At 41.8% G+C, this 72,089-nt stretch overlaps 6 non-coding genes across 6 annotated transcripts; 3 read left to right on the forward strand and 3 right to left on the reverse strand.

The window, feature by feature from the left end:
* The first annotated feature begins 38,487 nt into the window (after nucleotides 1-38,487).
* On the forward strand, nucleotides 38,488-38,678 carry LOC140285864 (U2 spliceosomal RNA). Its single transcript, XR_011910806.1, has one exon. It is a non-coding gene; the product is annotated as a U2 spliceosomal RNA (small nuclear RNA).
* Nucleotides 38,679-39,089: 411 nt separating this feature from the next.
* On the forward strand, nucleotides 39,090-39,203 carry LOC140285869 (U5 spliceosomal RNA). The gene has a single exon (XR_011910810.1). It is a non-coding gene; the product is annotated as a U5 spliceosomal RNA (small nuclear RNA).
* A 275-nt stretch (nucleotides 39,204-39,478) lies between these two features.
* LOC140285831 (U2 spliceosomal RNA) lies at nucleotides 39,479-39,666 on the forward strand. Its single transcript, XR_011910778.1, has one exon. It is a non-coding gene; the product is annotated as a U2 spliceosomal RNA (small nuclear RNA).
* A 5,579-nt stretch (nucleotides 39,667-45,245) lies between these two features.
* LOC140285845 (U2 spliceosomal RNA) lies at nucleotides 45,246-45,431 on the reverse strand. Its single transcript, XR_011910789.1, has one exon. It is a non-coding gene; the product is annotated as a U2 spliceosomal RNA (small nuclear RNA).
* Nucleotides 45,432-45,706: 275 nt separating this feature from the next.
* LOC140285868 (U5 spliceosomal RNA) lies at nucleotides 45,707-45,820 on the reverse strand. Its single transcript, XR_011910809.1, has one exon. It is a non-coding gene; the product is annotated as a U5 spliceosomal RNA (small nuclear RNA).
* A 387-nt stretch (nucleotides 45,821-46,207) lies between these two features.
* Nucleotides 46,208-46,398, reverse strand: LOC140285839 (U2 spliceosomal RNA). Its single transcript, XR_011910785.1, has one exon. It is a non-coding gene; the product is annotated as a U2 spliceosomal RNA (small nuclear RNA).
* Between the last annotated feature and the right edge of the window lie 25,691 nt (nucleotides 46,399-72,089).

Here is a 72,089-nt window from a genome sequence, read left to right on the forward strand (position 1 = left end):
TCCTCTGTTTACACCCACTGCGTAATACATGGTCATGGTTGCCAAATGCAGCTCCTTTTCACACTTGTCCCTTTTGGTTGTCTTACGCGTCTCAAGTTGGTTCTGAGCATGGCGAGCATATCGGCGAACGTCAGCCAAACGAGGACCCTCACACCATCCCACGTAAATGTTCTTTACTTCAGTGGCGACATCTATATAATATTTTCTGGGTCCCGTTAAAACATGTATTTTTCCCATCTAATTCCTTTTTTGCTTTAAAACAAGTATTCCCCATTTTCTATCCCTTCAGTAGCCAACCAGTTTGTATGGAGTACACTGGAGCAACTTGACTGATCAGTAAAACACTGCTTTTGTTGTCACCGCAAGGCTTCCCCCGTCGGTTGTTTCACTGAGACACTACTGAGTAACTACAACTCAACACAGTTTATACACATAACATTCATATACATACTAACAAACAAACAAACAATAATTTATCGCAATTTTCTCATCTCTGTTTGAACGTACACCCAGGTAAATATTCCTGTAGTCTTCTCATACCGACTATGGACCCATTCATTGTTTAACTTCACTGTTTTGCAAATCCTAATTGAATATTACACATTGACATTGAAATTTAGTGGTTAAGCAGGTCTTCATTGCATTCAGCAGCCTATATGTGAGCATCTATGTGTAAGCTGTTCTTCTTTGCATTTATCAGCAGCAAGCAATTCTTCACTGCACATGCATATGTAAATAGTAAAACAATTCCAATGTGTTAGCGAAACCTTCTATATCACAGTGGTTTCTAAGATCTATTTTAAGTTCTTTGCCATCAGTGAGATGACATAGTTTACAAAGTGTGTCAAATTATCACTGAAGATCTTTTCAGGAATTTCAAATCTAGAAATGAGTTATTTTACGCGTGATTTTGCTACTGAGAGTGCATCTGCTTGTGCACATGGAAATATTTCAGACCATTTGGTAAAAACCTCTGTTGTCACTGAGCAGAATCGTTTCCCTTAACATTAATTTAGTTCAATGAAATCTACACAATAATGAAATAATGAAATCCAAACAAATATGTTGAAAAAGATACACTGGCTTAGGGAATTATCTTCGTTTTGGTCTTAGATTGCCCTGTGGAATGTATTTTGCACATATTTGACCTGCTAGACAAAACTTTATTCATTTATTTATTCTAAAAAAAAAAATTCAATAATTAGTAAAACCATATGCTGTAAAAACCTTGTTCATTATTGCTTCCATCCCTCCTGTTGAGACATGACATGGTCCGTGGCTCAATACTGCAGCATATTTAAACAAATTCTTTGGCAGTATGGTTTTCCTTCCGGTCATTCATACGAGTCTATTATAGATGGCAATTGAATAACATCTAATAATGCTAAAATATTTGTAGTTTATACATTTAGCTGTGGATGTCAACATACCTGTTTTTCCAATGCTGTGTTAACACATGTACAGTTGAGAAGGCATACTGACTGTCAGTGTAAACGTTAACAACCTTTTTGTTATTTAATTTACAAGCTTCAGTTAAAGCTACCAATTCGACTGCTTGAACAGAGTAATTTTTTGGTAGTGGTTGTTTTAAGAAAACTTCAGTTTCTGTTACTACTGCAAATCCTGTAGCATTTGTGCCATCAGGGTTTTTTGCTTGACCTGTTGAATAAATATAGTTATTTCTGCATTTTCATAACGTATATCAGTTAAGTCTGGCCTGGGTAAAACACTGATGGTTATTTCTGACATGCAATCATGAGGCTTTCCATCTGTGGGGTAGGTAGCAGTGTGGATGGATTAAGTGTAGCACATCTCTCGACAACAAGGTGTGGCTGTGAAAGAAGAACTGTTATGTAGGAGAGATGTCTGGTAAAGATATTTTGTTAAGTAACCATATCACAGCCACTGCATGAGGTACCTTAAGTGTTAATGGGTGAAATAACACCATTATTGTTGATGCCTGCACTGCCAATGGCTTCTGGCCATTGATTCAAAAGTACGATCTCGTCCCTTTTTCCCCCTTTCAGTGGACACTGGCCCCTAATTACCGCAATTCAGCAGGGGGTCTTTCATTAGGAGTACTGGACTCCCCTGTGCACGGTTTCAGCTCCGACCCTGGAAAGCGGAAAAAACGTTGAGATCTGGTTTGAGGACCCAATTGTTGAGAAAAGTCTCTCAATGAGACTCAGAGTTGCTGGAGTCAGTTAATGCAAATGTTTAATCTTGCAGCAAGTTCAAGAATGTGTGTGTATGGGTGTATGTGTGCGAACGTGTGTGAGTTTGTGTGTGTGAGAGTTTAAAGAACCTGTTATCCACAGGCAGGTCTTAACTAGTATGGCACAGGTCCAGCCTGTCTCATCTTTTTTGGAAGGTCCAGCGCTCGGCCGTAACCCTTCTGTCTGTTTGGACTCTCACATACATTCGGTTAATCATAGAAAAACGAGAACAAAACTTTTTAGCCCCTTAAATTCATAAAACAGACATGGTGCAGTTATTTCCATTCTAGAAAATAAGAGTAATCACCACCATTCCTATAAATTCTGGATATTCTAACAATCTGAATCTTTTTTAAATGTTCGATGAAGCCCTTTGCTGTTCTGTTTAGAGACTCAGCTGATCATAAACCAAGTTTTGCTCTTGAACCAAGCTTCTAAACTCTTCACCTTTTTCATTTCTCAGTTAGTATTCACTTTAAAACTGATTAGCAGCTGAACACCTCCGCTCCCGCTTTTGATCATACATTGTCAGGCATTCGCACCTTGTCTTACCCACTTTTTACAAACTTTAGTCGAACAGTCACACCTACTTGCAGCCGAACACAACCTCTCTCGCTTTTGATGATGTATGGACCGGCATTCTTACCTTTTCTAACACATTTTTCAGCAATTATGGTCGGAGATTCACACCTACTCACAGCCGAACAACTCCGCTCCCGCATTTGATGGTGTATAGTCGGGCATTCTCAAGTAGGTGTGAATGTCAGATCATAATTGCTGAAAAATGTGATAGAAAAGACTAGAATGCCGGACAATACATCAACAAAAGCGGGAGAGGTGGTTTTTCGGCTGCAAGTAGGTGTGAATGTCCAGCCATAATTACTCACAAACGGGGGAAGAAAAGGTAGTATTTCCAGACCACACATGATCAAAACAGGGAATGGAGGTGGTTCAGCTGCAAGGTGTGAATGTCTGACTAAAGTTTGTAAAAACCGTGTAAGACAAGGGGCGAATGCCCGACAATTTATGATCAAAAGAGGGAGCGGAGGTTTTCGGCTGCAAGGTCTGAATGTCCAACCATAATTTGTAAAAATCGGGGAAGAAAAGGCTCGAAAGCCCGACTATACACCATCAAAAGCGGGAGCAGAGGTGTTCAGGTGCAAGAAGGTCTGAATGTCCGACCAATAATTACTGAAAAATGGGTAAGAAAAGGTGCGAATGCCAAATCATATATCATCAAAAGCAGGAGCGGATGTGTTCGGCTACAAGAAGGTTTGAATGTCCAACCATAGTAAGTAATAGGTGGGTAAGAAAAGGCTCGAATGCCCGACTATACACCATCAAAAGCGGAAGCGGAGGTGTTCGGCTGCAAGACGGTGTGAACGTCCGACCAAAGTTTGTAAAAAGCATTAAGAAAATGTTCGAATATCCAACCAAACATAATCAAAAGCGGGAGCAGAGCTGTTCGACTTCAAGTAGGTGTGAATATCAGATCATAATATGCAAAAAGCTGATGAGAAAGGGTGAGAATGCCCGACTATACACTATCAAATGTGGGAGCGGAGGTGTTCGTCTGTGAGTAGGTGTGAATGTCCGACCATAATTGCTGAAAAATTTGTTAGAAAAGGTAAGAAGGCCGGACCATATATCATCAAAAGCGGGAGAGGTTGTGTTCGGCTGCAAGAAGGTGTGAATGTCCAGCCATAATTACTCACAAACGGGTAAGAAAAGGTACTATTGCCAGACCATATATGATCAAAACAGGGAGCGGAGGTGGTTCAGCTGCAAGAAGGTTTGAATGTCCGACTAAAGTTTGTAAAAAGCGGGTAAGACAAGGTGTGAATGCCCGACAATGTATGATCAAAAGAGGAGCGGAGGTTTTCGGCTGCAAGAAGGTCTGAATGTCCACCCATAATTACTGAAAAATGGGTAAGAAAAGGTGCGAAAGCCCAACCGCACATGATCATAAGTGGATGAGAAGGTGTTCGACTGCAAGTAGGTGTGAATGTAATCAATGTCTAGATAGATTTCAACAAAAAACAACGTTGTACTTTGCAGTAAAAGAAAGTGCAAATCAAAAGTTTTAGGAATCCGAGAATAAGCTTATTTTCATGAGTTCTGCACGATTTCGGATTTTATGTATAAAATGAATTTCTTCATGCAAACTAAGTTAACACTGCTTTGTCCTTCATATGTACCCATTTCTACATATATTTCAAGCATAAACTTCCTCATATTACCCTGAATGAGAAAGAGCCACACTTGTGATTAAGCCATACCTCCCTTTTGAGGAGTTCTGCATGATTTGGGATTTTATCTATAAAATTAATTCCTTCACTCAAACTATGTTAAAACGGCTTTTACCTTCATATATATCAATGTCTCGATAGATTTAAACAAAAAAAACAACGTACTTTGCAATAAAAGAAAGAGCTAATCAAAAGTTTTAGGAATCCGAGAATAAGCTTATTTTCATGAGTTCTGCACGATTTCGGATTTTATGTATAAAATGAATTCATTCACTCAAACCAAGTTAAAACTGCTTTTTCCTTCATATTTATCAATGTCTAGATCGACTTCAACAAAGAACAACATTGTATTTTGCAGTAGAAGAAAGAGCAAAACTGAAGGATCAGGAATCCGAGAATAAGCTTCTTTTCATACGTTCTGCATGATTTGGGATTTTATGTATAAAATGAATTCCTTCACTCAAACTAAGTTAACACTGAACCTCCGCTCCCTGTTTTGATCATGTATGGTCTGGCAATACTACCTTTTCTTCCCCCGTTTGTGAGTAATTATGGCTGGACATTCACACTTACTTGCAGTCGAACAGCTCTGCTCCCGCTTTTGATTATGTTTGGTTGGATATTCGAACCTTTTCTTAACTGCTTTTTACAAACCATGGTCGGACTTTCACACCTTCTTGTAGCCGAACAACTCCGCTCCCGCTATTGATTGTGTACAGTCGGGTATTTTAACCTTTTCTTACCCGCTTTTTACCAACTATGGTCGGACATTCACACCGTCTTACAGCGGAACACCTCCGCTCCCGCTTTTTATGGTGTATAGTCGGGCATTCGAACCTTTTCTTACCCGCTTTTTACAAACTTTGGTAGGACATTCAAACCTTCGTGTATCCGAAAACCTCCGCTCTCTCTTTTGATCATACATTGTCGGACATTCGCACCTTTTCTTACCCGCTTTTTACAAACCATGGTCGGACTGTCACACCTTCTTGTAGCCGAACACATCCGCTCCCGCTATTGATTGTGTACAGTCGGGTATTTTAACCTTTTCTTACCCGCTTTTTACCAAGTATGGTCGGACATTCACACCTTCGTATCTTCGTGTCTTGACGTGTATACGCTGTTTCGCTGACTTGTCACAAGAAACAAAGTGTGTTTGATAAGATCCGACCATTTTATTACGGGAGGATCAGTATGTATGGATTCTGATGTGACTGAGTCAGAGAATAAACCCATTCGTATCTTAAGCATAATCTAATACGTGAGACAACGCCCTGGCAAACAATCAAAAAAAAAAAGAGAGAGAGCGGTTTTGTGTCCCCACAGTCCATAATGTAGAAAAGAGAGAAAAAAGCCTTTCTGATTTGGTGTGTGTGCTCACAGTGCAGAGTGTAGAGAAAAGAGAGAAAAGAAAGCCGTTTTGGTGTCACGGGTGTTGTGACTTACACACACACATTTCTGAATTGAGAAAGGAAATTATTTTAGAGAAAACACTAGAGTTTAGATCCCACATTTGTTGATAGGCATTCATTTAATTTTTCTTTTAATCAGTTTTAAAGTGAATACTAACTGAGAAATGAAAAAGGTGAAGAGTTTAGAAGCTTGGTTCAAGAGCAAAACTTGGTTTATGATCAGCTGAGTCTCTAAACAGAACAGCAAAGGGCTTCATCGAACATTTAAAAAAGATTCAGATTGTTAGAATATCCAGAATTTATAGGAATGGTGGTGATTACTCTTATTTTCTAGAATGGAAATAACTGCACCATGTCTGTTTTATGAATTTAAGGGGCTAAAAAGTTTTGTTCTCGTTTTTCTATGATTAACCGAATGTATGTGAGAGTCCAAACAGACAGAAGGGTTACGGCCGAGCGCTGGACCTTCCAAAAAAGATGAGACAGGCTGGACCTGTGCCATACTAGTTAAGACCTGCCTGTGGATAACAGGTTCTTTAAACTCTCACACACACAAACTCACACACGTTCGCACACATACACCCATACACACACATTCTTGAACTTGCTGCAAGATTAAACATTTGCATTAACTGACTCCAGCAACTCTGAGTCTCATTGAGAGACTTTTCTCAACAATTGGGTCCTCAAACCAGATCTCAACGTTTTTTCCGCTTTCCAGGGTCGGAGCTGAAACCGTGCACAGGGGAGTCCAGTACTCCTAATGAAAGACCCCCTGCTGAATTGCGGTAATTAGGGGCCAGTGTCCACTGAAAGGGGGAAAAAGGGACGAGATCGTACTTTTGAATCAATGGCCAGAAGCCATTGGCAGTGCAGGCATCAACAATAATGGTGTTATTTCACCCATTAACACTTAAGGTACCTCATGCAGTGGCTGTGATATGGTTACTTAACAAAATATCTTTACCAGACATCTCTCCTACATAACAGTTCTTCTTTCACAGCCACACCTTGTTGTCGAGAGATGTGCTACACTTAATCCATCCACACTGCTACCTACCCCACAGATGGAAAGCCTCATGATTGCATGTCAGAAATAACCATCAGTGTTTTACCCAGGCCAGACTTAACTGATATACGTTATGAAAATGCAGAAATAACTATATTTATTCAACAGGTCAAGCAAAAAACCCTGATGGCACAAATGCTACAGGATTTGCAGTAGTAACAGAAACTGAAGTTTTCTTAAAACAACCACTACCAAAAAATTACTCTGTTCAAGCAGTCGAATTGGTAGCTTTAACTGAAGCTTGTAAATTAAATAACAAAAAGGTTGTTAACGTTTACACTGACAGTCAGTATGCCTTCTCAACTGTACATGTGTTAACACAGCATTGGAAAAACAGGTATGTTGACATCCACAGCTAAATGTATAAACTACAAATATTTTAGCATTATTAGATGTTATTCAATTGCCATCTACAATAGACTCGTATGAATGACCGGAAGGAAAACCATACTGCCAAAGAATTTGTTTAAATATGCTGCAGTATTGAGCCACGGACCATGTCATGTCTCAACAGGAGGGATGGAAGCAATAATGAACAAGGTTTTTACAGCATATGGTTTAACTAATTATTGAATTTTCTTTTTTAGAATAAATAAATGAATAAAGTTTTGTCTAGCAGGTCAAATATGTGCAAAATACATTCCACAGGGCAATCTAAGACCAAAACGAAGATAATTCCCTAAGCCAGTGTATCTTTTTCAACATATTTGTTTGGATTTCATTATTTCATTATTGTGTAGATTTCATTGAACTAAATTAATGTTAAGGGAAACGATTCTGCTCAGTGACAACAGAGGTTTTTACCAAATGGTCTGAAATATTTCCATGTGCACAAGCAGATGCACTCTCAGTAGCAAAATCACGCGTAAAATAACTCATTTCTAGATTTGAAATTCCTGAAAAGATCTTCAGTGATAATTTGACACACTTTGTAAACTATGTCATCTCACTGATGGCAAAGAACTTAAAATAGATCTTAGAAACCACTGTGATATAGAAGGTTTCGCTAACACATTGGAATTGTTTTACTATTTACATATGCATGTGCAGTGAAGAATTGCTTGCTGCTGATAAATGCAAAGAAGAACAGCTTACACATAGATGCTCACATATAGGCTGCTGAATGCAATGAAGACCTGCTTAACCACTAAATTTCAATGTCAATGTGTAATATTCAATTAGGATTTGCAAAACAGTGAAGTTAAACAATGAATGGGTCCATAGTCGGTATGAGAAGACTACAGGAATATTTACCTGGGTGTACGTTCAAACAGAGATGAGAAAATTGCGATAAATTATTGTTTGTTTGTTTGTTAGTATGTATATGAATGTTATGTGTATAAACTGTGTTGAGTTGTAGTTACTCAGTAGTGTCTCAGTGAAACAACCGACGGGGGAAGCCTTGCGGTGACAACAAAAGCAGTGTTTTACTGATCAGTCAAGTTGCTCCAGTGTACTCCATACAAACTGGTTGGCTACTGAAGGGATAGAAAATGGGGAATACTTGTTTTAAAGCAAAAAAGGAATTAGATGGGAAAAATACATGTTTTAACGAGACCCAGAAAATATTATATAGATGTCGCCACTGAAGTAAAGAACATTTACGTGGGATGGTGTGAGGGTCCTCGTTTGGCTGACGTTCGCCGATATGCTCGCCATGCTCAGAACCAACTTGAGACGCGTAAGACAACCAAAAGGGACAAGTGTGAAAAGGAGCTGCATTTGGCAACCATGACCATGTATTACGCAGTGGGTGTAAACAGAGGACGAGGCCGAAGTCGAAGACGTGGACGTGTGGGAGAGGAGGTCGAAATGGGCCACGCCAGAGCTATGATCCGAATATTTGTTTTTACTGTGGCCAGACTGGACACTGGAAGAAGGACTGTCCACAGCTAAAAAGTGATGAAATTGGGCAAAAGGCTGACTGAGGGTGGGAGGCAGGTTCTGGACGTCACGCGGCAGCGGAGCCTCCACTAATGGGTGATAGCACAAACACACTCACACATTTTTCCTGCTCTGTGTAGTGAAGCAACGCTTGCCGACTGTGATTCACGTAGTAAAGTTTTGCATGCTATTTCCGTCCTGGAGCAAAGATATTTCTCTCAGAATATAGGAACTTATGTTCATCAGTAGTGACGTCAGGGGAGTTTGATTGTCCTCCAAAGTTAAGTGGAAACCACGTTTACTGTATGTCTGCATCAGGCCAGGTTGTGAAGGAGAAAATGACAATGCCCATTGCGTGTTGTCACTCCAGATGGGCTCTCCTTCAAACACTCATTTTTGTTATCAGAGTTGTGTCCCATTAACCTGATGGGCTGTGATCTCATGTGTAAATTAGGCATTATTTTAACTTCTACACCAGAGGGTGTTAAGGTTATGTTACAGCCTGACAAAGTTTTCACAGCAGTGCAGTTTGATTCATCGGCACACTTATGAGTGGAAACTTCCCAGCTCTCCTTTTTCACAACAACTAGTGGAAGAAGCAAAAGCGTTAGTTTCACCCCTTTCTGATTTCATGCAACCTACTGATTTGCACTGCACATCACACATTTCTTTGGGGCCTGACAATGACTATGAGAAGAAGTGAAAAAATATGTGCGCCTACTTTATTGGCTGTGTCGCTCACTCCAGAGCACTTCGATTTTTTTAATGTTTGTGGTACTCGCCCTCACATTTCCTTGGCCAAACGTACACACTGGCAGTGACAAGGTGTGGGAGAGTTTGTTGCTACATGTCAGAAAGAAATGGAGTGGACTGTTTCACCTGCTGATCCAAATTTGATGTTTTCTGAACGATTGTCAGCATACAAAAAAACATTTTTGAGTACAATGCATTGTCAAAGAACTGTGGACTTAATTCCTACCACAGAATCACATTTTGAAGCATGTTTTTTATCTGAAACAGATTTGTCTTCGATACCCATGTTGGCTGAAGTGCCCAATGATCTTTGGGCTAAGAGCAAATATGATGTGGGGTTGATAAAAGGCTGTGAACCAGTAATTGTCACCCCTAAATCAGACTTTTGTCCATGTAAAAAACAATACCCTTTTAAGCCTGAAGCAATTAAAGGGATTAAACCTGTTTTTCAATCTTTTCAGAAAACAGGCGTTATTGTTCCTTTTGAAAATTCACCTGTGCTTACTCCATTGTTTCCTGTTAAAAAGATTAAAGATGCTGGCCAGCCAGATGAATGGCGTTTTGTACAGGACCTCCAAGCGGTGAATGCTGCAGTTCAGCCACATGCTCCTACTGTGCCCAACCCACACACTATTTTGTCTCAAATTACATCAGATGCACAGTTTTTCTCAGTGGTTGACTTGTCGCCAGTGCACCCTGATAGCCCATTTTGGTTTGCTTTTTAGTTTGAAGGGAGATCTTGGACTTTTACCCGGTTATGCCAGGGGTACTATGAAAGTCCCACTATTTACAATGCTGCCCTCAAAGCTAGTCTGGATTAACTTCAATCAACCACAGGCTCTGCTCTTTTGCAGTATGTGGATGACATCCTTTTATGTAGTCCATCTAAACAACAGTGTGAAAAAGACCAAATGACTCAAATAACTTTCTTGCTTTCAAAATTTTTCCTCTAGTGACGCTGACTTAGAGAGGGATGAAGATAATCATGTTTAATTGTTCATGTTTTGATTGTTTATCATTGGACCCTTTATTACTATGATGCCTGCATTTTAAACTCACGTTGTGTGCAAATGCAGGCTGATGTTTTACAGATAAAGTTATTATTTTCCTTGTTTCTTTTGGGTTGATTAATATAATGGTATTATTATAATCAAAAGGGACGAATGTAATGGAAAATAATTCTTATATGCATTGTATTGAGTGTTACTGTGTATAACCTGCAAATGACCGAGCTGCAAGGTACCACCCTGCCCTGTTTTCTTAAATTCCTCTTTACAATGGTGGGCTTGTTATAATGAGATAGCTGACTTTAGGGGGGACAGGGTTAGGCTGGTATTTACGAGTGTGTCTGGGTAACCTCAACTGATGGTTGGGGAGGAAAGTTAGAAGAACAATCAATTATACCCAAAAACAGATGACGTGATGAGCGGGCAATATAACTGTGTGTTTTTGCTTCAGTGGTCAGAGCAACTCTGTATTCTGTACTGTGTTGTTCTCTCTTGCAAGATATTATTATTAAAGCCTCTTATCTCCTCACAAGAAAATAACTGACTCCCCAAATGCAAGTGTCAGGACAAATGATCAAACTTCTCCAAGCTTCAGTCTGCAGAGAGGTACAAGACAGGGTTGCTCACTTTCTCCCTCACTTTTTGCTATTTTCATCAAACCTTTAGCAGCTGCTATCAGACAAGATAGAAATATTAAAGACATCCAACCCCAAAATATTGAGCATAAAATAAGTCTTTATGCTGATGATGTATTACTTTTCCTTCAGAACTCACAGACGTCTCTCACTCACACGATCACACTCATAAATAAATTCTCAGCACTTTCTGACTACTCTATCAATTGGTCTAAGACCACAGTTCTGCCCATTAACTGTAGGGTCCAGAATATACCTGCAATCACTTTACAGTCAGGAAATATTAGATATTTAGGCATAAACATTTCCTCCAGGCTCTCAGAGCTAACAAAGCTAATTTATGTGCAATTATTAATGACAGTAGAGGACAATCTCTCTCGTTGGAAGTCCTTACCTATATCACTTATGGGGAGAGTTACAACCATTAAAATGATGATACTACCAAAAGTTAACTATTTGTTCTCAATGATCCCCATAAAACCAACCTGCTACTTGGTTTAAGTCACTAGATTCATGCATCTCCAAATTTCTGTGGAAAAACAAACCACCACGTATTAGTTTAAAAACCCTACAGAAGACCAAGGACAGTGGTGGATTAGATTTACCTAATTTTCAGCACTATTCCTTAGCCAATAGGTTACGGTATATATCAAAATGGTTTAAACCTAGCCCAATAGATGAACATGGATAAATATAGAACAAGCATTGTGTGATAATCTGGAAATCTCTGACCTGCCACTTATTAGTCAAAACGTAAAAAATCACAAATGTTTCAAAAGCATTAACATCAGCACCTCTCTGACAGCCTGGTGGGAATTTCTTAAAATAACAAAGTCTTCACTTGTCCCGTGTAAGCTTACACCCATCTGGAACAATCCTGACATCCTGCAAAACAAAAAAATGCTAAACTTTACTCTGTGGAAGATCAAAGGAATCAAACATCTGGAACATATAATCCAAAATGGACATTTTATTTCATTTGATGAGCTCATATCACAACATGAGATAGGCAGCAATAAATTCCTAGAAAATCAACAACTTAAGTCTATAATAACAAAGAAATATATCCTCCACCAACCAGACTTACAACTCCCGATTAGGGTAGCAGAATTTCTAAGCATCTGCACCCCAAAACTACTATCAAAAATATATAAATTATTGTCTAAGATAGATGACACAATGTCTCTACCGTCCTCAAAATGGGAGGCAGATTTATCCATCAGTTCTAGTTATAGCTTCTGGCCACAAATATGTTTGAACACCTTCAGAATGACTCAAAATCCTAATTTACAGCTCACACAATACAAAATTCTTCATAGAACACACTATACAGGACAAAGGATGTTCAGGAAGGGTCTAACACACTCAAACATCTGCTCACATTGCACAGATAACACACCTGATGATTATGCACACGCTTTGTGGTTTTGTGCGCCTGTCCAGAAGTTCTGGCTTGAAGTCTGTGCGGACCTATCAACATGGCTAAAGTGTAGCATTCCTGCATGCCCCACACTGTGCATACTGGGTGACTTAGACAACATCAACGTGGAATTTAGCTTAGCACACATGATCCTCACAGTGTTATGTATAGCAAAGAAAACTATTCTCATGAACTGGAAAGCGAAGAACAATCTGTGTATTAACCAGTTTAGAAATTTTCTTTTAGATTATATTAGCATGGAAACAATGTCTGCCTCCTCAAAACATCAATTGGCTGAATTTAATTCTCTCTGGTCCCCTCTGATTAGCTTGATCACATAGTGTTGGTGGTGGGTTGCTGTCCCGTCGCTCTGGGCGGTTGGTCATTGCTGGGGGGACTGTGTGTCGGGCTTGGAGGGCAGTTTTGGGGGCTTGCGGGTGGGGCTGTCTTGCGGTGTGGGGCGGGGTCCCTTAGGGGCCTTGGGGTGGTGGCTGCTGGCTCTGTACCGGGTGACGGGGCCGCTCTGGCGTGGGTGGTGGAGCTGGGCCTGGACCTGGTGGCTTGCCGCTGCCTTGTGCCCGGGGCGGGGCCCTGCCTGTGCCTGGGGGGTCTGGGTTGCCCTGGACATGCCACAGCATGCGTGGGTTGGTGCAGGTCCTGGTGCCGGCCTTGTTGCTCTGGGAACTCCAAGGTGTCCGCAGGTGGTTATTTTTTTTAGGGTGTTGGGGCGTGCGGTGAGGAGGAGGGGGTCTGTATGGGGGTGTGCTTTTCCCCTGTTGGGGGGGGCCTCGGGGGGCCTGGGTGATGGTGGGTCTCAGGCCCGGGCTGCTGCGACTGGTGTAACCGGGTGATTTGTTTGTTTGTTTGTTTGATTTTTGTTGTTGTTTGTTTGTTTTTGTAGAGGTCCTCCGGGGTGGGGTTGGGTTGAGTGGGGTGGGGCGGGATGGGTTCCTTCTGGGGGTACAGTAGCTCCCGGAATATGGTGACTGCAGGCCCCGAGCCTGGTGGACATCAGGCCCTCCTGCCCTGTGTTGGGTCCCAGGTAGCGGGGATGCCTATTGCAGCCAGTCTCTGGCTGCCCTCTCCGGGGTGGGAGGGACCAGGAGGATGAATTAATTACTCTGCTAGTTTATATATTATAAACATAAACAATAAATAATTATAAAACTTCCCTTGGCAAAGCAAATCTGTTTGGCATAAAGGTATTCAGACTACAATTCTGCTGCCATAATGCACAATTCCGGATTTTGATATAAAATGAATTCCTTCACTCAAACCAAGTTAAAACTGCTTTTCCTTCATATTTATCCATGTCTAAATAGCTTTAAACAAAAAAGAACGTTGTACTTTGCAGGATAGGAAACAACAACACTAAACCTTTAGGAATCCGAGAATAAGCTTATTTTCACGAGTTCTACACAATTTCGGATTTTGATATAAAATGAATTCCTTCACTCAAACTAAGTTAAAACTGCTTTGTCCTTCATATTTATCCATGTCCAAATAGCTTTAAACAAAAAAGAACGTTGTACTTTGCAGGATAGGAAAGAACAACACTAAACCTTTTCAGGAATCCGAGAATAAGCGTCGTTTGACGAGTTCTACACAATATCGGATTTTGATATAAAATTAATTCCTTCACTCAAACCAAGTTAAAACTGCTTTGTCCTTCATATTTATCCATGTCTAAATACCTTTAAACAAAAACGAACGTAGTACTTTTCAGGATAGGAAACAACAACACTAAATTTTTTCAGGAATCCAAGAATAAGCTTCTTTTCACGAGTTCTACACAATTCCGGATTTTGATATAAAATATAAAAAAAAAGAAGCATACTTGTGATGGAGCAATACACTCCTTTTGGGTAACCTAAACTGATGGTTGGGGAGGAAAGTTAGAAGAACAATCAACTATCAACCAAAGACAGATGACGTGATGAGCGGGCAATATAACTGTGTTTTTGCTTCAGAGCAACTCTGTATTCTGTACTGTGTTGTTCTCTCTTTCAAGATATTATTATTAAAGCCTCTTATCTCCTCAGAAGAAAATAACTGACTCTGTGCGTTACTAAATTTCCACCACAATTTTGGCGTCACGAACAGGATCCCTCGACTGGTGTCTCTGGACCGGATCGCAGTGCATGGCCAGCCTGGACTGAAGTAGCTGTTCCAGCCTCATACCTCCAAGGCCTTTTCTGAGAGAGAGGACTGGCAGGTCCTTTTCTTGAATACCAGCGCGATCTTTTTGAAATATGATAGTCTGAGACGATAGGACTGCTTTTTAGTTTTTATTTGAATAAAAGAGGGTTTCCCGGTTGTGTCATTAGTGAGACAGAGATTTCATGGGTAAGTGAAACTTTTGAAGCAGTCCGAAGAAGTGTGAAGTACTCCGAAGAAGTGTGAGTACAGATTAAGGTCCTCATTGGAGACGTCCTTTGAGTGAAGGAATATATTTCCCCATTCCAAGTCTGAGAATGGGAAACAGTAGGTCTCAGACTTTTGACCCTACCGGGGGACCTAAGCATGATGAAATGAAAAAGACATATGGTCCAGAGGTTTTCCACCAGAAGGTTCTTTTAGTATGTTAGAAATAAGAAAATTAGAAGAAAAGTTTTGCAAATATGAGAAAGAGATGAAGCAAAAAAAAAGAAAATTAAGTTTAAATAAGAAGTAAGAAAGGTATAGAATTTTGGAAAAAATAAAGTGTATTAAGAGAAAGAAAGGAAAATGTTAAACAAATGCCATGACGGAATGATGATAATAATTTAGTATTAGCTGTGCCGGATCCAGACCTGGACTCCTGCCCTCCACGACGCCTGCAACAACAACAGCCAGCCCTGCCACAAGCCTCTGGCTCTCGGGAAGAAGGGACTTCTTCCATCCTCCCTCGGGAAGAAATTCCATCATTCTCACAACATCAGCTACATAGGTCTGATGATGAGGAAAAGGAAGACGTTTGGTTCTCCAGCGTACCTGCCCAAGAACTTTTAACGCAAGTGACAAAAATCCTTTACCCACAATCTGGACTTCAGAGATCTAAACGTGAGAAAAAACAAAACCAGATTCAAACCATGCCTATGGTTAAAGTTGCAGTTCCCACTGGACCATTACTGGTTTATCGACCCTGGACTGAGACTGACATCATGGAAGCATAACAATGCTTACCAGATCCAGAGATTTCTGGACCCCATTTTGCTGACGAGTTGCGAGATTTCTGCGCACAATTCTGCCCGACTGGGGTTGAATTGCGTCGCATATTAGCAAAAAAGTTCAAACCGTCCGACCTCTGCAAAATAGAGGCCAGTATGCTACAACTGGATTTGCGACCTACCAACAGTGAACGAGGACATAATGATAACGCTCAATATGAAGCAGCCAACCAAAGACTGTGTCAAGCCATCACCACTCAATTTCCAACCAAAATCAATATGTCCCACATTTACACCTGCAAACAGAAACCCGGTGAAGGGACTGATGATTTTATACACCGCATCCTTGAGGAAGTCAGCAAGCACAGCGGTCATCAGAGACCAAGGGATTTGGGTAATGAATCAGGACCATGGGAGAGTATTGCATGCAATGCAATAATTAAAGGCCTCATGCCAGATGTCGCCACTGAAGTAAAGAACATTTACGTGGGATGGTGTGAGGGTCCTCGTTTGGCTGACGTTCGCCGATATGCTCGCCATGCTCATAACCAAGTTGAGACGCGTAAGACAACCAAAAGGGACAAGTGTGAAAAGGAGCTGCATTTGGCAGCCATGACCATGTATTACGCAGTTGGTGTAAACAGAGGACGAGGCCAAAGTCGAAGACGTGGACGTGTGGGATCAGAGCTATGATCCGAATATTTGTTTTTACTGTGGCCAGACTGGACACTGGAAGAAGGACTGTCCACAGCTGAAAAGTGATGAAATTGGGCAAAAGGCTAACTGAGGGTGGGAGGCAGGTTCTGGACGTCACGCGGCAGCGGAGCCTCCACTAATGGGTGATAGCACAAACACACTCACACATTTTTCCTGCTCTGTGTAGTGAAGAAACGCTTGCCGACTGTGATTCACGTAGTAAAGTTTTGCATGCTATTTCCGTCCTAGAGCAAAGATATTTCTCTCAGAATATGGGAACTTATGTTCATCAGTAGTGACGTCAGGGGAGTTTGATTGTCCTCCAAAGTTAAGTGGAAACCACGTTTACTGTATGTCTGCCTCAGGCCAGGTTGTGAAGGAGAAAATGACAATGCCCATTGCGTGTTGTCACTCCCGATGAGCTCTCCTTCAAACACTCATTTTTGTTATCAGAGTTGTGTCCCATTAACCTGATGGGCTGTGATCGCATGTGTAAATTAGGCATTATTTTAACTTCTACACCAGAGGGTGTTAAGGTTATGTTACAGCCTGACAAAGTTTTCACAGCAGTGCAGTTTGATTCATCGGCACTTACATATGCTTATGAGTGGAAACTTCCCAGCTCTCCTTTTTCACAACAACTAGTGGAAGAAGCAAAAGTGTTAGTTTCACCCCTTTCTGATTTCAAGCAACCTACTGATTTGCACTGCACATCACACATTTCTTTGGGGCCTGACAATGACTATGAGAAGAAGTGAAAAAATATGTGCGCCTACTTTATTGGCTGTGTCGCTCACTCCAGAGCACTTCGATTTTTTTAATGTTTGTGGTACTCGCCCTCACATTTCCTTGGCCAAACGTACACACTGGCAGTGACAAGGTGTGGGAGAGTTTGTTGCTACATGTCAGAAAGAAATGGAGTGGACCGTTTCACCTGCTGATCCAAATTTGATGTTTTCTGAACGATTGTCAGCATACAAAAAAACATTTTTGAGTACAATGCATTGTCAAACTGTTTTGGAACAAGTTTGTACACCCCGACCTGATCTTTTAGAGACTCCTCTTCCAAACTCTGACATGATTCTTTTTGTAGATGGATCAGCTTTGCGTGATCCAGCCACAGGTCCTAACTGTGTTTGGTTTGCAGTATTTTCTTCACATGACACTTTGTTGTCTGGTTCTCTTCCTAAACATTTCTCTGCTCAAACTACTGAGCTTATTGCACTTACTGAAGCTTGTAAGTTGGCAGCTGGTAAGTCTGTCACTATTTACACAGATTCCAGATATGCTTTTGGTGTTGTTCATGACTTTGGTGCGCTGTGGAAACACAGGCATTTCCTTAAATCAGATGGTAAAACTATTCTGAACTCCAAGCAGGTTTCTGATCTTCTTGATGCGATCCTTTTGCCTACAGCAATCTCGGTCTGTAAGTGTGCGGCTCACACTAACTCAGACGATCCTGTTGCTTGTGGCAATGCCAGAGCTGATGCTGCAGCTAAGCAAGCAGCTAATTTTTTTCCTGTTTTCGCTTCCCTCTCTTTGCAGGCAGAAGACTCCCTCACAGATCTCCATGCTTTGCAAACTTTTGCCTCTGCAGATGAAATTTGGTCCTCTGGACGCATTTGGTCCTCTGTGGGTGCAACTCATACGGATGGTGTTTGGATGGGACCTGATGGTAAACCCTGTCTACCTAAACATTTTTTTCCTCATTTTTCAAAATTGACACATGGGTTGAACCATGTGTCAAAAGGGGGGATGCTGAATGCACTCACTGCTCAGTGGTTCACAAAAGGGTTCAGTTCATATGCGCAAAAATACTGTCAGTCATGTATGGTTTGTGCCACACATAATGTAGGAAAGGCATTACACACATCGCAAGTTGCACACCCTCCACCAGAGAAACCTTTTGAACATTTGATGATGGATTTTGTTGAACTCACACCAGCTGAAGGAAAGAAATATGCACTAGTAATAGTGGACGTGTTTAGTAAATGGGTTGAAGTTTTCCCTGCAAAACATGCAAACAGTAATGCAGTGACTAAAGCACTGCTAAACAGAAATCATTCCTAGATGGGGCATTCCAGAGAAGATCAGCAGTGATAATGGCACACATTTTGTAAACACTGCATTGACTGAGGTTGGTAAATTCCTGGGAATAACCTTGCGCACACATTGTGCTTATCATCCACAGAGTGGAGGTGCTGTGGAAAGAGAAAATGGTACATTAAAGTCCAAGTTAGCCAAATGTTGTGAAGAAACAGGTCTGCCATGGACAAAAGCATTACCTATTGTGCTTACCCCTAATGTTGTCTTACTGTCGAAACCTTTCCACTGTTCTATCTCAAGTTTCACAGACAGTAAAAGCAGCCCTTCCAGCCACAGAAAACACACCACTCCAACCAGATGACAGGTGGTGAAGGAACTTCGCAGGAAACATTGGAAGTCCAAACGTTGGCAAGGCCCGTTCCAGGTGCTACTGGTCACTCACACAGCTGTTAAAGTTGCAGAGAGAGCAACGTGGATTCATGCCAGTCACTGTAAGAAGGTACCAGAACCAGTAGATGACTTCCACCCTGACATACATCAGCCTAACCAACACGCCCGGAAGGACAAAGATAAGAGTCAGCAGTAAAAGCTGTACTCCACCGGTGTGTTAAGTGCTAGTAACCTCTGACACCGAAGATTGAAACATCCTTACTGAGACCTGCAATGAAGATGATCATACACATGCTGTGAACCATGGAAGAAACTGTTTGTTGTTTGTATTTTCTTATTTGTAACCAGCATGTGCACATTGTATCTTGATTTCACAGGAAGCAATAATACAGGGCTGCTGTATTTTTCCCTGTGTGAAAGGCCTCATTGTATGTATCTCACCAAATGATTCAAATGACTCAAAGAACTTTTTTGCTTTCAAAATTTTTCCTCTAGTGACGCTGACTTAGAGAGGGATGAAGATAATCATATTTAATTGTTCATGTTTTGATTGTTTATCATTGGACCCTTTATCACTATGATGCCTGCATTTTAAACTCACGTTGTGTGCAAATGCAGGCTGATGTTTTACAGATAAAGTTATTATTTTCCTTGTTTCTTTTGGGTTGATTAATATAATGGTATTATTATAATCAAAAGGGACGAATGTAATGGAAAATAATTCTTATATGCATTGTATTGAGTGTTACTGTGTATAACCTGCAAATGACTGAGCTGCAAGGTACCACCCTGCCCTGTTTTCTTAAATTCCTCTTTACAATGGTGGGCTTGTTATTATGAGATAGCTGCACTTTAGGGGGGACAGGGTTAGGCTGGTATTTACGAGTGTGTCTGGGTAACCTCAACTAATGGTTGGGGAGGAAAGTTAGAAGAACAATCAACTATACCCAAAAACAGATGACGTGATGAGTGGGCAATATAACTGTGTGTTTTTGCTTCAGTGGTCAGAGCAACTCTGTATTCTGTACTGTGTTGTTCTCTCTTGCAAGATATTATTATTAAAGCCTCTTATCTCCTCAAAAGAAAATAACTGACTCCCCAAGTGCAAGTGTCAGGACAAATGATCAAACTTCTCCAAGCTTCAGTCTGCAGAGAGGTACAAGACAGGGTTGCCCCCTTTCGCCCTCACTTTTTGCTATTTTCATCGAACCTTTAGCAGCTGCTATCAGACAAGATAGAAATATTAAAGGCATCCAACCCCAAAATATTGAGCAAAAAATAAGTCTTTATGCTGATGATGTATTACTTTTCCTTCAGAACTCACAGACGTCTCTCACTCACACGATCACACTCATAAATAAATTCTCAGCACTTTCTGACTACTCTATCAATTGGTCTAAGACCACAGTTCTGCCCATTAACTATAGGGACCAGAATATACCTGCGATCACTTTACAGTCAGGAAATATTAGATATTTAGGCATAAACATTTCCTCCAGGCTCTCAGAGCTAACAAAGCTAAATTATGTGCAATTATTAAACACAGTAGAGGACGATCTCTCTCGTTTGAAGTCCTTACCTATATCACTTATGGGGAGAGTTACAACCATTAAAATGATGATACTACCAAAAGTTAACTATTTGTTCTCAATGATCCCCATAAAACCATCTGCTACTTGGTTTAAGTCACTAGGTTCATGCATCTCCAAATTTCTGTGGAAAAACAAACCACCACGTATTAGTTTAAAAACCCTACAGAAGACCAAGGACAGTGGTGGATTAGATTTACCTAATTTTCAGCACTATTCCTTAGCCAATAGGTTACAGTATATATCAAAATGGTTTAAACCTAGCCCAATAGATGAACCATGGATAAATATAGAACAAGCATTGTGTGATAATCTGGAAATCTCTGACCTGCCACTTATTAGTCAAAACGTAAAAAATCACAAATGTTTCAAGAGCATTAACATCAGCACCTCTCTGACAGCCTGGTGGGAATTTCTTAAAATAACAAAGTCTTCACTTGTCCCGTGTAAGCTTACACCCATCTGGAACAATCCTGACATCCTGCAAAACAAAAAAATGCTAAACTTTACTCTCTGGAAGATCAAAGCAATCAAACATCTGGAACATATAATCCATAATGGACATTTTATTTCATTTGATGAGCTCATATCACAACATGAGATAGGCAGCAATAAATTCCTAGAATATCAACAACTTAAGTCTATAATAACAAAGAAATATATCCTCCACCAACCAGACTTACAACTCCCGATTAGGGTAGTAGAATTTCTAAGCATCTGCACCCCAAAACTACTATCAAAAATATATAAATTATTGTCTAAGATAGATGACACAATGTCTCTACCGTCCTCAAAATGGGAGGCAGATTTATCCATCACTTCTAGTCATAGCTTCTGGCCACATATATGTTTGAACACCTTCAGAATGACTCGAAATCCTAATTTACAGCTCATACAATACAAAATTCTTCATAGAACACACTATACAGGACAAAGGATGTTCAGGATGGGTCTAACACACTCAAACATCTGCTCACATTGCACAGATAACACACCTGATGATTATGCACACGCTTTGTGGTTTTGTGCGCCTGTCCAGAGGTTCTGGCTTGAAGTCTTTGCGGACCTATCAACATGACTAAAGTGTAGCATTCCTGCATGCCCCACACTGTACATACTGGGTGACTTAGACAACATCAATGTGGAATTTAGCTTAGCACACATGATCCTCACAGTGTTATGTATAGCAAAGAAAACTATTCTCATGAACTGGAAAGCGAAGAACAATCTGTGTATTAACCAGTTTAGAAATTTTCTTTTAGATTATATTAGCATGGAAACAATGTCTGCTTCCTCAAAACATCAATTGGCTGAATTTAATTCTCTCTGGTCCCTTCTGATTAGCTTGATCACATAGTGGTGGTGGTGGGTTGCTGTCCCGTCGCTCTGGGCGGTTGGGTGTGTGCTGGGGGGGGCTGTGTGGCTTCGGGCGTCTGGTGGTCTCTCGGGTCGTGGGGAAATACAGCAGCCCTGTATTATTGCTTCCTGTGAAATCAAGATACAATGTGCACATGCTGGTTACAAATAAGAAAATACAAACAACAAACAGTTTGAACCATGGTTCACAGCATGTGTATGATCATCTTCATCGCTGGTCTCAGTAAGGATGTTTCAATCTTCGGTGTCAGAGGTTACTAGCACTTAACACACCGGTGGAGTACAGCTTTTACTGCTGACTCTTATCTTTGTCCTTCCGGGCGTGTTGGTTAGGCTGATGTATGTCAGGGTGGAAGTCATCTACTGGTTCTGGTACCTTCTTACAGTGACTGGCATGAATCCAGGTTGCTCTCTCTGCAACTTTAACAGCTGTATGAGTGACCAGTAGCACCTGGAACGGGCCTTGCCAACGTTTGGACTTCCAATGTTTCCTGCGAAGTTCCTTCACCACCTGTCATCTGGTTGGAGTGGTGTGTTTTCTGTGGCTGGAAGGGCTACTTTTACTGTCTGTGAAACTTGAGATAGAACAGTGGAAAGGTTTCAACAGTAAGACAACATAGCATCATCACAAACAGTTGTGGAAGGGAGGGGTCTGGTTACAGGTCCCAATCCCAGGTTAGGAGGTCTGCCAAATAAAATTTCAAATGGGCTGAGTTTCACTTGAGCTCTGATTCTCATTCTCATGTAGGTAAGCACAATAGGTAATACTTTTGTCCATGGCAGACCTGTTTCTTCACAACATTTGGCTAACTTGGACTTTAATGTACCATTTTCTCTTTCCACAGCACCTCCACTCTGTGGATGATAAGCACAATGTGTGCGCAAGGTTATTCCCAGGAATTTACCAACCTCAGTCAATGCAGTGTTTACAAAATGTGTGCCATTATCACTGCTGATCTTCTCTGGAATGCCCCATCTAGGAATGATTTCTGTTTAGCAGTGCTTTAGTCACTGCATTACTGTTTGCGTGTTTTGCAGGGAAAACTTCAACCCATTTACTAAACACGTCCACTATTACTAGTGCATATTTCTTTCCTTCAGCTGGTGTGAGTTCAACAAAATCCATCATCAAATGTTCAAAAGGTTTCTCTGGTGGAGGGTGTGCAACTTGCGATGTGTGTAATGCCTTTCCTACATTATGTGTGGCACAAACCATACATGACTGACAGTATTTTTGCGCATGTGAACTGAACCCTTTTGTGAACCACTGAGCAGTGAGTGCATTCAGCATCCCCCCTTTTGACACATGGTCCAACCCATGTGTCAATTTTGAAAAATGAGGAAAAAAATGTTTAGGTAGACAGGGTTTACCATCAGGTCCCATCCAAACACCATCCATATGAGTTGCACCCACAGAGGACCAAATGCGTCCAGAGGACCAAATTTCATCTGCAGAGGCAAAAGTTTGCAAAGCATGGAGATCTGTGAGGGAGTCTTCTGCCTGCAAAGAGAGGGAAGCGAAAACAGGAAAAGATTTAGCTGCTTGCTTAGCTGCAGCATCAGCTCTGGCATTGCCACAAGCAACAGGATCGTCTGAGTTAGTGTGAGCCGCACACTTACAGACCGAGATTGCTGTAGGCAAAAGGATCACATCAAGAAGATCAGAAACCTGCTTGGAGTTCAGAATAGTTTTACCATCTGATTTAAGGAAATGCCTGTGTTTCCACAGCGCACCAAAGTCATGAACAACACCAAAAGCATATCTGGAATCTGTGTAAATAGTGACAGACTTACCAGCTGCCAACTTACAAGCTTCAGTAAGTGCAATAAGCTCAGTAGTTTGAGCAGAGAAATGTTTAGGAAGAGAACCAGACAACAAAGTGTCATGTGAAGAACATACTGCAAACCAAACACAGTTAGTACCTGTGGCTGGATCACGCAAAGCTGATCCATCTACAAAAAGAATCATGTCAGAGTTTGGAAGAGGAGTCTCTAAAAGATCAGGTCGGGGTGTACAAACTTGTTCCAAAACAGCTTCACAGTCATGAGGCTCCCCATCCTCAGGAGTCGGAAGCAAAGTAGCAGGATTCAGAACAGTACAACGTTTAACAGTGACATTTGGCATATCACAAAGGTGTATCTGAGCCAACGAGCAGTTGAAAGATGTGAAGTTTTCTGCTCGAGAAGAATAATGGCAACAGCATGAGGAACCAAAACAGTCAAATTAGCGTAGCCCACAATATCTTGGGAGGCCAGGACAGCTTTCTCTGCAGCTGCAACAACACGAAGACAACCAGGCAGGCCTGCAGCCACAGAGTCCAGTTTTGCTGAGAAATGAGCCACTGGCCTTTGCCTGCCCCATGTTCCTGCATAAGAACAGATGTCATGCTTCTCATCAACTGCCTGTATGAAAGGTTTATGAGGATCTGGAATGCCAAGTGTTGGTGCTGTTTGAAGAGCCAGCTTAAGCTGACTAAAGGCTGATTCATCCTCAGGAGTCCATGGAACACGATCAGCTGACTGGAGGCCTTTACCATGGATAAGAGCACCTAAGAGAGCTTCGAGAAAAGAGTAGTTAGGAATAAAGTTCCTGCAGTAAGATGTTATACCTAAGAATGACATAAGCTGTTTTTTAGTAACCGGTTTAGGAATGATCTGAACTGCAGCAACACGTTTAGGAGAAAGTGAGCGCCCATCCTTAGAAATCACATGACCCAAAAAGGTGACTTCGTCCTGTACAAACTGTAAATTAGAAAGGCTGGCTTTATGGCCATAAGAATGAAGATGTTTCAACAGATTCACTGTCTTTTTCACACTGTTGTTTAGATGGACTACATAAAAGGATGTCATCCACATACTGCAAAAGAGCAGAGCCTGTGGTTGATTGAAGTTAATCCAGACTAGCTTTGAGGGCAGCATTGTAAATAGTGGGACTTTCACAGTACCCCTGGCATAACCGGGTAAAAGTCCAAGATCTCCCTTCAAACTAAAAAGCAAACCAAAATGGGCTATCAGGGTGCACTGGCGACAAGTCAACCACTGAGAAAAACTGTGCATCTGATGTAATTTGAGACAAAATAGTGTGTGGGTTGGGCACAGTAGGAGCATGTGGCTGAACTGCAGCATTCACCGCTTGGAGGTCCTGTACAAAACGCCATTCATCTGGCTGGCCAGCATCTTTAATCTTTTTAACAGGAAACAATGGAGTAAGCACAGGTGAATTTTCAAAAGGAACAATAACGCCTGTTTTCTGAAAAGATTGAAAAACAGGTTTAATCCCTTTAATTGCTTCAGGTTTAAAAGGGTATTGTTTTTTACATGGACAAAAGTCTGATTTAGGGGTGACAATTACTGGTTCACAGCCTTTTATCAACCCCACATCATATTTGCTCTTAGCCCAAAGATCATTGGATACTTCAGCCAACATGGGTATCGAAGACAAATCTGTTTCAGATAAAAAACATGCTTCAAAATGTGATTCTGTGGTAGGAATTAAGTCCACAGTTCTTTGACAATGCATTGTACTCAAAAATGTTTTTTTGTATGCTGACAATCGTTCAGAAAACATCAAATTTGGATCAGCAGGTGAAACGGTCCACTCCATTTCTTTCTGACATGTAGCAACAAACTCTCCCACACCTTGACACTGCCAGTGTGTACGTTTGGCCAAGGAAATGTGAGGGCGAGTACCACAAACATTAAAAAAATCGAAGTGCTCTGGAGTGAGCGACACAGCCAATAAAGTAGGCGCACATATTTTTTCACTTCTTCTCATAGTCATTGTCAGGCCCCAAAGAAATGTGTGATGTGCAGTGCAAATCAGTAGGTTGCATGAAATCAGAAAGGGGTGAAACTAACACTTTTGCTTCTTCCACTAGTTGTTGTGAAAAAGGAGAGCTGGGAAGTTTCCACTCATAAGCATATGTAAGTGCCGATGAATCAAACTGCACTGCTGTGAAAACTTTGTCAGGCTGTAACATAACCTTAACACCCTCTGGTGTAGAAGTTAAAATAATGCCTAATTTACACATGAGATCACAGCCCATCAGGTTAATGGGACACAACTCTGATAACAAAAATGAGTGTTTGAAGGAGAGCTCATCCGGAGTGACAACACGCAATGGGCATTGTCATTTTCTCCTTCACAACCTGGCCTGATGCAGACATACAGTAAACGTGGTTTCCACTTAACTTTGGAGGACAATCAAACTCCCCTGACGTCACTACTGATGAACATAAGTTCCTATATTCTGAGAGAAATATCTTTGCTCTAGGACGGAAATAGCATGCAAAACTTTACTACGTGAATCATATTCGGCAAGCGTTTCTTCACTACACAGAGCAGGAAAAATGTGTGAGTGTGTTTGTGCTATCACCCATTAGTGGAGGCTCCGCTGCCGCGTGACGTCCAGAACCTGCCTCCCACCCTCAGTCAGTCTTTTGCCCAATTTCATCACTTTTCAGCTGTGGACAGTCCTTCTTCCAGTGTCCAGTCTGGCCACAGTAAAAACAAATATTCGGATCATAGCTCTGGCGTGGCCCATTTCGACCTCCTCTCCCACACGTCCACGTCTTCGACTTCGGCCTCGTCCTCTGTTTACACCAACTGCGTAATACATGGTCATGGCTGCCAAATGCCAAAAACCATCCCACGTAAATGTTCTTTACTTCAGTGGCGACATCTGGCATGAGGCCTTTAATTATTGCATCGCAGACTGTGGCCTTCTCTCAGCCAAACACCTCTGATCTCGCTTTTCATGATGTAAGGTTGGGCATTCAGACCTTGCTTCACCTGCTTTTCACCAAATATAGTCGGACATTCACACCTTCTTGCAGCCGAACACTTCCGCTCCACCTTTTAGTGTTCTATCACACCTTTTTTTTCACCGCATTTTATAGATTATGGTTGGAAATTCTCAACCACTCTCATCCGAAGACCTCTCCTTCCGCTTTTGTTAATATATTTGAACTTTAGTCGGACATTCACACCTTCTTGCAGCCGAACCACCTCCGCTCCCTGTTTTGATCATGTATGGTCTGGCAATACTACCTTTTCTTACCCGTTTGTGAGTAATTATGGCTGGACATTCACACCTACTTGCAGCCGAACACCACCTCTCCCGCTTTTGATGATGTATGGTCCGGCATTCTTACCTTTTCTAACACATTTTTCAGCAATTATGGTCGGAGATTCATACCTCCTTACAGCTGAACACCTCCGCTCCTGCATTTGATGGTGTATAGTTGGGCATTCTCACCCTTTCTCATCAGCTTTTTGCAAATTATGATCTAACATTCACACCTGCTTTTGATGATGTATAGTTGGACATTCACACCTTTTCTTACCCATTTTTCAGGAATTTTTCATTTTTCAGGAATTATGGACATTCAAACCTTCCTGCAGCTGAACACCTCCTCTCCCGCTTATGATCATGTGCGGTTTGATATTCGAAAATTTTCTTTCATGTTTTCTAGCAATTTTTGATGGACATTCAGACCTTTTTGCAGCTGAACACCTCCGCTCCCGCTTTTGATGGTGTATAGTCGGGCTTTCGATTATTTTCTTCCCCGTTTTTAAAAAAATTATGGTTGGACATTCAGACCTTCTTGCAGCCGAAAACCTCCGCTCCCTCTTTTGATCATACATTGTCGGGCATTTGCACCTTTTCTTACCCGCTTTTTACAAACCATGGTCGGACTTTCACACCTTCTTGTAGCCGAACACATACGCTCCCACTATTGATTGTGTACAGTCGGGTATTTTAACCTTTTCTTACCCGCTTTTTACCAACTATGGTCGGACATTCCATTGCATGCAATACTCTCCCATGGTCCTGATTCATTACCCAAATCCCTTGGTCTCTGATGACCGCTGTGCTTGCTGACTTTCTCAAGGATGCGGTGTACAAAATCATCAGTCCCTTCACCAGGTTTCTGTTTGCAGGTGTAAATGTGGGACATATTGATTTTGGTTGGAAATTGAGTGGTGATGGCTTGACACAGTCTTTGGATGGCTGCTTCATATTGAGCGTTATCATTATGTCCTCGTTCACTGTTGGTAGGTCGCAAATTCAGTTGTAGCATACTGGCCTCTATTTTGCAGAGGTCGGTCAGTTTGAACTTTTTTGCCAATATGCGACGCAATTCAACCCCAGTCAGGCAGAATTGTGCGCAGAAATCTCGCAACTCGTCAGCAAAATGGGGTCCAGAAATCTCTGGATCTGGTAAGCATTGTTATGCTTCCATGATGTCAGTCTCAGTCCAGGGTCGATAAACCAGTAATGGTCCAGTGGGAACTGCAACTTTAACCATAGGCATGGTTTGAATCTGGTTTTGTTTTTTCTCAAGTTTAGATCTCTGAAGTCCAGATTGTGGGTAAAGGATTTTTGTCACTTGCGTTAAAAGTTCTTGGGCAGGTACGCTGGAGAACCAAACGTCTTCCTTTTCCTCATCATCAGACCTATGTAACTGATGTTGTGAGAATGATGGAATTTCTTCCCGAGGGAGGATGGAAGAAGTCCCTTCTTTCCGAGAGCCAGAGGCTTGTGGCAGGGCTGGCTGTTGTTGTTGCAGGCGTCGTGGAGGGCAGGAGTCCAGGTCTGGATCCGGCACAGCTAATACTAAATTATTATCATCATTCCGTCATGGCATTTGTTTAACATTTTCCTTTCTTTCTCTTAATACACTTTATTTTTTCCAAAATTCTATACCTTTCTTACTTCTTATTTAAACTTAATTTTCTTTTTTTTGCTTCATCTCTTTCTCATATTTGCAAAACTTTCTTATTTCTAACATACTAAAAGAACCTTCAGGTGGAAAACCTCTGGACCATATGTCTTTTTCATTTCATCATGCTCAGGTCCCCCGGTAGGGTCAAAAGTCTGAGACCTACTGTTTCCCATTCTCAGACTTGGAATGGGGAAATATATTCCTTCACTCAAAGGACGTCTCCAATGAGGACCTTAATCTGTACTCACACTTCTTCGGAGTACTTCACACTTCTTCGGACTGCTTCAAAAGTTTCACTTACCCATGAAATCTCTGTCTCACTAATGACACAACCGGGAAACCCTCTTTTATTCAAATAAAAACTAAAAAGCAGTCCTATCGTCTCAGACTATCATATTTCAAAAATGATCCCAGCGCTGGTATTCAGGAAAAGGACCTGCCAGTCCTCTCTCTCAGAAAAGGCCTTGGAGGTATGAGGCTGGAACAGCTACTTCAGTCCAGGCTGGCCATGCACTGCGATCCGGTCCAGAGACACCAGTCGAGGGATCCTGTTCGTGACGCCAAAATTGTGGTGGAAATTTAGTAACGCACAGAGTCAGTTATTTTCTTCTGAGGAGATAAGAGGCTTTAATAATAATATCTTGAAAGAGAGAACAGCACAGTACAGAATACAGAGTTGCACTGACCACTGAAGTAAAAACACACAGTTATATTGCCCGCTCATCACGTCATCTGTCTTTGGTTGATAGTTGATTGTTCTTCTAACTTTCCTCCCCAACCATCAGTTTAGGTTACCCAAAAGGAGTGTATTGCTCCATCACAAGTATGCTTCTTTCACAAACAGGGTAATATGAAGAATATTATGCCTGAAACCTATTTAGACATGCAAAAATATGAAGGACAAAGCAGTTTTAACTTGGTTTGAGTGAAGGAATTCATTTTATAACAAAATCTGAAATTGTGTAGAACTCGTGAAAATAAGCTTATTCTCGGATTCCTAAAGGTTTAGTGTTGTTCTTTCCTATCCTGCAAAGTACAACGTTCTTTTTTGTTTAAAGCTATTTAGACATGGATAAATATGAAGGACAAAGCAGTTTTAACTTGGTTTGAGTGAAGGAATTAATTTTATATCAAAATCCGGAATTGTGTAGAACTCGTGAAAAGAAGCTTATTCTTATTACACCAGTCGCAGCAGCCCGGGCCTGACACCCACCATCACCCAGGCCCCCCCAGGCCCCTCCCAACAGGGGAAAAGCACACCCCCACACAGACCCCCTCCCCCTCACCGCACGCCCCAACACCCTAAAAAAAACAACCACCTGCGGACACCTTCGAGTTCCCAGAGCAACAAGCCCGGCACCAGGACCTGCACCAACCCACGCATACTGTGGCATGTCCAGGGCAACCCAGACCCCCCAGGCACAGGCAGGGCCCCGCCCTGGGCACAAGGCAGCGGCAAGCCACCAGGTCAAGGCCCAGCTCCACCACCCACGCCAGAGCGGCCCGGTCACCCGGTACAGAGCCAGCAGCCACCACCCCAAGGCCCCTAAGGGACCCCGCCCCACACCGCAAGACAACCCAACCCGCAAGCCCCCAAAACTGCCCTCCAAGCCCGACACACAGTCCCCCCCAGCAATGACCAACCCGGTCCCCACGACCCGAGAGACCACCAGACGCCCGAAGCCACACAGCTCCCCCCAGCACACACCCAACCACCCAGAGCGATTTCTAAACTGGTTAATACACAGATTGTTCTTCGCTTTCCAGTTCATGAGAATAGTTTTCTTTGCTATACATAACACTGTGAGGATCATGTGTGCTAAGCTAAATTCCACGTTGATGTTGTCTAAGTCACCCAGTATGCACAGTGTGGGGCATGCAGGAATGCTACACTTTAGCCATGTTGATAGGTCCGCACAGACTTCAAGCCAGAACTTCTGGACAGGCGCACAAAACCACAAAGCGTGTGCATAATCATCAGGTGTGTTATCTGTGCAATGTGAGCAGATGTTTGAGTGTGTTAGACCCATCCTGAACATCCTTTGTCCTGTATAGTGTGTTCTATGAAGAATTTTGTATTGTATGAGCTGTAAATTAGGATTTTGAGTCATTCTGAAGGTGTTCAAACATATTTGTGGCCAGAAGCTATGACTAGAACTGATGGATAAATCTGCCTCCCATTTTGAGGACGGTAGAGACATTGTGTCATCTATCTTAGACAATAATTTATATATTTTTGATAGTAGTTTTGGGGTGCAGATGCTTAGAAATTCTGCTACCCTAATCGGGAGTTGTAAGTCTGGTTGGTGGAGGATATATTTCTTTGTTATTATAGACTTAAGTTGTTGATATTCTAGGAATTTATTGCTGCCTATCTCATGTTGTGATATGAGCTCATCAAATGAAATAAAATGCCCATTTTGGATTATATGTTCCAGATGTTTGATTCTTTTGATCTTCCACAGAGTAAAGTTTAGCATTTTTTTGTTTTGCAGGATGTCAGGATTGTTCCAGATGGGTGTAAGCTTACACGGGACAAGTGAAGACTTTGTTATTTTAAGAAATTCCCACCAGGCTGTCAGAGAGGTGCTGATGTTAATGCTTTTGAAACATTTGTGATTTTTTACGTTTTGACTAATAAGTGGCAGGTCAGAGATTTCCAGATTATCACACAATGCTTGTTCTATATTTATCCATGTTCATCTATTGGGCTAGGTTTAAACCATTTTGATATATACCGTAACCTATTGGCTAAGGAATAGTGCTGAAAATTAGGTAAATCTAATCCACCACTGTCCTTGGTCTTCTGTAGGGTTTTTAAACTAATACGTGGTGGTTTGTTTTTCCACAGAAATTTGGAGATGCATGAATCTAGTGACTTAAACCAAGTAGCAGGTTGGTTTTATGGGGATCATTGAGAACAAATAGTTAACTTTTGGTAGTATCATCATTTTAATGGTTGTAACTCTCTCCATAAGTGATATAGGTAAGGACTTCTAACGAGAGAGATTGTCCTCTACTGTCTTTAATAATTGCACATAAATTAGCTTTGTTAGCTCTGAGAGCCTGGAGGAAATATTTATGCCTAAATATCTAATATTTCCTGACTGTAAAGTGATCGCAGGTATATTCTGGACCCTACAGTTAATGGGCAGAACTGTGGTCTTAGACCAATTGATAGAGTAGTCAGAAAGTGCTGAGAATTTATTTATGAGTGTGATCGTGTGAGTGAGAGACGTCTGTGAGTTCTGAAGGAAAAGTAATACATCATCAGCATAAAGACTTATTTTATGCTAAATATTTTGGGGTTGGATGTCTTTAATATTTCTATCTTGTCTGATAGCAGCTGCTAAAGGTTTGATGAAAATAGCAAAAAAGTGAGGGAGAAAGTGAGCAACCCTGTCTTGTACTTCTCTGCAGACTGAAGCTTGGAGAAGTTTGATCATTTGTCCTGACACTTGCATTTGGGGAGTCAGTTATTTTCTTGTGAGGAGATAAGAGGCTTTAATAATAATATCTTGCAAGAGAGAACAACACAGTACAGAATACAGAGTTGCTCTGACCACTGAAGCAAAAACACACAGTTATATTGCCCGCTCATCACGTCATCTGTTTTTGGGTATAATTGATTGTTCTTCTAACTTTCCTCCCCAACCATCAGTTGAGGTTACCCAGACACACTCGTAAATACCAGCCTAACCCTGTCCCCCCTAAAGTGCAGCTATCTCATTATAACAAGCCCACCATTGTAAAGAGGAATTTAAGAAAACAGGGCAGGGTGGTACCTTGCAGCTCGGTCATTTGCAGGTTATACACAGTAACACTCAATACAATGCATATAAGAATTATTTTCCATTACATTCCTCCCTTTTGATTATAATAATACCATTATATTAATCAACCCAAAAGAAACAAGGAAAATAATAACTTTGTCTGTAAAACATCAGCCTGCATTTGCACACAACGTGAGTTTAAAATGCAGGCATCATAGTAATAAAGGGTCCAATGATAAACAATCAAAACATGAACAATTAAACATGATTATCTTCATCCCTCTCTAAGTCAGCGTCACTAGAGGAAAAATTTTGAAAGCAAGAAAGTTATTTGAGTCATTTGGTCTTTTTCACACTGTTGTTTAGATGGACTACATAAAAGGATGTCATCCACATACTGCAAAAGAGCAGAGCCTGTGGTTGATTGAAGTTAATCCAGACTAGCTTTGAGGGCAGCATTGTAAATAGTGGGACTTTCACAGTACCCCTGGCATAACCGGGTAAAAGTCCAAGATCTCCCTTCAAACTAAAAAGCAAACCAAAATGGGCTATCAGGGTGCACTGGCGACAAGTCAACCACTGAGAAAAACTGTGCATCTGATGTAATTTGAGACAAAATAGTGTGTGGGTTGGGCACAGTAGGAGCATGTGGCTGAACTGCAGCATTCACCGCTTGGAGGTCCTGTACAAAACTGTACACATCATATTTGCTCTTAGCCCAAAGATCATTGGGCACTTCAGCCAACATGAGTATCGAAGACAAATCTGTTTCAGATAAAAAAACATGCTTCAAAATGTGATTCTGTGGTAGGAATTAAGTCCACAGTTCTTTGACAATGCATTGTACTCAAAAATGTTTTTTTGTATGCTGACAATCGTTCAGAAAACATCAAATTTGGATCAGCAGGTGAAACAGTCCACTCCATTTCTTTCTGACATGTAGCAACAAACTCTCCCACACCTTGTCACTGCCAGTGTGTACGTTTGGCCAAGGAAATGTGAGGGCGAGTACCACAAACATTAAAAAAATCGAAGTGCTCTGGAGTGAGCGACACAGCCAATAAAGTAGGCGCACATATTTTTTCACTTCTTCTCATAGTCATTGTCAGGCCCCAAAGAAATGTGTGATGTGCAGTGCAAATCAGTAGGTTGCATGAAATCAGAAAGGGGTGAAACTAACACTTTTGCTTCTTCCACTAGTTGTTGTGAAAAAGGAGAGCTGGGAAGTTTCCACTCATAAGCATATGTAAGTGCCGATGAATCAAACTGCACTGCTGTGAAAACTTTGTCAGGCTGTAACATAACCTTAACACCCTCTAGTGTAGAAGTTAAAATAATGCCTAATTTACACATGAGATCACAGCCCATCAGGTTAATGGGACACAACTCTGATAACAAAAATGAGTGTTTGAAGGAGAGCTCATCCGGAGTGACAACACGCAATGGGCATTGTCATTTTCTCCTTCACAACCTGGCCTGATGCAGACATACAGTAAACGTGGTTTCCACTTAACTTTGGAGGACAATCAAACTCCCCTGACGTCACTACTGATGAACATAAATTCCTATATTCTGAGAGAAATATCTTTGCTCTAGGACGGAAATAGCCTGCAAAACTTTACTACGTGAATCACAGTCGGCAAGCGTTGCTTCACTACACAGAGCAGGAAAAATGTGTGAGTGTGTTTGTGCTATCACCCATTAGTGGAGGCTCCGCTGCCGCGTGACGTCCAGAACCTGCCTCCCACCCTCAGTCAGCCTTTTGCCCAATTTCATCACTTTTTAGCTGTGGACAGTCCTTCTTCCAGTGTCCAGTCTGGCCACAGTAAAAACAAATATTCGGATCATAGCTCTGGCGTGGCCCATTTCGACCTCCTCTCCCACACGTCCACGTCTTCGACTTCGGCCTCGTCCTCTGTTTACACCAACTGCGTAATACATGGTCATGGTTGCCAAATGCAGCTCCTTTTCACACTTGTCCCTTTTGGTTGTCTTACGCGTCTCAACTTGGTTCTGAGCATGGCGAGCATATCGGCGAACGTCAGCCAAACGAGGACCCTCACACCATCCCACGTAAATGTTCTTTACTTCAGTGGCGACATCTATATAATATTGTCTGGGTCCCGTTAAAACATGTATTTTTCCCATCTAATTCCTTGTTTGCTTTAAAACAAGTATTCCCCATTTTCTATCCCTTCAGTAGCCAACCAGTTTGTATGGAGTACACTGGAGCAACTTGACTGATCAGTAAAACACTGCTTTTGTTGTCACCGCAAGGCTTCCCCCGTCGGTTGTTTCACTGAGACACTACTGAGTAACTACAACTCAACACAGTTTATACACATAACATTCATATACATACTAACAAACAAACAAACAATAATTTATCGCAATTTTCTCATCTCTATTTGAACGTACACCCAGGTAAATATTCCTGTAGTCTTCTCATACCGACTATGGACCCATTCATTGTTTAACTTCACTGTTTTGCAAATCCTAATTGAATATTACACATTGACATTGAACTTTACTGGATAAGCAGGTCTTCATTGCATTCAGCAGCCTATATGTGAGCATCTATGTGTAAGCTGTTCTTCTTTGCATTTATCAGCAGCAAGCAATTCTTCACTGCACATGCATATGTAAATAGTAAAACAATTCCAATGTGATAGCGAAACCTTCTATATCACAGTGGTTTCTAAGATCTATTTTAAGTTCTTTGCCATCAGTGAGATGACATAGTTTACAAAGTGTGTAAAATTATCACTGAAGATCTTTTCAGGAATTTCAAATCTAGAAATGAGTTATTTTACGCGTGATTTTGCTACTGAGAGTGCATCTGCTTGTGCACATGGAAATATTTCAGACCATTTGGTAAAAACCTCTGTTGTCACTGAGCAGAATCGTTTCCCTTAACATTAATTTAGTTCAATGAAATCTACACAATAATGAAATAATGAAATCCAAACAAATATGTTGAAAAAGATACACTGGCTTAGGGAATTATCTTCGTTTTGGTCTTAGATTGCCCTGTAGAATGTATTTTGCACATATTTGACCTGCTAGACAAAACTTTATTCATTTATTTATTCTAAAAAAAAAAATTCAATAATTAGTAAAACCATATGCTGTAAAAACCTTGTTCATTATTGCTTCCATCCCTCCTGTTGAGACATGACATGGTCCGTGGCTCAATACTGCAGCATATTTAAACAAATTCTTTGGCAGTATGGTTTTCCTTCCGGTCATTCATACGAGTCTATTGTAGATGGCAATTGAATAACATCTAATAATGCTAAAATATTTGTAGTTTATACATTTAGCTGTGGATGTCAACATACCTGTTTTTCCAATGCTGTGTTAACACATGTACAGTTGAGAAGGCATACTGACTGTCAGTGTAAACGTTAACAACCTTTTTGTTATTTAATTTACAAGCTTCAGTTAAAGCTACCAATTCGACTGCTTGAACAGAGTAATTTTTTGGTAGTGGTTGTTTTAAGAAAACTTCAGTTTCTGTTACTACTGCAAATCCTGTAGCATTTGTGCCATCAGGGTTTTTTGCTTGACCTGTTGAATAAATATAGTTATTTCTGCATTTTCATAACGTATATCAGTTAAGTCTGGCCTGGGTAAAACACTGATGGTTATTTCTGACATGCAATCATGAGGCTTTCCATCTGTGGGGTAGGTAGCAGTGTGGATGGATTAAGTGTAGCACATCTCTCGACAACAAGGTGTGGCTGTGAAAGAAGAACTGTTATGTAGGAGAGATGTCTGGTAAAGATATTTTGTTAAGTAACCATATCACAGCCACTGCATGAGGTACCTTAAGTGTTAATGGGTGAAATAACACCATTATTGTTGATGCCTGCACTGCCAATGGCTTCTGGCCATTGATTCAAAAGTACGATCTCGTCCCTTTTTCCCCCTTTCAGTGGACACTGGCCCCTAATTACCGCAATTCAGCAGGGGGTCTTTCATTAGGAGTACTGGACTCCCCCGTGCACGGTTTCAGCTCCGACCCTGGAAAGCGGAAAAAACGTTGAGATCTGGTTTGAGGACCCAATTGTTGAGAAAAGTCTCTCAATGAGACTCAGAGTTGCTGGAGTCAGTTAATGCAAATGTTTAATCTTGCAGCAAGTTCAAGAATGTGTGTGTGTATGGGTGTATGTGTGTGAACGTGTGTGAGTTTGTGTGTGTGAGAGTTTAAAGAACCTGTTATCCACAGGCAGGTCTTAACTAGTATGGCACAGGTCCAGCCTGTCTCATCTTTTTTGGAAGGTCCAGCGCTCGGCCGTAACCCTTCTGTCTGTTTGGACTCTCACATACATTCGGTTAATCATAGAAAAATGAGAACAAAACTTTTTAGCCCCTTAAATTCATAAAACAGACATGGTGCAGTTATTTCCATTCTAGAAAATAAGAGTAATCACCACCATTCCTATAAATTCTGGATATTCTAACAATCTGAATCTTTTTTAAATGTTCGATGAAGCCCATTGCTGTTCTGTTTAGAGACTCAGCTGATCATAAACCAAGTTTTGCTCTTGAACCAAGCTTCTAAACTCTTCACCTTTTTCATTTCTCAGTTAGTATTCACTTTAAAACTGATTAAAAGAAAAATTAAATGAATGCCTATCAACAAATGTGGGATCTAAACTCTAGTGCTTTCTCTAAAATAATTTCTTTTCTCAATTCAGAAATGTATGTGTGTAAGTCACAACACCCGTGACACCAAAACGGCTTTCTTTTCTCTCTTTTCTCTACACTCTGCACTGTGAGCACACACACCAAATCAGAAAGGACTGTGGGGACACAAAACCGCTCTCTCTCTTTTTTTTTTGATTGTGTGCCAGGGCGTTGTCTCACGTATTAGATTATGCTTAAGATACGAATGGGTTTATCAGTCACATCAGAATCCATACATACTGATCCTCCAATAATAAAATGGTCGGATCTTATCAAACACACTTTGTTTCTTGTGACAAGTCAGCGAAACAGCGTATACACGTCAAGACACTGAATCAAGTTTGCCACAAGAACTCATAAGTTTGGCAGTATTGCTCTGCCGTCAGCAATCATACACCCATTTTATTTTCATGAGACATGTGCAGGCACCTGTTCATCTACTGTTCTATCACTATGAATTAGTTTATCTATTATCAATAAGGATACTTCTACAACTACTATCAAAGTATGTCCGGACTTCTTATGTTGTCAGTTGCTATATATGAATAAGTGGGTTGCTACTGAAAAGCATTAAGCATGTCACACAGCCCAAACATATAACATTTCAGGACACACCACACAGTTAACAACCACAGTGAAGCGTGTCAAAGCCCAAACATGTAACATTCAACAGGACACTTACACAACACATTCAAATCAAACAGTCAGACAACATACAAGAACATATACCCCAGCCGGCATTGCTCCCTGCCTATTTTCCTACAACTCACTATGTGTGCGCACACCTTTATTCACAAACTCTTCAACTTATACTCTTTTACCGAAGCTGCTACAGCTCGATAAGCCAAATACCCTTAGATCCTATTTCGGTGAATTTGACATCTGCCTTGTATGTAACAGATTAGCGGTTTAGCAGTTTTAATTTAGTTTGAGTGAAGGAATTCATTTTATAGCAAAATCCGAAATCGTGAAGAACTCATGAAAGTAAGCTTATTCTCGGATTCCTGAAACTTTAGATTTGCTCTTTCTTTTACTGCAAAGTACAACGTTGAGCAGCACTAATGAGTTGTTTCTATTTTTGGCAGGCTTTACCTTTGCGGATGAAGCCCTTTCTGTCTGTGCAAAAGAAATCTTGTTACTGTGCAGAGTGACTTCTCTGAGTAGAGTCGCCTTACTTGTTGCGACTGTGCCGATGTTCGAAGCTGGAGTGCAAAGTTGTTGCTTGAATGGTGCTCACTGGAGCGTGTGGTAGTGTAAAGTTATACCATTTAAAAGGGCTGAAGAGTGCTTAGTGCAGCGGGTGGGCGGAGGTGCAAAGTGACACTATGGCCATAAAAAGAACACCGCTACAAGTGCGCATTGTGCCAGGAAGGGCCCTCGGACGTGAACCAGTGGACAGTTATCGCTTCTCGGCCTTTTGGCTAAGATCAAGTGTAACATCTGTTCTTATCAGTTTAATGTCTGATATGTCCTCTATGCGAGGACTACATATTAAATGGATTTTTATCAATAGGAGTTGAAAAAGGAGCTTGCTCCGTTCACTCCAAGCATCGACCCGGTACTGCAGTGCCGCTGGGAACGGTGCGCTCTCCTCTGCTCTTGTGAAAAAGCAAACAGTGGTGCAGGATGGAAGTTTCAGGGAGCCTAAGATGAAACTTTCTTTTAATCTGCTGAGAAAAGAGAGTGAATGCGAAGCAGACTTTAACACGGCTCTGGGAGCGAGCCGAGTGCGGGCTAACCGGGAGAATTGCTTGAAAGAAACGCGACACCGAATGAGCAGTCAGAACAAAGCCTCAATACGGTGTTCCCGTGTTGTTTGTGGCTGCCTTGTCTTTTGCACAGAGTAAAAGACAAGGCAGCCATCAAATAGGGCCCGATTGTTCCTACTTGGTCAGCCGAGGAGCAAGGGGGGGGAGCAAGCATCTCAACCAAGCAAAGCTCACCATGGGGAAGGTGGCTATGCCAACTAGCCTGATGCCCTGCTCCCGCAGTGATGGATAATCGTACACTGGTTTCTCTTCATAATGTACAAGTCCTTCGCCTTTTACTAAAGACTTCCGTGGAGAGCAGCACTAATGAATTGTTTCTATTTTTGGCAGGCTTTACCTTTGCGGGTGAAGCCCTTTCTGTCTGTGCAAAAGAAATCTTGTTACTGTGCAGAGTGACTTCTCTGAGTAGAGTCGCCTTACTTGTTGCGACTGTGCCGATGTTGCTTGAATGGTGCTCGCTGGAGCGTGCGGTAGTGTAAAGTTATACCATTTAAAAGGGTTGAAGAGTGCTCAGTGCAGCGGGTGGGCGGAGGTGCAAAGTGACACTATGGCCATAAAACGAACACCGCTACAAGTGCGCATTGTGCCAGGAAGGGCCCTCGGACGTGAACCAGTGGACAGATATCGCTTCTCGGCCTTTTGGCTAAGATCAAGTGTAGTATCTGTACTTATCAGTTTAATATGTGATATGTCTATGCGAGGACTACATATTAAATGGATTTTTATCAATAGGAGTTGAAAAAGGAGCTTGCTCCGTTCACTCCAAGCATCGACCCGGTACTGCAGTGCCGCTGGGAACGGTGCGCTCTCCTCTGCTCTTGTGAAAAAGCAAACAGCGGTGCAGGATGGAAGTTTCTTTTAATCTGCTGAGAAAAGAGAGTGAATGCGAAGCAGACTTTAACACGGCTCTGGGAGCGAGCCGAGTGCGGGCTAACCAGGAGAATTGCTTGAAAGAAACGCGACACCGAATGAGCGGTCAGAACAAAGCCTCAATACGGTGTTCCTGTGGTGTTTTTATAAAATGTGGTGTAAAAAAAGGTGTGAATGCCCCATAGAAAACTAAAAGGTGGAGCGGAAGTGTTCGGCTGCAAGAAGGTGTGAATGTCCGACTATATTTGGTGAAAAGCAGGTGAAGCAAGGTCTGAATGCCCAACCTTACATCATCAAAAGCGAGATCAGAGGTTTTTGGCTGCAAGAAGGCCATAGTTTGCCAAAAGCGGGTAAGGTGCGAATGATCGGCTAAATATCAACAAAAGTGGGGGCGGAGGTCTTCGGATGCAAGTGGGTGTGAATATCCCACCATACAAGTATGGTGGAGAGGAAGCTGTGAATGGCCGACCATAGTTTGCAAAAAGCGGGTAAGAAAAGGTGCGAATGTCCAACCATACATGATCAAAACAGGGAGCGGAGGTGTTTGGCTGCGACAAGGTGTGAATGTCCACCCATAATTAATGAAAAGCGGGCAACAAGTAGGTTCGAATGCCCAACCATACATCAACAAAAGCAGGAGTGGATGTGTTTGGCTACAAGAAGGTTTGAATGTCCGAGCATAGTTTGTAAAAAGCGGGTAAGAAAAGGTGCGAATGCCCCACAAAGTATGATCAAAAGAGGGAGTGGAGGTTTTCGGCTACAAGAAGGTTTGAATGTACGACCATAGTTTGTAAAAAGTGGGTAATAAAAGGTGCGAATGCCCGAACATACACCATCAAAAGAGGGAGCGGAGGTGTTCCGCTGAAAGACGGTGTGAATGTCCGACCATAGTTGGTAAAAAGCGGGTAAGAAAAGGTTCGAATGCCCGAATATATACCATCGAAAGCGGAAGTGGAGGTGTTCGGCTGTAAGAAGTTGTGAACGTCCGACCAAAGTTTGTAAAAAGCAGTTAAGAAAAGGTGCGAATATCCAACCAAACATAATCAAAAGTGGGAGCAGAGCTGTTCAGCTACAAGAAGGTGTGAAAGTCCGACCATGGTTTGTAAAACGCGGGTAAGACAAGGTGCGAATGCCCGACAATGTATGATCAAAAGAGGGAGCGGAGGTGTTCGGCTGCAAGGTCTGAATTTCCAACCATAATTTGTAAACACCGTTGAAGAAAAGCCTCGAAAGCCCGACTATACACCATCAAAAGCGGGAGCAGAGGTGTTCAGCTGCACACAATCAGGTTTTTGCAAATTATGATCTGACATTCACACATGCTTTTGATGATGTATGGTTGGGCATTCGCACCTTTTTTTACCCATTTTTCAGGAATTATGGGTGGACATTCACACCTTCTTGCAGCTGAACACCTCCTCTCCCGCATATGATCATGTGCGGTTTTATATTTGAAAATTTTCTTTCATTTTTTCTAGCAATTATTGATGGACATTCAGACCTTCTTGCAGCTGAACCCCTCTGCTGCCGCTTTTGATGGTGTATAGTCGGGCTTTCGAGCCTTTTCTTCCCCGGTTTTTACAAATTATGGTTGGAAATTCAGACCTTCTTTTAGCCGAAAACCTCCGCTCCCTCTTTTGATCATACATTGTCGGGCATTCGCACCTTTTCTTACCCGCTATTTACAAAAAATGGTCGGCCATTCACACCTTCTTGTAGCCGAACACATTCGCTCCCGCTATTGATTGTGTACAGTCGGGTATTTTAACCAACTACGGTCGGACATTCACACCTTCTTATGGCGGAACACCTCCGCTCCCTCTTTTGATGGTGTATGTTCGGGCATTCGAACCTTTTCTTACCCGCTTTTTACAAACTATGCTCGGACATTCAAACCTTCTTGTAGCCGAACACATCCAGTCCTGCTTTTGATGATGTATGGTTGGGCATTCGCACCTTTTTTTTTACCCATTTTTGAGGAATTATGGGTGGACATTCACACCTTCTTGCAGCTGAACACCTCCTCTCCCACTTATGATCATGTGCGGTTGGATATTCGAAAAATTTTTTTCATGTTTTCTAGCAATTATTGATGGACATTCAGACCTTCTTGCAGCTGAACACCTCCGCTCCCGCTTTTGATGGTGTATAGTTGGGCTTCCGAGCCTTTTCTTCCCCGGTTTTTACAAATTATGGTTGGACATTTAGACCTTCTTGCAGCCGAAAACCTCTGTTCCCTCTTTTGATCATACATTGTCGGGCATTTGCACCTTTTCTTACCCGCTTTTTACCAATTATGGTCGGATATTCACACCTTCTTACAGCGGAAAACCTCCGCTCCCTTTTTTGATCATTTATGGTCTGGCAATACTACCTTTTCTTACCCGTTTTTGAGTAATTATGGCTGGACATTCACACCTTCTTGCAGCGAAACACCTCCGCTCCCTCTTTTGATTGTGTATGTACGGGCATTCGAACCTTTTCTTACCCGCCTTTTACAAACTATGGTCGGACATTCAAACCTTCTTGTGGCCGAACACATCCACTTCTGCTTTTGATGAAGTATAGTTGGGCATTCACACCTTTTCTTACCCATTTTTCAGTAATTATTGGTGGACTTTCACACCTTGTAGCCGAACAACTCCGCTTCCGCTATTGATTGTGTACAGTCGGGTTTTTTAACCTTTTCTTACCCGCTTTTTACCAACTATGGTCGGACATTCGCAGCATCTTACAGCGGAACACCTCCGCTCCCTCTTTTGATGGTGTATGTTCGGGCATTCGAACTTTTTCTTACCCACTTTTCACAAACTATGGTCGGACATTCAAACCTTGTGGCCGAACACATCCACTTCTGCTTTTGATGATGTATAGTTGGGCATTCACACCTTTTCTTACCCATTTTTCAGTAATTATTGGTGGACTTTCACACCTTCTTGTAGCCGAACAACTCCGCTTCCGCTATTGATTGTGTACAGTCGGGTTTTTTTAATCTTTTATTACCCGCTTTTTACCAACTATGGTCGGACATTCGCAGCATCTTACAGCGGAACACCTCCGCTCCCTCTTTTGATGGTGTATGTTCGGGCATTCGAACTTTTTCTTACCCACTTTTTACAAACTATGGTCGGACATTCAAACCTTCTTGTAGCAGAACACATCCACTTCTTCTTTTGATGATGTATGGTTGGGCATTCGCACCTTTTCTTACCCATTTTTGAGGAATTATGGGTGGACATTCACACCTTCTTGCAGCTGAACACCTCTTCTCCCACTTATGATCATGTGCGGTTGGATATTCGAAATTTTTTTTTCATGTTTTCTAGCAATTATTGATGGACATTCAGACCTTCTTGCAGCTGAACACCTCCGCTCCCGCTTTTGATGGTGTATAGTTGGGCTTCGGAGCCTTTTCTTCCCCGGTTTTTACAAATTATGGTTGGACATTTAGACCTTCTTGCAGCCGATAACCTCCGCTCCCTCTTTTGATCATACATTGTCGGGCATTTGCACCTTTTCTTACCCGCTTTTTACCAATTATGGTCGGATATTCACACCTTCTTACAGCGGAAAACCTCCGCTCCCTTTTTTGATCATTTATGGTCTGGCAATACTACCTTTTCTTACCCGTTTTTGAGTAATTATGGCTGGACATTCACAGCTTCTTGCAGCCAAACACCTCTTCTCCCGCTTTTGATGATGAATGGTCCGGCATTCTTACCTTTTCTAACACATTTTTCAGCAATTATTGTCGGTCATTCACACCTTTCTCATCAGCTTTTTGCAAATTATGATCTGACATTCACACCTACTTGCAGCCGAACACCTCGGCTTCCGCTTTTGATGGTGTATATTTTGGCATTCGAACCTTTTCTTACCCGCTTTTTACCAACTATGGTCGGACATTCACACCTTCTTACAGCGGAACACCTCCGCTCCCTCTTTTGATGGTGTATGTTCTGGCATTCGAACCTTTTCTCACCCACTTTTTACAAACTATGCTCGGACATTCACACCTTCTTGCAGCGAAACACCTCCGCTCCCTCTTTTGATTGTGTATGTACGGGCATTCGAACCTTTTCTTACCCGCCTTTTACAAACTATGGTCGGACATTCAAACCTTCTTGTGGCCGAACACATCCACTTCTGCTTTTGATGATGTATAGTTGGGCATTCACACCTTTTCTTACCCATTTTTCAGTAATTATTGGTGGACTTTCACACCTTCTTGTAGCCGAACAACTCCGCTTCCGCTATTGATTGTGTACAGTCGGGTTTTTTAACCTTTTTTTACCCGCTTTTTACCAACTATGGTCGGACATTCGCAGCATCTTACAGCGGAACACCTCCGCTCCCTCTTTTGATGGTGTATGTTCGGGCATTCGAACTTTTTCTTACCCACTTTTTACAAACTATGGTCGGATATTCAAACCTTCTTGTAGCAGAACACATCCACTTCTTCTTTTGATGATGTATGGTTGGGCATTCGCACCTTTTCTTACCCATTTTTCAGGAATTATGGGTGGACATTCACACCTACTTGCAGTCGAACAGCTCTGCTCCCACTTTTGATTATGTTTGGTTGGATATTCGAACCTTTTCTTAACTGCTTTTTACAAACTTTGGTCGGACATTCACAACTTCTTACAGCCGAACACCTCCGCTTCCGTTTTGATGGTACATATTCGGGCATTCGAACCTTTTCTTACCCGCTTTTTACCAACTATGGTCGGACATTCACACCGTCTTTCAGCGGAACACCTCCGCTCCCTCTTTTGATGGTGTATGTTCGGGCATTTGAACCTTTTCTTACCCGCTTTTTACAAACTATGCTCGGACATTCAAACCTTCTTGTAGCCGAACACATCCACTCCTGCTTTTGATGATGTATGGTTGGGCATTCGAACCTACTTGTTGCCCGCTTTTCATTAATTATGTGTGGACATTCACACCTTGTCGCAGCAAAACACCTCCGCTCCCTGTTTTGATCATGTATGGTTGGACATTCGCACCTTTTCTCACCCGCTTTTTGCAAACTATGGTCGGCCATTCACAGCTTCCTCTCCACCATACTTGTATGGTGGGATATTCACACCCACTTGCATCCGAAGACCTCCGCCCCCACTTTTGTTGATATTTAGCCGATCATTCGCACCTTACCCGCTTTTGGCAAACTATGGCCTTCTTGCAGCCAAAAACCTCTTATCTCGCTTTTGATGATGTAAGGTTGGGCATTCAGACCTTGCTTCACCTGCTTTTCACCAAATATAGTCGGACATTCACACCTTCTTGCAGCCGAACACTTCCGCTCCACCTTTTAGTTTTCTATGGGGCATTCACACCTTTTTTTACACCGCATTTTATAAAAACACCACAAGAACACCGTATTGAGATTTTGTTCTGACCGCTCATTCGGTGTCGCGTATCTTTCAAGCAATTCTCCTGGTTAGCCCGCACTCGGCTCGCTACCAGAGCCGTGTTAAAGTCTGCTTTGCATTCACTCTCTTTTCTCAGCAGATTAAAAGAAACTTCCATCCTGCACCGCTGTTTGCTTTTTCACAAGAGCAGAGGAGAGCGCACCGTTCCTTTTTCAAATCCTATTGATAAAAATCCATTTAATATGTAGTCCTTGCATAGACATATCACATATTAAACTGATAAGTACAGATACTACACTTGATCTTAGCCAAAAGGCCGAGAAGCGATATCTGTCCACTGGTTCACGTCCGAGGGCCCTTCCTGGCACAATGCGCACTTGTAGCGGTGTTCGTTTTATGGCCATAGTGTCACTTTGCACCTCCGCCCACCCGCTGCACTGAGCACTCTTCAACCCTTTTAAATGGTATAACTTTACACTACCGCACGCTCCAGCGAGCACCATTCAAGCAACATCGGCACAGTCGCAACAAGTAAGGCGACTCTACTCAGAGAAGTCACTCTGCACAGTAACAAGATTTCTTTTGCACAGACAGAAAGGGCTTCACCCGCAAAGGTAAAGCCTGCCAAAAATAGAAACAATTCATTAGTGCTGCTCTCCACGGAAGTCTTTAGTAAAAGGCGAAAGACTTGTACATTATGAAGAGAAACCAGTGTACGATTATCCATCACTGCGGGAGCAGGGCATCAGGCTAGTTGGCATAGCCACCTTCCCCATGGTGAGCTTTGCTTGGTTGAGACGCTTGCTCCCCCCCTTGCTCCTCGGCTGACCAAGTAGGAACAATCGGGCCCTATTCGATGGCTGCCTTGTCTTTTACTCTGTGCAAAAGACAAGGCAGCCACAAACAACACAGGAACACCGTATTGAGGCTTTGTTCTGACTGCTCATTCGGTGTCGCGTTTCTTTCAAGCAATTGTCCCGGTTAGCCCGCACTCGGCTCGCTCCCAGAGCCGTGTTAAAGTCTGCTTCGCATTCACTCTCTTTTCTCAGCAGATTAAAAGAAACTTCCATCCTGCACCGCTGTTTGCTTTTTCACAAGAGCAGAGGAGAGCGCACCGTTCCCAGCGGCACTGCAGTACCGGGTCGATGCTTGGAGTGAACGGAGCAAGCTCCTTTTTCAACTCCTATTGATAAAAATCCATTTAATATGTAGTCCTCGCATAGAGGACATATCAGACATTAAACTGATAAGAACAGATACTACACTTGATCTTAGCCAAAAGGCCGAGAAGCGATAACTGTCCACTGGTTCACGTCCGAGGGCCCTTCCTGGCACAATGCGCACTTGTAGCGGTGTTCTTTTTATGGCCATAGTGTCACTTTGCACCTCCGCCCACCCGCTGCACTGAGCACTCTTCAGCCCTTTTAAATGGTATAACTTTACACTACCACACGCTCCAGCGAGCACCATTCAAGCAACAACTTTGCACTCCAGCTTCGAACATCGGCACAGTCGCAACAAGTAAGGCGACTCTACTCAGAGAAGTCACTCTGCACAGTAACAAGATTTCTTTTGCACAGACAGAAAGGGCTTCATCCGCAAAGGTAAAGCCTGCCAAAAATAGAAACAACTCATTAGTGCTGCTCAACGTTGTACTTTGCAGTAAAAGAAAGAGCAAATCTAAAGTTTCAGGAATCCGAGAATAAGCTTACTTTCATGAGTTCTTCACGATTTCGGATTTTGCTATAAAATGAATTCCTTCACTCAAACTAAATTAAAACTGCTAAACCGCTAATCTGTTACATACAAGGCAGATGTCAAATTCACCGAAATAGGATCTAAGGGTATTTGGCCAATCGAGCTGTAGCAGCTTCGGTAAAAGAGTATAAGTTGAAGAGTTTGTGAATAAAGGTGTGCGCACACATAGTGAGTTGTAGGAAAATAGGCAGGGAGCAATGCCGGCTGGGGTATATGTTCTTGTATGTTGTCTGACTGTTTGATTTGAATGTGTTGTGTAAGTGTCCTGTTGAATGTTACATGTTTGGGCTTTGACACGCTTCACTGTGGTTGTTAACTGTGTGGTGTGTCCTGAAATGTTATATGTTTGGGCTGTGTGACATGCTTAATGCTTTTCAGTAGCAACCCACTTATTCATATATAGCAACTGACAACATAAGAAGTCTGGACATACTTTGATAGTAGTTGTAGAAGTATCCTTATTGATAATAGATAAACTAATTCATAGTGATAGAACAGTAGATGAACAGGTGCCTGCACATGTCTCATGAAAATAAAATGGGTGTATGATTGCTGACGGCAGAGCAATACTGCCAAACTTATGAGTTCTTGTGGCAAACTTGATTCAGTGTCTTGACGTGTATACGCTGTTTCGCTGACTTGTCACAAGAAACAAAGTGTGTTTGATAAGATCCGACCATTTTATTACGGGAGGATCAGTATGTATGGATTCTGATGTGACTGATAAACCCATTCGTATCTTAAGCATAATCTAATACGTGAGACAACGCCCTGGCACACATTATGGACTGTCCCCACAGTCCATAATGTAGAAAAGAGAGAAAAAAGCCTTTCTGGTTTGGTGTGTGTGCTCACAGTGCAGAGTGTAGAGAAAAGAGAGAAAAGAAAGCCGTTTTGGTGTCACGGGTGTTGTGACTTACACACACACATTTCTGAATTGAGAAAGGAAATTATTTTAGAGAAAGCACTAGAGTTTAGATCCCACATTTGTTGATAGGCATTCATTTAATTTTTCTTTTAATCAGTTTTAAAGTGAATACTAACTGAGAAATGAAAAAGGTGAAGAGTTTAGAAGCTTGGTTCAAGAGCAAAACTTGGTTTATGATCAGCTGAGTCTCTAAACAGAACAGCAAAGGGCTTCATCGAACATTTAAAAAAGATTCAGATTGTTAGAATATCCAGAATTTATAGGAATGGTGGTGATTACTCTTATTTTCTAGAATGGAAATAACTGCACCATGTCTGTTTTATGAATTTAAGGGGCTAAAAAGTTTTGTTCTCGTTTTTCTATGATTAACCGAATGTATGTGAGAGTCCAAACAGACAGAAGGGTTACGGCCGAGCGCTGGACCTTCCAAAAAAGATGAGACAGGCTGGACCTGTGCCATACTAGTTAAGACCTGCCTGTGGATAACAGGTTCTTTAAACTCTCACACACACAAACTCACACACGTTCGCACACATACACCCATACACACACACATTCTTGAACTTGCTGCAAGATTAAACATTTGCATTAACTGACTCCAGCAACTCTGAGTCTCATTGAGAGACTTTTCTCAACAATTGGGTCCTCAAACCAGATCTCAACGTTTTTTCCGCTTTCCAGGGTCGGAGCTGAAACCGTGCACGGGGGAGTCCAGTACTCCTAATGAAAGACCCCCTGCTGAATTGCGGTAATTAGGGGCCAGTGTCCACTGAAAGGGGGAAACAGGGACGAGATCGTACTTTTGAATCAATGGCCAGAAGCCATTGGCAGTGCAGGCATCAACAATAATGGTGTTATTTCACCCATTAACACTTAAGGTACCTCATGCAGTGGCTGTGATATGGTTACTTAACAAAATATCTTTACCAGACATCTCTCCTACATAACAGTTCTTCTTTCACAGCCACACCTTGTTGTCGAGAGATGTGCTACACTTAATCCATCCACACTGCTACCTACCCCACAGATGGAAAGCCTCATGATTGCATGTCAGAAATAACCATCAGTGTTTTACCCAGGCCAGACTTAACTGATATACGTTATGAAAATGCAGAAATAACTATATTTATTCAACAGGTCAAGCAAAAAACCCTGATGGCACAAATGCTACAGGATTTGCAGTAGTAACAGAAACTGAAGTTTTCTTAAAACAACCACTACCAAAAAATTACTCTGTTCAAGCAGTCAAATTGGTAGCTTTAACTGAAGCTTGTAAATTAAATAACAAAAAGGTTGTTAACGTTTACACTGACAGTCAGTATGCCTTCTCAACTGTACATGTGTTAACACAGCATTGGAAAAACAGGTATGTTGACATCCACAGCTAAATGTATAAACTACAAATATTTTAGCATTATTAGATGTTATTCAATTGCCATCTACAATAGACTCGTATGAATGACCGGAAGGAAAACCATACTGCCAAAGAATTTGTTTAAATATGCTGCAGTATTGAGCCACGGACCATGTCATGTCTCAACAGGAGGGATGGAAGCAATAATGAACAAGGTTTTTACAGCATATGGTTTTACTAATTATTGAATTTTTTTTTTTAGAATAAATAAATGAATAAAGTTTTGTCTAGCAGGTCAAATATGTGCAAAATACATTCCACAGGGCAATCTAAGACCAAAACGAAGATAATTCCCTAAGCCAGTGTATCTTTTTCAACATATTTGTTTGGATTTCATTATTTCATTATTGTGTAGATTTCATTGAACTAAATTAATGTTAAGGGAAACGATTCTGCTCAGTGACAACAGAGGTTTTTACCAAATGGTCTGAAATATTTCCATGTGCACAAGCAGATGCACTCTCAGTAGCAAAATCACGCGTAAAATAACTCATTTCTAGATTTGAAATTCCTGAAAAGATCTTCAGTGATAATTTGACACACTTTGTAAACTATGTCATCTCACTGATGGCAAAGAACTTAAAATAGATCTTAGAAACCACTGTGATATAGAAGGTTTCGCTAACACATTGGAATTGTTTTACTATTTACATATGCATGTGCAGTGAAGAATTGCTTGCTGCTGATAAATGCAAAGAAGAACAGCTTACACATAGATGCTCACATATAGGCTGCTGAATGCAATGAAGACCTGCTTATCCAGTAAAGTTCAATGTCAATGTGTAATATTCAATTAGGATTTGCAAAACAGTGAAGTTAAACAATGAATGGGTCCATAGTCGGTATGAGAAGACTACAGGAATATTTACCTGGGTGTACGTTCAAACAGAGATGAGAAAATTGCGATAAATTATTGTTTGTTTGTTTGTTAGTATGTATATGAATGTTATGTGTATAAACTGTGTTGAGTTGTAGTTACTCAGTAGTGTCTCAGTGAAACAACCGACGGGGGAAGCCTTGCGGTGACAACAAAAGCAGTGTTTTACTGATCAGTCAAGTTGCTCCAGTGTACTCCATACAAACTGGTTGGCAACTGATGGGATAGAAAATGGGGAATACTTAAAGCAAACAAGGAATTAGATGGGAAAAATACATGTTTTAACGGGACCCAGACAATATTATATAGATGTCGCCACTGAAGTAAAGAACATTTACGTGGGATGGTGTGAGGGTCCTCGTTTGGCTGACGTTCGCCGATATGCTCGCCATGCTCAGAACCAAGTTGAGACGCGTAAGACAACCAAAAGGGACAAGTGTGAAAAGGAGCTGCATTTGGCAACCATGACCATGTATTACGCAGTTGGTGTAAACAGAGGACGAGGCCGAAGTCGAAGACGTGGACGTGTGGGAGAGGAGGTCGAAATGGGCCACGCCAGAGCTATGATCCGAATATTTGTTTTTACTGTGGCCAGACTGGACACTGGAAGAAGGACTGTCCACAGCTAAACAGTGATGAAATTGGGCAAAAGGCTGACTGAGGGTGGGAGGCAGGTTCTGGACGTCACGCGGCAGCGGAGCCTCCACTAATGGGTGATAGCACAAACACACTCACACATTCTTCCTGCTCTGTGTAGTGAAGCAACGCTTGCCGACTGTGATTCACGTAGTAAAGTTTTGCATGCTATTTCCGTCCTAGAGCAAAGATATTTCTCTCAGAATATAGGAACTTATGTTCGTCAGTAGTGACGTCAGGGGAGTTTGATTGTCCTCCAAAGTTAAGTGGAAACCACGTTTACTGTATGTCTGCATCAGGCCAGGTTGTGAAGGAGAAAATGACAATGCCCATTGCGTGTTGTCACTCCCGATGAGCTCTCCTTCAAACACTCATTTTTGTTATCAGAGTTGTGTCCCATTAACCTGATGGGCTGTGATCTCATGTGTAAATTAGGCATTATTTTAACTTCTACACCAGAGGGTGTTAAGGTTATGTTACAGCCTTTTTTCACAGCAGTGCAGTTTGATTCATCGGCACTTACATATGCTTATGAGTGGAAACTTCCCAGCTCTCCTTTTTCACAACAACTAGTGGAAGAAGAAAAAGCGTTAGTTTCACCCCTTTCTGATTTCATGCAACCTACTGATTTGCACTGCACATCACACATTTCTTTGGGGCCTGACAATGACTATGAGAAGAAGTGAAAAAATATGTGCGCCTACTTTATTGACTCCAGAGCACTTTGATTTTTTTAATGTTTGTGGTACTCGCCCTCACATTTCCTTGGCCAAACGTACACACTGGCAGTGACAAGGTGTGGGAGAGTTTGTTGCTACATGTCAAAAAGAAATGGAGTGGACTGTTTCACCTGCTGATCCAAATTTGATGTTTTCTGAACGATTGTCAGCATACAAAAAAACATTTTTGAGTACAATGCATTGTCAAAGAACTGTGGACTTAATTCCTACCACAGAATCACATTTTGAAGCATGTTTTTTAACTGAAACAGATTTGTCTTCGATACCCATGTTGGCTGAAGTGCCCAATGATCTTTGGGCTAAGAGCAAATATGATGTGGGGTTGATAAAAGGCTGTGAACCAGTAATTGTCACCCCTAAATCAGACTTTTGTCCATGTAAAAAACAATACCCTTTTAAGCCTGAAGCAATTAAAGGGATTAAACCTGTTTTTCAATCTTTTCAGAAAACAGGCGTTATTGTTCCTTTTGAAAATTCACCTGTGCTTACTCCATTGTTTCCTGTTAAAAAGATTAAAGATGCTGGCCAGCCAGATGAATGGCGTTTTGTACAGGACCTCCAAGCGGTGAATGCTGCAGTTCAGCCACATGCTCCTACTGTGCCCAACCCACACACTATTTTGTCTCAAATTACATCAGATGCACAGTTTTTCTCAGTGGTTGACTTGTCGCCAGTGCACCCTCATAGCCCATTTTGGTTTGCTTTTTAGTTTGAAGGGAGATCTTGGACTTTTACCCGGTTATGCCAGGGGTACTGTGAAAGTCCCACTATTTACAATGCTGCCCTCAAAGCTAGTCTGGATTAACTTCAATCAACCACAGGCTCTGCTCTTTTGCAGTATGCGGATGACATCCTTTTATGTGGTCCATCTAAACAACAGTGTGAAAAAGACAGTGAATCTGTTGAAACATCTTCCTTCTTATGGCCATAAAGCCAGCCTTTCTAAGTTACAGTTTGTACAGGACGAAGTCACCTTTTTGGGTCATGTGATTTCTAAGGATGGGCGCTCACTTTCTCCTAAACATGTTGCTGCAGGGCTGCGCGGTGGTGTGGTGGTTAGCACTGTCACCTCACAGCAAGAGGGTTCCAGGTTCGATCCCTGCCTGGGGCCTTTCTGTGTGGAGTTTGCATGTTCTCCCCGTGTATGCGTGGGTTCTCTCCAGGTACTCTGGCTTCCTCCCACCATCCAAAAACATGCATGTCAGGTTAATTGTTGACTCCAAATTGTCCGTAGTGAGTGTGAGTATGCATGGTTGTTTGTCTCGTTTGTCTCTATGTGGCCCTGCGATGGACTGGCGACCTGTCCAGGGTGTACCCCGCCTTTCGCCCGATGACTGCTGGGATAGGCTCCAGCCCACCCGCTACCCGATTAACGGACTGTCGGTATAGAAAATGGATGGATGGATGTTGCTGCAGTTCAGATCATTCCTAAACCGGTTACTAAAAAACAGCTTATGTCATTCTTAGGTATAACATCTTACTGCAGGAACTTTATTCCTAACTACTCTTTTCTCGAAGCTCTCTTAGGTGCTCTTATCCATGGTAAAGGCAGCTGCAGTTCTGACATGCAGCTCCAGTCAGCTGATCGTGTTCCATGGACTCCTGAGGCTGAATCAGCCTTTAGTCAGCTTAAGCTGGCTCTTCAAACAGCACCAACACTTGGCATTCCAGATCCTCATAAACCTTTCATACAGGCAGTTGATGAGAAGCATGGTTGTATGACATCTGTTCTTATGCAGGAACATGGGGCAGGCAAAGGCCAGTGGCTCATTTCTCAGCAAAACTGGACTCTGTGGCTGCAGGCCTGCCTGGTTGTCTTCGTGCTGTTGCAGCTGCAGAGAAAGCTGTCCTGGCCTCCCAAGATATTGTGGGCTACGCTAATTTGACTGTTTTGGTTCCTCATGCTGTTGCCATTATTCTTCTCGAGCAGAAAACTTCACATCTTTCAACTGCTTGTTGGCTCAGATACACCTCTGTGCTCCGTGATATGCCAAATGTCACTGTTAAACGTTGTACTGTTCTGAATCCTGCTACTTTGCTTCCGACTCCTGAGGATGGGGAGCCTCATGACTGTGAAGCTGTTTTGGAACAAGTTTGTACACCCCGACCTGATCTTTTAGAGACTCCTCTTCCAAACTCTGACATGATTCTTTTTGTAGATGGATCAGCTTTGCGTGATCCAGCCACAGGTACTAACTGTGTTTGGTTTGCAGTATGTTCTTCACATGACACTTTGTTGTCTGGTTCTCTTCCTAAACATTTCTCTGCTCAAACTACTGAGCTTATTGCACTTACTGAAGCTTGTAAGTTGGCAGCTGGTAAGTCTGTCACTATTTACACAGATTCCAGATATGCTTTTGGTGTTGTTCATGACTTTGGTGCGCTGTGGAAACACAGGCATTTCCTTAAATCAGATGGTAAAACTATTCTGAACTCCAAGCAGGTTTCTGATCTTCTTGATGTGATCCTTTTGCCTACAGCAATCTCGGTCTGTAAGTGTGCGGCTCACACTAACTCAGACGATCCTGTTGCTTGTGGCAATGCCAGAGCTGATGCTGCAGCTAAGCAAGCAGCTAATTTTTTTCCTGTTTTCGCTTCCCTCTCTTTGCAGGCAGAAGACTCCCTCACAGATCTCCATGCTTTGCAAACTTTTGCCTCTGCAGATGAAATTTGGTCCTCTGGACGCATTTGGTCCTCTGTGGGTGCAACTCATACGGATGGTGTTTGGATGGGACCTGATGGTAAACCCTGTCTACCTAAACATTTTTTTCCTCATTTTTCAAAATTGACACATGGGTTGAACCATGTGTCAAAAGGGGGGATGCTGAATGCACTCACTGCTCAGTGGTTCACAAAAGGGTTCAGTTCATATGCGCAAAAATACTGTCAGTCATGTATGGTTTGTGCCACACATAATGTAGGAAAGGCATTACACACATCGCAAGTTGCACACCCTCCACCAGAGAAACCTTTTGAACATTTGATGATGGATTTTGTTGAACTCACACCAGCTGAAGGAAAGAAATATGCACTAGGAATAGTGGACGTGTTTAGTAAATGGGTTGAAGTTTTCCCTGCAAAACATGCAAACGGTAATGCAGTGACTAAAGCACTGCTAAACAGAAATCATTCCTAGATGGGGCATTCCAGAGAAGATCAGCAGTGATAATGGCACACATTTTGTAAACACTGCATTGACTGAGGTTGGTAAATTCCTGGGAATAACCTTGCGCACACATTGTGCTTATCATCCACAGAGTGGAGGTGCTGTGGAAAGAGAAAATGGTACATTAAAGTCCAAGTTAGCCAAATGTTGTGAAGAAACAGGTCTGCCATGGACAAAAGCATTACCTATTGTGCTTATCTACATGAGAATGAGAATCAGAGCTCAAGTGAATCTCAGCCCATTTGAAATTTTATTTGGCAGACCTCCTAACCTGGGATTGGGACCTGTAACCAGACCCCTCCCTTCCACAACTGTTTGTGATGATGCTATGTTGTCTTACTGTCGAAACCTTTCCACTGTTCTATCTCAAGTTTCACAGGCAGTAAAAGCAGCCCTTCCAGCCACAGAAAACACACCACTCCAACCAGATGACAGGTGGTGAAGGAACTTCGCAGGAAACATTGGAAGTCCAAACGTTGGCAAGGCCCGTTCCAGGTGCTACTGGTCACTCACACAGCTGTTAAAGTTGCAGAGAGAGCAACCTGGATTCATGCCAGTCACTGTAAGAAGGTACCAGAACCAGTAGATGACTTCCACCCTGACATACATCAGCCTAACCAACACGCCCGGAAGGACAAAGATAAGAGTCAGCAGTAAAAGCTGTACTCCACCGGTGTGTTAAGTGCTAGTAACCTCTGACCCCGAAGATTGAAACATCCTTACTGAGACCAGCGATGAAGATGATCATACACATGCTGTGAACCATGGAAGAAACTGTTTGTTGTTTGTATTTTCTTATTTGTAACCAGCATGTGCACATTGTATCTTGATTTCACAGGAAGCAATAATACAGGGCTGCTGTATTTCCCCACGACCCGAGAGACCACCAGACGCCCGAAGCCACACAGCCCCCCCCAGCACAAACCCAACCGCCCAGAGCGACGGGACAGCAACCCACCACCACCACTATGTGATCAAGCTAATCAGAAGGGACCAGAGAGAATGAAATTCAGCCAATTGATGTTTTGAGGAAGCAAACATTGTTTCCATGCTAATATAATCTAAAAGAAAATTTCTAAACTGGTTAATACACAGATTGTTCTTCGCTTTCCAGTTCATGAGAATAGTTTTCTTTGCTATACATAACACTGTGAGGATCATGTGTGCTAAGCTAAATTCCACATTGATGTTGTCTAAGTCACCCAGTATGCACAGTGTGGGGCATGCAGGAATGCTACACTTTAGTCATGTTGATAGGTCCGCAAAGACTTCAAGCCAGAACCTCTGGACAGGCGCACAAAACCACAAAGCGTGTGCATAATCATCAGGTGTGTTATCTGTGCAATGTGAGCAGATGTTTGAGTGTGTTAGACCCATCCTGAACATCCTTTGTCCTGTATAGTGTGTTCTATGAATAATTTTGTATTGTATGAGCTGTAAATTAGGATTTCGAGTCATTCTGAAGGTGTTCAAACATATATGTGGCCAGAAGCTATGACTAGAACTGATGGATAAATCTGCCTCCCATTTTGAGGACGGTAGAGACATTGTGTCATCTATCTTAGACAATAATTTATATATTTTTGATAGTAGTTTTGGGGTGCAGATGCTTAGAAATTCTACTACCCTAATCGGGAGTTGTAAGTCTGGTTGGTGGAGGATATATTTCTTTGTTATTATAGACTTAAGTTGTTGATATTCTAGGAATTTATTGCTGCCTATCTCATGTTGTGATATGAGCTCATCAAATGAAATAAAATGTCCATTTTGGATTATATGTTCCAGATGTTTGATTCCTTTGATCTTCCACAGAGTAAAGTTTAGCATTTTTTTGTTTTGCAGGATGTCAGGATTGTTCCAGATGGGTGTAAGCTTACACGGGACAAGTGAAGACTTTGTTATTTTAAGAAATTCCTACCAGGCTGTCAGAGAGGTGCTGATGTTAATGCTTTTGAAACATTTGTGATTTTTTACGTTTTGACTAATAAGTGGCAGGTCAGAGATTTCCAGATTATCACACAATGCTTGTTCTATATTTATCCATGTTCATCTATTGGGCTAGGTTTAAACCATTTTGATATATACTGTAACCTATTGGCTAAGGAATAGTGCTGAAAATTAGGTAAATCTAATCCACCACTGTCCTTGGTCTTCTGTAGGGTTTTTAAACTAATACGTGGTGGTTTGTTTTTCCACAGAAATTTGGAGATGCATGAACCTAGTGACTTAAACCAAGTAGCAGATGGTTTTATGGGGATCATTGAGAACAAATAGTTAACTTTTGGTAGTATCATCATTTTAATGGTTGTAACTCTCCCCATAAGTGATATAGGTAAGGACTTCAAACGAGAGAGATCGTCCTCTACTGTCTTTAATAATTGCACATAATTTAGCTTTGTTAGCCCTGAGAGCCTGGAGGAAATGTTTATGCCTAAATATCTAATATTTCCTGACTGTAAAGTGATCGAAGGTATATTCTGGTCCCTATAGTTAATGGGCAGAACTGTGGTCTTAGACCAATTGATAGAGTAGTCAGAAAGTGCTGAGAATTTATTTATGAGTGTGATCGTGTGAGTGAGAGACGTCTGTGAGTTCTGAAGGAAAAGTAATACATCATCAGCATAAAGACTTATTTTATGCTCAATATTTTGGGGTTGGATGCCTTTAATATTTCTATCTTGTCTGATAGCAGCTGCTAAAGGTTCGATGAAAATAGCAAAAAGTGAGGGCGAGATTGGGCAACCCTGTCTTGTACCTCTCTGCAGACTGAAGCTTGGAGAAGTTTGATCATTTGTCCTGACACTTGCACTTGGGGAGTCAGTTATTTTCTTTTGAGGAGATAAGAGGCTTTAATAATAATATCTTGCAAGAGAGAACAACACAGTACAGAATACAGAGTTGCTCTGACCACTGAAGCAAAAACACACAGTTATATTGCCCACTCATCACGTCATCTGTTTTTGGGTATAATTGATTGTTCTTCTAACTTTCCTCCCCAACCATTAGTTGAGGTTACCCAGACACACTCGTAAATACCAGCCTAACCCTGTCCCCCCTAAAGTGCAGCTATCTCATAATAACAAGCCCACCATTGTAAAGAGGAATTTAAGAAAACAGGGCAGGGTGGTACCTTGCAGCTCGGTCATTTGCAGGTTATACACAGTAACACTCAATACAATGCATATAAGAATTATTTTCCATTACATTCCTCCCTTTTGATTATAATAATACCATTATATTAATCAACCCAAAAGAAACAAGGAAAATAATAACTTTATCTGTAAAACATCAGCCTGCATTTGCACACAACGTGAGTTTAAAATGCAGGCATCATAGTGATAAAGGGTCCAATGATAAACAATCAAAACATGAACAATTAAATATGATTATCTTCATCCCTCTCTAAGTCAGCGTCACTAAAGGAAAAATTTTGAAAGCAAAAAAGTTCTTTGAGTCATTTGAATCATTTGGTGAGATACATACAATGAGGCCTTTCACACAGGGAAAAATACAGCAGCCCTGTATTATTGCTTCCTGTGAAATCAAGATACAATGTGCACATGCTGGTTACAAATAAGAAAATACAAACAACAAACAGTTTCTTCCATGGTTCACAGCATGTGTATGATCATCTTCATCGCAGGTCTCAGTAAGGATGTTTCAATCTTCGGTGTCAGAGGTTACTAGCACTTAACACACCGGTGGAGTACAGCTTTTACTGCTGACTCTTATCTTTGTCCTTCCGGGCGTGTTGGTTAGGCTGATGTATGTCAGGGTGGAAGTCATCTACTGGTTCTGGTACCTTCTTACAGTGACTGGCATGAATCCAGGTTGCTCTCTCTGCAACTTTAACAGCTGTATGAGTGACCAGTAGCACCTGGAACGGGCCTTGCCAACGTTTGGACTTCCAATGTTTCCTGCGAAGTTCCTTCACCACCTGTCATCTGGTTGGAGTGGTGTGTTTTCTGTGGCTGGAAGGGCTGCTTTTACTGTCTGTGAAACTTGAGATAGAACAGTGGAAAGGTTTCGACAGTAAGACAACATAGCATCATCACAAACAGTTGTGGAAGGGAGGGGTCTGGTTACAGGTCCCAATCCCAGGTTAGGAGGTCTGCCAAATAAAATTTCAAATGGGCTGAGATTCACTTGAGCTCTGATTCTCATTCTCATGTAGGTAAGCACAATAGGTAATACTTTTGTCCATGGCAGACCTGTTTCTTCACAACATTTGGCTAACTTGGACTTTAATGTACCATTTTCTCTTTCCACAGCACCTCCACTCTGTGGATGATAAGCACAATGTGTGCGCAAGGTTATTCCCAGGAATTTACCAACCTCAGTCAATGCAGTGTTTACAAAATGTGTGCCATTATCACTGCTGATCTTCTCTGGAATGCCCCATCTAGGAATGATTTCTGTTTAGCAGTGCTTTAGTCACTGCATTACTGTTTGCATGTTTTGCAAGGAAAACTTCAACCCATTTACTAAACACGTCCACTATTACTAGTGCATATTTCTTTCCTTCAGCTGGTGTGAGTTCAACAAAATCCATCATCAAATGTTCAAAAGGTTTCTCTGGTGGAGGGTGTGCAACTTGCGATGTGTGTAATGCCTTTCCTACATTATGTGTGGCACAAACCATACATGACTGACAGTATTTTTGCGCATATGAACTGAACCCTTTTGTGAACCACTGAGCAGTGAGTGCATTCAGCATCCCCCCTTTTGACACATGGTTCAACCCATGTGTCAATTTTGAAAAATGAGGAAAAAAATGTTTAGGTAGACAGGGTTTACCATCAGGTCCCATCCAAACACCATCCGTATGAGTTGCACCCACAGAGGACCAAATGCGTCCAGAGGACCAAATTTCATCTGCAGAGGCAAAAGTTTGCAAAGCATGGAGATCTGTGAGGGAGTCTTCTGCCTGCAAAGAGAGGGAAGCGAAAACAGGAAAAAAATTAGCTGCTTGCTTAGCTGCAGCATCAGCTCTGGCATTGCCACAAGCAACAGGATCGTCTGAGTTAGTGTGAGCCGTACACTTACAGACCGAGATTGCTGTAGGCAAAAGGATCGCATCAAGAAGATCAGAAACCTGCTTGGAGTTCAGAATAGTTTTACCATCTGATTTAAGGAAATGCCTGTGTTTCCACAGCGCACCAAAGTCATGAACAACACCAAAAGCATATCTGGAATCTGTGTAAATAGTGACAGACTTACCAGCTGCCAACTTACAAGCTTCAGTAAGTGCAATAAGCTCAGTAGTTTGAGCAGAGAAATGTTTAGGAAGAGAACCAGACAACAAAGTGTCATGTGAAGAACATACTGCAAACCAAACATAGTTAGTACCTGTGGCTGGATCACGCAAAGCTGATCCATCTACAAAAAGAATCATGTCAGAGTTTGGAAGAGGAGTCTCTAAAAGATCAGGTCGGGGTGTACAAACTTGTTCCAAAACAGCTTCACAGTCATGAGGCTCCTCATCCTCAGGAGTCGGAAGCAAAGTAGCAGGATTCAGAACAGTACAACGTTTAACAGTGACATTTGGCATATCACAGAGGTGTATCTGAGCCAACGAGCAGTTGAAAGATGTGAAGTTTTCTGCTCGAGAAGAATAAAGGCAACAGCATGAGGAACCAAAACAGTCAAATTAGCGTAGCCCACAATATCTTGGGAGGCCAGGACAGCTTTCTCTGCAGCTGCAACAGCACGAAGACAACCAGGCAGGCCTGCAGTCACAGAGTCCAGTTTTGCTGAGAAATGAGCCACTGGCCTTTGCCTGCCCCATGTTCCTGCATAAGAACAGATGTCATACAACCATGCTTCTCATCAACTGCCTGTATGAAAGGTTTATGAGGATCTGGAATGTCAAGTGTTGGTGCTGTTTGAAGAGCCAGCTTAAGCTGACTAAAGGCTGGAGCTGCATGTCAGAACTGCAGCTGCCTTTACCATGGATAAGAGCACCTAAGAGAGCTTCGAGAAAAGAGTAGTTAGGAATAAAGTTCCTGCAGTAAGATGTTATACCTAAGAATGACATAAGCTGTTTTTTAGTAACCGGTTTAGGAATGATCTGAACTGCAGCAACACGTTTAGGAGAAAGTGAGCGCCCATCCTTAAAAATCACATGACCCAAAAAGGTGACTTCGTCCTGTACAAACTGTAACTTAGAAAGGCTGGCTTTATGGCCATAAGAAGGAAGATGTTTCAACAGATTCACTGTCTTTTTCACACTGTTGTTTAGATGGACCACATAAAAGGATGTCATCCACATACTGCAAAAGAGCAGAGCCTGTGGTTGATTGAAGTTAATCCAGACTAGCTTTGAGGGCAGCATTGTAAATAGTGGGACTTTCACAGTACCCCTGGCATAACCGGGTAAAAGTCCAGGATCTCCCTTCAAACTAAAAAGCAAACCAAAATGGGCTATCAGGGTGCACTGGCGACAAGTCAACCACTGAGAAAAACTGTGCATCTGATGTAATTTGAGACAAAATAGTGTGTGGGTTGGGCACAGTAGGAGCATGTGGCTGAACTGCAGCATTCACCGCTTGGAGGTCCTGTACAAAACGCCATTCATCTGGCTGGCCAGCATCTTTAATCTTTTTAACAGGAAACAATGGAGTAAGCACAGGTGAATTTTCAAAAGGAACAATAACGCCTGTTTTCTGAAAAGATTGAAAAACAGGTTTAATCCCTTTAATTGCTTCAGGCTTAAAAGGGTATTGTTTTTTACATGGACAAAAGTCTGATTTAGGGGTGACAATTACTGGTTCACAGCCTTTTATCAACCCCACATCATATTTGCTCTTAGCCCAAAGATCATTGGGCACTTCAGCCAACATGGGTATCAAAGACAAATCTGTTTCAGATAAAAAACATGCTTCAAAATGTGATTCTGTGGTAGGAATTAAGTCCACAGTTCTTTGACAATGCATTGTACTCAAAAATGTTTTTTTGTATGCTGACAATCGTTCAGAAAACATCAAATTTGGATCAGCAGGTGAAACGGTCCACTCCATTTCTTTCTGACATGTAGCAACAAACTCTCCCACACCTTGTCACTGCCAGTGTGTACGTTTGGCCAAGGAAATGTGAGGGCGAGTACCACAAACATTAAAAAAATCGAAGTGCTCTGGAGTGAGCGACACAGCCAATAAAGTAGGCGCACATATTTTTTCACTTCTTCTCATAGTCATTGTCAGGCCCCGAAGAAATGTGTGATGTGCAGTGCAAATCAGTAGGTTGCATGAAATCAGAAAGGGGTGAAACTAACGCTTTTGCTTCTTCCACTAGTTGTTGTGAAAAAGGAGAGCTGGGAAGTTTCCACTCATAAGCATATGTAAGTGCCGATGAATCAAACTGCACTGCTGTGAAAACTTTGTCAGGCTGTAACATAACCTTAACACCCTCTGGTGTAGAAGTTAAAATAATGCCTAATTTACACATGAGATCACAGCCCATCAGGTTAATGGGACACAACTCTGATAACAAAAATGAGTGTTTGAAGGAGAGCTCATCGGGAGTGACAACACGCAATGGGCATTGTCATTTTCTCCTTCACAACCTGGCCTGAGGCAGACATACAGTAAACGTGGTTTCCACTTAACTTTGGAGGACAATCAAACTCCCCTGACGTCACTACTGATGAACATAAGTTCCTATATTCTGAAAGAAATATCTTTGCTCTAGGACGGAAATAGCATGCAAAACTTTACTACGTGAATCACAGTCGGCAAGCGTTTCTTCACTACACAGAGCAGGAAAAATGTGTGAGTGTGTTTGTGCTATCACCCATCAGTGGAGGCTCCGCTGCCGCGTGACGTCCAGAACCTGCCTCCCACCCTCAGTCAGCCTTTTGCCCAATTTCATCACTTTTCAGCTGTGGACAGTCCTTCTTCCAGTGTCCAGTCTGGCCACAGTAAAAACAAATATTCGGATCATAGCTCTGGCGTGGCCCATTTTCGACCTCCTCTCCCTCCTCTCTTTCAACTTCGGCCTCGTCCTCTTTTTACACCAACTGCGTAATACATGGTCATGGCTGCCAAATGCAGCTCCTTTTCACACTTGTCCCTTTTGGTTGTCTTACGCGTCTCAACTTGGTTATGAGCATGGCAAACATATCGGCGAACGTCAGCCAAACGAGGACCCTCACACCATCCCACGTAAATGTTCTTTACTTCAGTGGCGACATCTGGCATGAGGCCTTTAATTATTGCATTGCATGCAATACTCTCCCATGGTCCTGATTCATTACCCAAATCCCTTGGTCTCTGATGACCGCTGTGCTTGCTGACTTCCTCAAGGATGCGGTGTACAAAATCATCAGTCCCTTCACCGGGTTTCTGTTTGCAGGTGTAAATGTGGGACATATTGATTTTGGTTGGAAATTGAGTGGTGATGGTTTGACACAGTCTTTGGATGGCTGCTTCATATTGAGCGTTATCATTATGTCCTCGTTCACTGTTGGTAGGTCGCAAATCCAGTTGTAGCATACTGGCCTCTATTTTGCAGAGGTCGGTCGGTTTGAACTTTTTTGCCAATATGCGACGCAATTCAACCCCAGTCGGGCAGATTGCGCGCAGAAATCTCGCAACTCGTCAGCAAAATGGGGTCCAGAAATCTCTGGATCTGGTAAGCATTGTTATGCTTCCATGATGTCAGTCTCAGTCCAGGGTCGATAAACCAGTAATGGTCCAGTGGGAACTGCAACTTTAACCATAGGCATGGTTTGAATCTGGTTTTGTTTTTTCTCACGTTTAGATCTCTGAAGTCCAGATTGTGGGTAAAGGATTTTTGTCACTTGCGTTAAAAGTTCTTGGGCAGGTACGCTGGAGAACCAAACGTCTTCCTTTTCCTCATCATCAGACCTATGTAACTGATGTTGTGAGAATGATGGAATTTCTTCCCGAGGGAGGATGGAAGAAGTCCCTTCTTCCCGAGAGCCAGAGGCTTGTGGCAGGGCTGGCTGTTGTTGTTGCAGGGCAGGAGTCCAGGTCTGGATCCGGCACAGCTAATACTAAATTATTATCATCATTCCGTCATGGCATTTGTTTAACATTTTCCTTTCTTTCTCTTAATACACTTTATTTTTTCCAAAATTCTATACCTTTCTTACTTCTTATATAAACTTAATTTTCTTTTTTTTGCTTCATCTCTTTCTCATATTTGCAAAACTTTTCTTCTAATTTTCTTATTTCTAACATACTAAAAGAACCTTCAGGTGGAAAACCTCTGGACCATATGTCTTTTTCATTTCATCATGCTTAGGTCCCCCGGTAGGGTCAAAAGTCTGAGACCTACTGTTTCCCATTCTCAGACTTGGAATGGGGAAATATATTCCTTCACTCAAAGGACGTCTCCAATGAGGACCTTAATCTGTACTCACACTTCTTCGGAGTACTTCACACTTCTTCGGACTGCTTCAAAAGTTTCACTTACCCATGAAATCTCTGTCTCACTAATGACACAACCGGGAAACCCTCTTTTATTCAAATAAAAACTAAAAAGCAGTCCTATCGTCTCAGACTATCATATTTCAAAAATGATCCCAGCGCTGGTATTCAAGAAAAGGACCTGCCAGTCCTCTCTCTCAGAAAAGGCCTTGGAGGTATGAGGCTGGAACAGCTACTTCAGTCCAGGCTGGCCATGCACTGCGATCCGGTCCAGAGACACCAGTCGAGGGATCCTGTTCGTGAAGCCAAAATTGTGGTGGAAATTTAGTAACGCACAGAGTCAGTTATTTTCTTCTGAGGAGATAAGAGGCTTTAATAATAATATCTTGAAAGAGAGAACAACACAGTACAGAATACAGAGTTGCTCTGACCACTGAAGCAAAAACACACAGTTATATTGCCCGCTCATCACGTCATCTGTTTTTGGGTATAATTGATTGTTCTTCTAACTTTCCTCCCCAACCATCAGTTGAGGTTACCCAGACACACTCGTAAATACCAGCCTAACCCTGTCCCCCCTAAAGTGCAGCTATCTCATTATAACAAGCCCACCATTGTAAAGATGAATTTAAGAAAACAGGGCAGGGTGGTACCTTGCAGCTCGGTCATTTGCAGGTTATACACAGTAACACTCAATACAATGCATATAAGAATTATTTTCCATTACATTCCTCCCTTTTGATTATAATAATACCATTGTATTAATCAACCCAAAAGAAACAAGGAAAATAATAACTTTATCTGTAAAACATCAGCCTGCATTTGCACACAACGTGAGTTTAAAATGCAGGCATCATAGTAATAAAGGGTCCAATGATAAACAATCAAAACATGAACAATTAAACATGATTATCTTCATCCCTCTCTAAGTCAGCGTCACTAGAGGAAAGATTTTGAAAGCAAGAAAGTTATTTGAGTCATTTGGTCTTTTTCACACTGTTGTTTAGATGGACTACATAAAAGGATGTCATCCACATACTGCAAAAGAGCAGAGCCTGTGGTTGATTGAAGTGAATCCAGACTAGCTTTGAGGGCAGCATTGTAAATAGTGGGACTTTCACAGTACCCCTGGCATAACCGGGTAAAAGTCCAAGATCTCCCTTCAAACTAAAAAGCAAACCAAAATGGGCTATCAGGGTGCACTGGCGACAAGTCAACCACTGAGAAAAACTGTGCATCTGATGTAATTTGAGACAAAATAGTGTGTGGGTTGGGCACAGTAGGAGCATGTGGCTGAACTGCAGCATTCACCGCTTGGAGGTCCTGTACAAAACGCCATTCATCTGGCTGGCCAGCATCTTTAATCTTTTTAACAGGAAACAATGGAGTAAGCACAGGTGAATTTTCAAAAGGAACAATAACGCCTGTTTTCTGAAAAGATTGAAAAACAGGTTTAATCCCTTTAATTGCTTCAGGCTTAAAAGGGTATTGTTTTTTACATGGACAAAAGTCTGATTTAGGGGTGACAATTACTGGTTCACAGCCTTTTATCAACCCCACATCATATTTGCTCTTAGCCCAAAGATCATTGGGCACTTCAGCCAACATGGGTATCGAAGACAAATCTGTTTCAGATAAAAAACATGCTTCAAAATGTGATTCTGTGGTAGGAATTAAGTCCACAGTTCTTTGACAATGCATTGTACTCCAAAATGTTTTTTTGTATGCTGACAATCGTTCAGAAAACATCAAATTTGGATCAGCAGGTGAAACAGTCCACTCCATTTCTTTCTGACATTTAGCAACAAACTCTCCCACACCTTGTCACTGCCAGTGTGTACGTTTGGCCAAGGAAATGTGAGGGCGAGTACCACAAACATTAAAAAAATCGAAGTGCTCTGGAGTGAGCGACACAGCCAATAAAGTAGGCGCACATATTTTTTCACTTCTTCTCATAGTCATCGTCAGGCCCCAAAGAAATGTGTGATGTGCAGTGCAAATCAGTAGGTTGCATGAAATCAGAAAGGGGTGAAACTAACGCTTTTGCTTCTTCCACTAGTTGTTGTGAAAAAGGAGAGCTGGGAAGTTTCCACTCATAAGCATATGTAAGTGCCGATGAATCAAACTGCACTGCTGTGAAAACTTTGTCAGGCTGTAACATAACCTTAACACCCTCTGGTGTAGAAGTTAAAATAATGCCTAATTTACACATGAGATCACAGCCCATCAGGTGAATGGGACACAACTCTGATAACAAAAATGAGTGTTTGAAGGAGAGCTCATCGGGAGTGACAACACGCAATGGGCATTGTCATTTTCTCCTTCACAACCTGGCCTGATGCAGACATACAGTAAACGTGGTTTCCACTTAACTTTGGAGGACAATCAAACTCCCCTGACGTCACTACTGATGAACATAAGTTCCTATATTCTGAAAGAAATATCTTTGCTCTAGGACGGAAATAGCATGCAAAACTTTACTACGTGAATCACAGTCGGCAAGCGTTGCTTCACTACACAGAGCAGGAAAAATGTGTGAGTGTGTTTGTGCTATCACCCATTAGTGAAGGCTCTGCTGCCGCGTGACGTCCAGAACCTGCCTCCCACCCTCAGTCAGCCTTTTGCCCAATTTCATCACTTTTTAGCTGTGGACAGTCCTTCTTCCAGTGTCCAGTCTGGCCACAGTAAAAACAAATATTCGGATCATAGCTCTGGCGTGGCCCATTTCGACCTCCTCTCCCACACGTCCACGTCTTCGACTTCGGCCTCGTCCTCTGTTTACACCAACTGCGTAATACATGGTCATGGTTGCCAAATGCAGCTCCTTTTCACACTTGTCCCTTTTGGTTGTCTTACGCGTCTCAACTTGGTTCTGAGCATGGCGAGCATATCGGCGAACGTCAGCCAAACGAGGACCCTCACACCATCCCACGTAAATGTTCTTTACTTCAGTGGCGACATCTATATAATATTGTCTGGGTCCCGTTAAAACATGTATTTTTCCCATCTAATTCCTTGTTTGCTTTAAAACAAGTATTCCCCATTTTCTATCCCTTCAGTAGCCAACCAGTTTGTATGGAGTACACTGGAGCAACTTGACTGATCAGTAAAACACTGCTTTTGTTGTCACCGCAAGGCTTCCCCCGTCGGTTGTTTCACTGAGACACTACTGAGTAACTACAACTCAACACAGTTTATACACATAACATTCATATACATACTAACAAACAAACAAACAATAATTTATCGCAATTTTCTCATCTCTGTTTGAACGTACACCCAGGTAAATATTCCTGTAGTCTTCTCATACCGACTATGGACCCATTCATTGTTTAACTTCACTGTTTTGCAAATCCTAATTGAATATTACACATTGACATTGAACTTTACTGGATAAGCAGGTCTTCATTGCATTCAGCAGCCTATATGTGAGCATCTATGTGTAAGCTGTTCTTCTTTGCATTTATCAGCAGCAAGCAATTCTTCACTGCACATGCATATGTAAATAGTAAAACAATTCCAATGTGTTAGCGAAACCTTCTATATCACAGTGGTTTCTAAGATCTATTTTAAGTTCTTTGCCATCAGTGAGATGACATAGTTTACAAAGTGTGTCAAATTATCACTGAAGATCTTTTCAGGAATTTCAAATCTAGAAATGAGTTATTTTACGCGTGATTTTGCTACTGAGAGTGCATCTGCTTGTGCACATGGAAATATTTCAGACCATTTGGTAAAAACCTCTGTTGTCACTGAGCAGAATCGTTTCCCTTAACATTAATTTAGTTCAATGAAATCTACACAATAATGAAATAATGAAATCCAAACAAATATGTTGAAAAAGATACACTGGCTTAGGGAATTATCTTCGTTTTGGTCTTAGATTGCCCTGTGGAATGTATTTTGCACATATTTGACCTGCTAGACAAAACTTTATTCATTTATTTATTCTAAAAAAAAAAATTCAATAATTAGTAAAACCATATGCTGTAAAAACCTTGTTCATTATTGCTTCCATCCCTCCTGTTGAGACATGACATGGTCCGTGGCTCAATACTGCAGCATATTTAAACAAATTCTTTGGCAGTATGGTTTTCCTTCCGGTCATTCATACGAGTCTATTGTAGATGGCAATTGAATAACATCTAATAATGCTAAAATATTTGTAGTTTATACATTTAGCTGTGGATGTCAACATACCTGTTTTTCCAATGCTGTGTTAACACATGTACAGTTGAGAAGGCATACTGACTGTCAGTGTAAACGTTAACAACCTTTTTGTTATTTAATTTACAAGCTTCAGTTAAAGCTACCAATTCGACTGCTTGAACAGAGTAATTTTTTGGTAGTGGTTGTTTTAAGAAAACTTCAGTTTCTGTTACTACTGCAAATCCTGTAGCATTTGTGCCATCAGGGTTTTTTGCTTGACCTGTTGAATAAATATAGTTATTTCTGCATTTTCATAACGTATATCAGTTAAGTCTGGCCTGGGTAAAACACTGATGGTTATTTCTGACATGCAATCATGAGGCTTTCCATCTGTGGGGTAGGTAGCAGTGTGGATGGATTAAGTGTAGCACATCTCTCGACAACAAGGTGTGGCTGTGAAAGAAGAACTGTTATGTAGGAGAGATGTCTGGTAAAGATATTTTGTTAAGTAACCATATCACAGCCACTGCATGAGGTACCTTAAGTGTTAATGGGTGAAATAACACCATTATTGTTGATGCCTGCACTGCCAATGGCTTCTGGCCATTGATTCAAAAGTACGATCTCGTCCCTGTTTCCCCCTTTCAGTGGACACTGGCCCCTAATTACCGCAATTCAGCAGGGGGTCTTTCATTAGGAGTACTGGACTCCCCCGTGCACGGTTTCAGCTCCGACCCTGGAAAGCGGAAAAAACGTTGAGATCTGGTTTGAGGACCCAATTGTTGAGAAAAGTCTCTCAATGAGACTCAGAGTTTCTGGAGTCAGTTAATGCAAATGTTTAATCTTGCAGCAAGTTCAAGAATGTGTGTGTGTATGGGTGTATGTATGCGAACGTGTGTGAGTTTGTGTGTGTGAGAGTTTAAAGAACCTGTTATCCACAGGCCGGTCTTAACTAGTATGGCACAGGTCCAGCCTGTCTCATCTTTTTTGGAAGGTCCAGCGCTCGGCCGTAACCCTTCTGTCTGTTTGGACTCTCACATACATTCGGTTAATCATAGAAAAACGAGAACAAAACTTTTTAGCCCCTTAAATTCATAAAACAGACATGGTGCAGTTATTTCCATTCTAGAAAATAAGAGTAATCACCACCATTCCTATAAATTCTGGATATTCTAACAATCTGAATCTTTTTTAAATGTTCGATGAAGCCCTTTGCTGTTCTGTTTAGAGACTCAGCTGATCATAAACCAAGTTTTGCTCTTGAACCAAGCTTCTAAACTCTTCACCTTTTTCATTTCTCAGTTAGTATTCACTTTAAAACTGATTAAAAGAAAAATTAAATGAATGCCTATCAACAAATGTGGGATCTAAACTCTAGTGCTTTCTCTAAAATAATTTCCTTTCTCAATTCAGAAATGTGTGTGTGTAAGTCACAACACCCGTGACACCAAAATGGCTTTCTTTTCTCTCTTTTCTCTACACTCTGCACTGTGAGCACACACACCAAATCAGAAAGGCTTTTTTCTCTCTTTTCTACATTATGGACTGTGGGGACACAAAACCGCTCTCTCTCTATTTTTTTTTTGATTGTGTGCCAGGGCGTTGTCTCACGTATTAGATTATGCTTAAGATACGAATGGGTTTATCAGTCACATCAGAATCCATACATACTGATCCTCCCGTAATAAAATGGTCGGATCTTATCAAACACACTTTGTTTCTTGTGACAAGTCAGCGAAACAGCGTATACACGTCAAGACACTGAATCAAGTTTGCCACAAGAACTCATAAGTTTGGCAGTATTGCTCTGCCGTCAGCAATCATACACCCATTTTATTTTCATGAGACATGTGCACAAAGCCTGTTCAGCTGCAAGAAGGTCTAAATGTCCATCAATAATTGCTAGAAAACATGAAAGAAAATTTTCGAAAATCAAACCACACATGATCATAAGTGGGAGAGGAGGTGTTCAGCTGCAAGAAGGTGTGAATGTCCACCCATAATACCTGAAAAATGGGTAAAAAAAAGGTGCGAATGCCCAACCATACATCATCAAAAGCAGGAGTGCATGTGTTCGGCTACAAGAAGGTGTGAACGTCCAACCAAAGTTTGTAAAAAGCAGTTAAGAAAAGGTTCGAATATCCAACCATACATAATCAAAAGAGGGAGCGGAGTTGTTCAGCTAAGAGAAGGTGTGAAAGTCCGACCTTGGTTTGTAAAAAGCGGGTAAGAAAAGGTTCGTATGCCCGAATATACACCATCAAAAGCGGAAGCGGAGGTGTTCGGCTGCAAGATATTGTGAACGTCCGACCAAAGTTTGTAAAAAGCAGTTAAGAAAAGGTTCGAATATCTAACCAAACATAATCAAAAGCGGGAGCAGAGCTGTTTGACTGGAAGTAGGTGTGAATGTCAGATCATAATTTGCAAAAAGCTGATGAGAAAGGGTGAGAATGCCCGACTATACACCATCAAATGCGGTAGCGGAGTTGTTCGGCTGTGAGTAGGTGTGAATCTCCAACCATAATTGCTGAAAAATGTGTTAGAAAAGGTAAAAATGCCGGTCCATACATAATCAAAATCGGGAGAGGTGGTGTTCAGCTGCAAGAAGGTCTAACTGTCCATCAATAATTGCTAGAAAACATGAAAGAAAATTTTCGAAAATCAAACCACACATGATCATAAGTGGGAGAGGAGGTGTTCAGCTGCAAGAAGGTGTGAATGTCCACCCATAATACCTGAAAAATGGGTAAAAAAAAAGGTGCAAATGCCCAACCATACATCATCAAAAGCAGGAGTGCATGTGTTCGGCTACAAGAAGGTGTGAACGTCCAACCAAAGTTTGTAAAAAGCAGTTAAGAAAAGGTTCGAATATCCAACCATACATAATCAAAAGCGGGAGCAGAGCTGTTCGACTGCAAGTAGGTGTGAATGTCAGATCATAATTTGCAAAAAGCTGATGAGAAAGGGTGAGAATGCCCGACTATACACCATTAAATGCGGTAGCGGAGTTGTTCGGCTGTGAGTAGGTGTGAATCTCCAACCATAATTGCTGAAAAATGTGTTAGAAAAGGTAAAAATGCCGGTCCATACATAATCAAAATCGGGAGAGGTGGTGTTCAGCTGCAAGAAGGTCTAAATGTCCATCAATAATTGCTAGAAAACATGAAAGAAAATTTTCGAAAATCAAACCACACATGATCATAAGTGGGAGAGGAGGTGTTCAGCTGCAAGAAGGTGTGAATGTCCACCCATAATACCTGAAAAATGGGTAAAAAAAAGGTGCGAATGCCCAACCATACATCATCAAAAGCAGGAGTGCATGTGTTCGGCTACAAGAAGGTGTGAACGTCCAACCAAAGTTTGTAAAAAGCAGTTAAGAAAAGGTTCGAATATCCAACCATACATAATCAAAAGAGGGAGCGGAGTTGTTCAGCTAAGAGAAGGTGTGAAAGTCCGACCTTGGTTTGTAAAAAGCGGGTAAGAAAAGGTTCGTATGCCCGAATATACACCATCAAAAGCGGAAGCGGAGGTGTTCGGCTGCAAGATATTGTGAACGTCCGACCAAAGTTTGTAAAAAGCAGTTAAGAAAAGGTTCGAATATCTAACCAAACATAATCAAAAGCGGGAGCAGAGCTGTTTGACTGGAAGTAGGTGTGAATGTCAGATCATAATTTGCAAAAAGCTGATGAGAAAGGGTGAGAATGCCCGACTATACACCATCAAATGCGGTAGCGGAGTTGTTCGGCTGTGAGTAGGTGTGAATCTCCAACCATAATTGCTGAAAAATGTGTTAGAAAAGGTAAAAATGCCGGTCCATACATAATCAAAATCGGGAGAGGTGGTGTTCAGCTGCAAGAAGGTCTAACTGTCCATCAATAATTGCTAGAAAACATGAAAGAAAATTTTCGAAAATCAAACCACACATG

Source organism: Leuresthes tenuis, unplaced genomic scaffold, assembly GCF_036924035.1.
Source record: "Leuresthes tenuis unplaced genomic scaffold, fLeuTen1.0.hap1 SCAF_61, whole genome shotgun sequence".
NCBI lineage: Eukaryota > Metazoa > Chordata > Actinopteri > Atheriniformes > Atherinopsidae > Leuresthes > Leuresthes tenuis.